The following is a 72089-nucleotide window of genomic DNA, read 5'->3' on the forward strand; positions in this document are numbered from 1 at the left end:
AAAAAGTATTTCTTGTTTGTTTGAAATTATAATTTAACTGGATGTCCACTATTTTATTTGGCAAGTCTAACCCCATTAGTTATAATTGGAGAAAAAGCTTTGAGCAAATTCAAATATATTAATCATATTTTTTGAGGATCTAGTATTTTGGCAGCTCTCAAATTAATGTGTTTAGGGTATTACATTATAAAGCATTTATTGCCTTGGGTTCAGATTCCTGGAAGGCAGGGGTGAGGGCAATGTAAAAAAAGGTAGATCCATGGGGTAAATATTAGAACTGGAGCTAAACATTTCAGTGTTCCCCTTTCTACTCTAAAAGCTAAACAAAACAACTCTCAGAAACCCTTTTTGGTTGTGTTTAGAATTTAACATTAGAGAGTTATTCCTTTGGCTAAAAGTTTCCTGCATTCTGAATGTCTACTTGGAAAGAACAGCAACAAGTCTCATTGGGTATTTCACACCTTATCGGTATCTTCCTATGATTAAGTAGAAAAGTTTCAATTGTGCTCTCCTCCACCCCAACCCAGTTAACAGTAATTGCACTCTTGTCTATATCCCCATAGGTTCATTTGTTCATTCCACAAACCTTTATTGAGCACTTACTATTTATCGAGTCCCAGGCATTTTACCAGACACTGAGTAGAGCGTTATGCCCCAAACACCCCTGCCTTCACCTATCAGAGTTCTCAGCACTAAACATGTTGGGAGCTCTCTGCCTACCCATAGGTCAGGGACTCCTCAGAGAGGGGATTGTGTTTTACTCATCTCTGTAACACTGGCTTCTAACAGAGTATCACATAATTGATACCTTGTACTCGACGATTTCAAGAGGGAAAGGATGGGCCAAAGTTCCTTTATTCATGATTTGCTGATAGTCTGACCCTCTCCAGAGCAGTGGCAGAAAATAGTCTCAAATCTCAGCCTATAGCCCTCTGAATGTTCCAGGATGGTGTAGGATTTTCTTGCTTATAAGTAGACCAGTGCTGGACTCATCAGTGAGGGGAGAGGCATGAAAACAGAGTCTCCAGGGAAGAAAAGCCATAACATTTAATGCAAGGTGTGGACTACTGTTTTCTCCAGTCCTGCAGCTATCTCCGAAAGTGTCTAGGAACTCAGACGTTACTTAGAGTAGCATTTTTGCCAAGTTTTATATTTGACGTATTGTAGGAAAGGCAATTCACTTCTTCTGAGGGTGTTTATGGCTGCTCTGATTTCTAGGGAGAATTCTTTATGCTCATGACAGTTTGATTTCTTCCCTCTGTCTATTCCTTCCACCACCAAAACATATAAACTTCCAGAGCTAGAGGGAACTTTGGACATCAGAAAAGCTACCCCTTTTATTTAGCTGATCAGAGTAAACTGGTTTAGAGAGGTGAAGTAACATGCCTGTGGCCATATAGAAATTTAATCTTTGATTCCTAGTCTACTACTTCATTGTCTCCATAAATGGTTTTTAATTTTTATTTTTTGCAATAGTGTTTTGTTTCAAGTCCATCACATGACAGATCTATATATATCTCCACATGCACATACATGTGTACATGCACATGTGTGCACACACACATACAGATACGGGTGGACTGGCTCTAGTTAAAGTAGAAGTGATGGGCAGCTCTACCATTCTGGTTTTCCTTTTACCTTCTTTGGAACACCTCCAAAGAACCATGGGGTATGGGGACCCACTTGGATAGCCACTACGTAATACCATATTGTATTCTAACTATGACCCTGAAAGTATTTTTTTTTTTTTTATCCTCACCCGAGGATATTTTTCCATTTTTTGTACAGATAGAGTGGGAGGGAGAGAGAGGAAGGGAGAGAGAGAGAGAAACATCGACGTGAAGGGACACATGGAGTGGCTGCCACCCGCACGACCAACCAGGGCCGGGGACAAACTGCAACCGAAGTACGTGCCCTTAGCGGGAACCGAACCCGGGTCTCTCCGGACCGCAGGCTGACGCTCTAACCGCTGAGCCAAACTGGCCAGGGCTGAAAGTATTTTTTATAAGAAATCTAATAGATTTCTGGCTACAATTATCCTAAAATGTGAGAGTATGCTAGCCATGATCCATTTTGTCTAATGCAATTAAAAAGTCTGGTGCAGGGGAGAAATTGCAGATAGCCAGGAAGATGCTGAATACAGTTTGGGATCCAAGAGGGTGATGGGAAAAACTGTCATTCCCGCAGCCTTGCTGAAGGATGAAGATAACTTGATCAGTGTCTCCGCACCCACCCACCGCTTTTCAGCAGGAACACAATTCAGTTTGTGTTCTTACATTTAGATTCATGACAGAATCATCAAGTGCGTTTTAACATAACAAGATCTCCCCCCAAAGGTAAATACCAAATGCAACCACTTCTACCACTTGTTAGTGATACAAAAGGTAGAGGAAGACACAAGATGCTTACAATGGACACCCTTTAGAGCATCTTTTCCGTGAGCATGGGACACAGCACCACTTATTGGGTGATTGTATTTCTGGATAGAATCCCTTTTCGTTCCTAGGCTGAGGCCGACCTTTCATCTCTTCTTCACAATTCCTTAGATCCGGTCTAACCTAACAACGATGGTGGCTCCCCTTGCCTTCAGAATTCAACTTTTTAGTCTTTTAAAAAGAAAATTTGCTAGTAGATGACTATTGGTATACTAGAACCCGAGAGGGTAAGATGCTCTTTGAAAGACATTGTTTATGCCTTTCCAGGCTCTCGGTGCGTACTGCCAAGCTAACAGATGGCCCACCTCGCCTTCCCATCTTCCCTGGAGGTTGGTATCTGAAGGACTTTTCTGATTATCAAAGATACTTACATGTTTAAAGGAAATGTTCCTCTAGCTAAAACGCAAAGACCCCTGGGACATGTGCATAGCAAATCTCGTCAGTACTGATATGGAGAGCTATCAATTCTACTCAAGGCATTTTTGCATTTAGATTTTCTCTTTGTTCTTGAGGTTATTCTTAGATGATGTCAAGAATTTTTAGACCATCACTTCTAAAAACAAAAACAATCACCTAAATACCCACAACCCCAGTTCTAAGGCAAGAGCGGCTGTATACCATCAGAGGATTTTTTTTTGGCCCCTAAGATCTCTGCTGCACAGTGTCCTTGAGTCTTGTTGATTTAAGGGCAGTTTTCTTCTAATACGTGATACATATTTGTAGTTCTAACCTCATGACCAAACCAAACAAAAATATTTCTGCCAATGCCCCTTGAATTACAAGTGAGTTTTTAATTTTATTCTCTGAATGATCAAAAGAGAATATTTTATTGCAACCACAGAAACTCTGGTAGCGGCCAACACTACTCTGTTTAGCACTGTTAGAACTTATGTGCAATGACTAATTAAAGAGTCACATCCCGAGGGTCAGTTCACTCAATTGCAAGTGTATGGTAGTTTTGCTCCTTCTCCCTGCTACAACCCAGCAACCTCTGTTCATCTCCTTCGCTGGAGCTGGGAGGAAGCTCAGTTCTGCTCGACCCCCTGTGCACAGTTAGGCGCATTCAGGATTTTTGCATTCTGCTGGAGTGGATCACTAGTGTGAATAGCACCTCTGGATGTATGAACCAGCCGTGAGGACCATGTGCCCTCTGTCCAATTGTTCTGGCTGAGCAGCTACATTCTCTCAGAGTTGGGAAGTTGTCACTTGCCTGTGTGACCATTGAAATAGTCGGTACCACTCTGACCCTCCACAGATACCTAGGGTGGGGGACAGGGGGCAAAATATTTCTAGCTCTTTATATCGTGGTAGATAAAAGCCCACACCCCCGTCCAACCTGTCGTGACTGTTTCATTTTTCCTACACCCCTTTTCCCCATTCTCATCATGGACCTGGTAGCCGGGTGCAGGAAGCATTTCCTGAGTGTGCAGGAAAAGATTGAAGTAGCAGGCTTGAGAAAGCTATCCTTAGAGAGGCCCGCTGGCAAGGTTATCCTTGGCTGGTGTCTGGTAACTTAGATTTTGGGAGGTTCCCTTCACTCTCTAACTGATCCTCTCGTCGTGCATTAGTTATTGGTACGAATGACATGGCTTCTGCTGCATGCTTGCTCGCCTTCTGGGAGTCTGGCATTTCGGTATGTGCCAGACAGAGGGTTCCTACAGGAGCAGCCCCAGATAAAACCCTATAGGTGCTGATTCTCGTAGGGCAACACTTCACACGTCATCACACTTTGATACTGGAGGTGATTGTGAAGTGCCTGGTCTGAGGACCCCGCTACCTGACCTCCCCACCTCCCAGTCCTTATATCAACCAGCCTAGCCAGTAGACTTGGCATGAGAAAGCAGGGGAGGGGTCATGGGTAGCGCCTGAGTCCTGGAAATCAGAGCAGTTCCACCGGGTTTCTTTTGGTTTTGAGAAATCAGTTGAACAATGTGGGTGGTATTGCTGGGAGGTTAGGAGGAGTCATTCATTCATTTCAACTGTCGTCCCCTGAGGACCAGGACTGAAACAAAGAATTGGAGGGCCTTGTCTCAGACCAGTGCTGGGTTAGAGAGAAGGGCAATGTGAACCCTAATTTAGTCCCACTCTGAGCGACAAGAGATGAAAAAATAGACACCGAAAGTAGTTTAGCAACAATTAAAGTCTCTTTGTTAATGTGACCAGATGAGAAAACATATGAAACTGATAAAAAATGAATTCAGAATCCTAAGAAGAGAGAATACTATTAACAGCAATGTAGCAAGGGAGTAAGGATTAAGAGAAGCCTTTTTTTATTTTTTATTTTTTGCACTGTTGCTGATTTGGTAAGGGAGGTTTTTAAACAGATATCAAACTATCTCCGGCCTCAAAATGAATGAGTCAAAAATTTCATGAACCCAGGGTACATTATAACTACTCCCTGAGACCTTTGCTTTGTCAGGAATTCCACTACTAGACATCCTTGGCACCGCAAACACATTACCTCGTAAAGACTTTAAACAGTTGGCCCAAGAGAAAAAAGAGTTTAGCCAAGAGAACGTTTTATTATAGCAATGGCCCCTGAGGCTGCCTGGAATGACCAAGCCGAGGACCGAAAGGGACTTCAGGACCCATCATTCACCTTTCCAGGCTTGAGTTTGCAAAGCTGTCACCCCCACAGTGCTCCGTCCAACAGACGAAGGAGGTGAGCCACCAAGCTAAGCCTCGGATTTTCAATTTTCAGGGGTGTGAGCCAGAAGCCAGAAATATGACACGCCAACGTTCAAACTTCTGCTGGCCATAGCAAAGAAAACAGGAGAGATGATTAAAAATGGATTTTATTTAACCCAAATATATAAAAAAATATTGTCATTTCAGCGTGTAATCGAGTAAAAATTATTGTGCCATTTTACATCCTTTCTTTTTGTACTCAGGCTTTGAAGCCCTGTGTATCTTTTTATACTTAGAGCACATCTCAGTTCAGACTCGCCACGTTTCGGGTGCTCAGCAGCCACGTGGGGCTGGTGGTCACTGTGTTAGACAAGGCAGTTCCACAGCCTATGTGCTTCTTCCGAGTTGCTGTCGCTGCAAAGGCAATGCTGTTGCCACAATTCACGATGTAATCAGCCACGGTCCCGATTTGTATGGAAAATGGAGATGTGGCTTATAACACATGTCTCTGCTTTTTGCATGAATATAGAACTGTCTATTTAAATAGCTGAACGTAACCATCAATTGGTGTTGCTATGCTATTTTAATGCTGCTATAATACATAATTTAGAATGAGTTGTAGAAATGCAAATACCTTTCAACAAATTTTCAACGATTATCTGTTAGTACTCACTATGCACCAGCGTTTTTCTAGAAGCTAGGGATAGAGCAATGGACAAAACCAGGCATGGTCACTGTCTACATGGAGCCCACGTTCTTGGTGGTGGGGAGTAGGCAATAAGTAAACAAATAAACATATTGTGTGTCAGATGCTAAGTGCTATGGACAAAAATAGAGAAAAGGGCCATGGCCAGTTTGGCTCAGCAGTTAGAGCGTTGGCCCATGGACTGAAGAATCTTGGGTTCGATTCCAGTCAAGGGCACGTACTTTGGTTACACTTTGTCCCCTGCCCTGGTCGGGGTCGTGCGGGAGGCAACCAGTCGATGTGTCTCTCTCACATCAATATTTTTTTCTCTCTCTCTCCTCCTCACTTTCACTCTGTCTGAAGATAAATAGAAAAATATCCTTGGGTGAGGATTAAAAAAAAATAGAGAAAGGGGGATAGTGAGTTCTGGGGTGAGACTTTACCTGTAAATTCTAACATTATCCAATAGTGATCTAAAGTTTTTCCTCTTTTTCCTTTGAGAACTATATAGAGAGACACCTTTATCATCTCCACTTTTCATCTCTTTACTTCAGTGACCAACTACTCCTCCCTCACAAATCTAAAGCGCATAGAATTACAGATAACATGTTTTATTCTTTCTGGTGAAGACATTAACATGTCCAGGAAGAATTATCCAACTGACTTTTGAAATTCAAGGAAAAATGCTTTGAAGTTTCTTCATTTCAGTTCTAGTCTCTGCCATTGGTAAAAATGGGAAATAAAAATGGATGGTGAGGGCACTGGTTTGCACAAAGCCACATGACATTCTATATCTAAATCATAAACATTATTTACTTACTATTTTTTTAAGCTAACTTTGATCCTATTGCTACTTATATAATATTGATTTCATTGATAGAGGTTTTGACGATTGATACACAACTAAAGTTATCTAAACCTTTAAAAGGACATTTATTGACATCCTGGCCAGGTTGTTCAGTTGGTTGGAGCATAGTCCTGCACACCAAAAAAGTTGTGTGTTCAATTACTGATCAGGGCACATTCCTGGGTTGTGGGTTCGATCCCTGGTTGGGGCATAGATGGGAAGCAAATGATTGATGTTTCTCTCTCTCCCTCCCTCTCTCTCTAAAAAAATATCAATAGAAACATATCCTGGGGTGAGGATTAAAAAAATAAAAGGGTGTTTATTTACTCTCATAACTGTAAAGTCTAGGGTACATGGCTTCAGGCATAGCTGGATTTACGTGCTTAAATAAAATCACTGGGGTTAATGCCTCTCTATTCCTCAGCCTGTTTCATCCAGGCAGGGAGTTTCCATGTGGTGGTGAATATGGTTTATCGCTTGCCAGTTTAGCAACCCATGTGAAAATGCATTTTCCCCAATGGATTCAGCAAGGATTTCACGTAGCTCTCAGTGGCCCTGCTTGGGTTACGTGCCTAGCCATGAGGGATTCAATATTATGACTGGCCAATCTTGGGTTACATGTTCACCTTTGGAACTGTGGTGGAATTTGTCCCGTAATTAACATATGATCTGAAAATGGAAGAGAGATACTCTTATCAGAAGAAAAGTAGAATGGTTGCTGAAAAAGCACTCACATACAAAAAGGTGTCCACTTTATGGACTATCTACACTACCATGATTTGGAGAAAGATCTGTGCTCCAAGTCAAAAGACCTGGGTCTGGGTTCTCTGAATTCTATAAATTGCCCTTTTAAATGTCAATGAGCTCACTTGAGAAACGGGGCTAATATTTCTTACTCCCCTTAATTTAAATAATTGTTGGGAGATTAAATTTTGGTCAAGGATGTGTAAGAGATATGTAGATCTTAAGGTACAGCACAAACATTTTATAATCCACAACCACTGATTCCTTTCTAAACCAACTGCAATTTAAGGGACTAGATAAGAAAGTGCTTTCTGTTCAAACACATTGAGTTGTGGAAAATATAGCTATAGAGGAACTAATTTTTAAAGACATTAAAAATAGAATTTATGTCCTAGCCGGTGTGCTCAGTGGTTAGAGCATTGGCCTGTGGTCCAGAGAGACCCAGGTTCGGTTCCCGGTAAGGACATATACCTCGGTTGCAGTTTGTCCCCGGCCCTGGTTGGGTCATGTGGGTGGCAGCCACTCGATGTGTCCCTTTCACATCGATTTTTCTCTCTCTCTCTCTCTCTCTCTCTCTCTCTCTCTCTCTCTCTCTCTCTCTCTTCCTCTCTCTGCCTCCTGCTCTAGCTGATCAAAAAATGGAAAAATGTCCTCGGGTGAGGATAAAAAAAAAAAAAGAATTTACTAGGGTTTTAAACTAGGGATATAAAGTAGCTCATATACAGTAAGAAATAAGAGAAAATGGAAGACTTTTCAGAATTTTCTTTCAACTTGTCCTTCTTAATTTTCTTTTTCATTTAGGAGCAGTTATTCGCTTGTCCTCCCTGTTAGCTTCAGGGTTGCTTAATTTCTGCCTTGGGAGGAAGTGTATCCGTATATGTACTGTTACAGGAGCAAGATTCTCTTAGTATCCAGTGCACTTGGCAGTACCCTAATCCTTTTCATTAGTCTGGGTCTTCCAAGAAGCAGAAGCCAAGATGGGATTAAACATTCAAGGACCTCTTCAGTGAAAACAACTAGGAGAGAAAACAGGGAGGGAGGCTGGAGAGTCTGCGAGAAGGATCTGACTGCAACATGAACCTGACTCCTTGTGAGGAGAGGGAAGGAAGGCTTGGTGCCAGTATTACAGATGATGGATGATGTGCACTCAAAGCTCAGTGATGCTACCAGGAGTCATGTTTGTTTATTTTTAAAAATCTTAACCTGAGGATATTTTTTCCATTGATTTTTTTTTTTTTTTTTTTTTTTTTTAGATAGAGTGGAAAGGAAGGAGAGAGAGGAAGAGAGAAGCATCAAAGTGAGAAAAACACATCAATTGATTGCCTTCCACACATGCCCTGACTGGGGCAGGGAATTGAACCTGCAACCCAGCTATATGTCCTTGACCAGAAATCAAACCTGTGAACACTCAGTCCAGGGGCTGACACTATAACTGCTGAGCTGAACCAGCCAGGGCAGGAGATCTAGTTTTACATAAGACAGAAAAGGTCCCTGCCTTCATGAAGCTTACATTGTAGTGGTCTGATGATCAACTGTCCATTGGGCTTTCCTGGGTTTTACGTTTGTCCATCATAGACATAATGATTTACTCTTTCACCTCTGTGTAGTCTTTACCCATATTTTCTCTGGCTTGATTGCTAAGCTCAATCTTATTTCATTTTTTAAACTCAATTTTAGATATTCTGTTCTTAGGGATCAAGAGCAAAACTAGAGAAATCACAAGGTTGGATAGTCCCAAAGTCCCATCCATCTGTAAGCCCTACCTGGAAAGTCTTTCTTAGCAAGATTATGCCACCAAATTGGAAAGACCTGAAATGTTTTTCCATAGCAGAAAAAGCCCTCATTGATTATGCCTTTTCTTTTCTCCCAGATTTTGTGTCCCGCACTCAGCATGCTGTAGCCACACTGGCTTTGTTTCTGTTCTTTGAACACGCTGAGCTCATTCTTCCCCAGGGTGTTTTATCTGCTTGGAATTCCTTTAGTTTGATTGGCAGATTCTTGTCTCCAGACCTCATTACACATATTATCTTCTCAGAGTGGCCTTTTCTGGTCACCCTATCTAAAGTAGCTGCGTTTTCTTAGTCACGTTGCCTTATTCTAATTCTCTGCATAGTCTTTATCAGGATTGAGCACATATTTTTCATTTCTTTATTTAGTGTCTTTATCCACAACTAGAATATAAATGCCAAGAAGGCAGAACTATTATCTATCTTGTTGACTCCTGCATTTCTAATCTAAAGACAAGAACAATCCCATTACAGAAGGACTGATGTTATAATTCCTTATTGAGAGAGTGAAGGAAAATGGGTGGATGAGAGTTTAACATCTTCAGGACCATGGAAAGCTCCCGCAGGATTTTTGGCTTCCCTAAAGTCCATGCAAAGGACCCACTTTCCTTTCTTTTTACAGGTTTCTCTCTCTTTCCCCCCTCATTGTTGACAGTATTACAGATGTCCCCATTCCCCCCCTCTTTACCCCCCTCCACCCAGTCTCTTCCCCGTCCCAGGCCTTCACCACAGTATTGTCTGTATCCATGGGCTATGCATATATATTCTTTGATTAATCTCTTCCTGTCCTCCCCAGCTCTCTCCCCTCTGAGATCTGTCAGTCTATCCCATGTATATTCTGTTCATTAATATAAGTGAGATCATGTGATACTTGTCTTTTTCTGACTGACTTATTTTACTTAGTATAATAATCTCCAGGTCCATCCTTGCTGTTGCAAAGGGTAAGAGAACCTTCTTTTTTACAGCCATGTAGTATTCCAATTTGTGATGGTTGTTAGATGGCAGAGACCATCCAAGAAATTGAGACCTCTAGGTGTCCTGATTGAGTGAGATGGCTCACACGTAGCAGCTGCAAGACTTTTTTTCTTGTGTGGGTCTCTGTTGTCACTTATTGTTGAACCACACTGAGATTTCCAGTATCAGTTTGGTATGGTCTCTGGGGAAAACTATCTTAATCTAACTTTTTCTTTTCTATGTCTTGTGCAGGGTGCCTTTCTTTCCCTTAGGCAGCTACCAGTTATTGAGTACTTCCCATGTGCCAGGAATTGTGCTTGTTCTTGAGAACTCAGAATTGAATAAATAGAGCCATTTCCTTGCAGGAAAGCATTCTATAAAAGAAAAAAAAAGAAAGGGGTATGGGGAGGGAGAGAATGCAATGCTTGAGTAATGACTTTTCAATAGAGAAACACTAGATTTGTGTTTTAAAGAACTGACAGGAATTTATGAAGCAGGACATACCGAAAGTTTATTCTAGATAGAAAGGTATAACAAGAGGCAGGAAAATGTTTGGTGAATTCAGCAACAGGATGGCTAGGATACATGTGGCGAGAAGCAGAATGAAACAAAGCTGAAGCGATAGGAAAAGGCCTGATTATAAAAGGTCTGAATGTTGTCAAATTATTTTGGATTTTTTTCTGAAATAGTGAGTAGGGTTAGAAAGGGTTTTGATCACGAGAGAGACAATTCTGTATGGTGCTTTAGCAATGTCACTGTGTTGTAATGGTTGAAGGAGATGATGCACTAAAAAAGGCTTTTAAAAACAAAACTACCGTTCTATGGTAAGGGGTAGTTGTAATCATTCTCATTGTTGCAAATAAAATCCCTGATAGGGGCTGTTCAGTGGAAATGTCTATATGGATCAATTCAATAAAAAAAACAACTTTTGAAAAAAAGCACAAATTATGTAAGTTTATAATAGGAAAAAATACAGACGAGCAATAAGGAAAATAGATTGTCCCTTAACCCATTATTCAGAGATAACTGTAGCTAGAATTGTGTGTTTGTGTGTGTGTGTGTGTACGTGTCAAGGGGGTCTATTTTCCCACATATGTTTTATACATATGATTTTTTACTTTATATTATGAACATAATTCTATAGCATATCAATAATTGTATATCTACCTTTTTATTTTAATGGCCACCTATAATTCTATTGAATTGATGTCCCCAATGTCTTTAACCAATTTCCTCTTGTAAGATCACGTTCACATTTGGTAAGAGAAATCCAGTGGAAAATAGGAAAAGGTCCTTGGGCTATAAACTTTGGGCAAAGGGAAATTTTTGAAGATTTGCAAGGAGAGAATTAACATGACTGGGTACCAGCTTGACAAAAAATTTCAAACTCTGGGAAGCTTTTCAAATAGCTTGTAGCCTGTTAGGCTTGAGATAGGGCCAGAGGGTGACCCTTGGGGTTTTCTCTGGATTCAGGGAACTCAAATGGCCTAGTTGTTCTTATCTGGCTGCTGCCATGGCAGGAACTTGGCACCTGAGGCTGAGTGGCTCTGACTCTGGCAGAGATGACTGGAGGCCAGGAATGCCCTGGTTTCCTCTCCCCCGGCTGTGAGGAGTCTTTCCACCAGAAGCGGCCAAACTTGCTGGATCGGTTCCCCTCTCGGTAAAATATTGTTAAGTATGCAACTCAAATATATGCACATTTATCTTAAAATTGCATTCAAGTGCTACTGTACTACATATTTAGTACATTATAAAACACTCAGCAAATTAAAAATTTTAAAAGCACGAGAATGGGAATAAAACATTTAAAAATAAAAGAAAAATCTTTTTTTTTTTTTTGCTCATAGTTAAATACTGTTATTCATATTGCATGTAAAATGTTAAGTATTATTAATATTTTAGAGAGATCAGTATGATTGAACTATCTGCTTCACTTTCTTTTAAAAAAATCCTGGTTTAAGACTTTGATATTTGTGAATTCATGTCCAAGTTCAGTTTATCCCGACACTTGATTTTTACTATCCAAATCAAGCAGATACTGCACAGAGATATGTTGATCCAGCTAGAATAGAGTATAATTGGATGCAATTTGTAAATTATGACATTCATTTAAAAGTTCTATCCACTTTATATAAATGTTTTGGTTGAAATTTAGCTAGCAAATTTCTATCATTTTATATGTCAGTTAGTTTTTTTGTTTTTGTTTTTAAACTGGGTTAAAACCACTGAAGTTCTTCAGTGGGAAGATTTTAGATAGGTTATAAATGAGGGAAATAAATGAGCTTAAAAAGTAGAGGGTTTTTTCAGTACACAATTTAGGCATGATACAATGGCAAACCCTTCCAACATTCTTCTGAAAATGTTCTTTTAATAGCAAGATCTTTTTTTCCCTAAGAAAATTTAGAAGATTTAAATGTTTATTTAAAAAAAAAAAAAAGAGTAGCTTTATTTTAATTCCAACAACGCTTCAGTATTTACCCTTAAAATAATCAGCTAATCTCAGTGGGACATAAAAGATTATCATGATTATTTCCTACTGCATTACAGAGCAGTGTCAATATTTTACTATTTAGCAACCTTATTTCATATATAGATGAACAAATTTAGTGATGTCCTGGAGCATATAAATGTTAATACACTGTAATATTATAAAAACAAGCAAACAAGAGGGGGCCCCTTTTGTCTCTTCTGAGCTGTGTAACTTCATTCTTCTTCCATCATGTACTTCAGATAATACCCTGCCTCCTGACCTCAGACCCAGAGACCAGTGTCAGTGTGCACATTGTATAGTCATAAAGGTTCATTTATTTCTCAACATCAACATAAAAATTAATAGGAGAAGAGATGCTGATTCACTTTCTTCCTGTACTCCAATTCTGCATACCCCTTGAGGTTCACAAATACTATGAAGTTTCCTTCTTTTTTCCTGGGACACTGTTTCCCAAATTTAAAATGAGGGAAATGAATGAGATTATGTATTCAAGACTTTTCCACTCTGACATTTTAAGGTTCTTTCGGTTTCTCAACATAACAAGAGTCAACTAGCAGAAACGTGTGTTGGGACTCTGGATGGACGAGTTTTGATGAGGGAGGTGACTTTAAGAGAAGTAACATTGAGAGTAGGTGTCCCGTAATGGGAAGTCCCAGGGGACAAGGGTGTGGAAGAAGCAGTAGAGATGTGGTGGTGAGGAAAGAATGATCCCGGAGACACTGCTCTTGCATCTGACCTTGGACAGGCTATTTTTTAACTCTCTGGACCTCAGTGACCTCATGGTAAAATGGAGTGGGGGAGGGGAGTAGGTTATCTTACAGATCTCTATCAGCTGAAAGGGACCCCAAGTGTTGGGGTCCATGGAGGAATAGAGAATACGACAGGGCAGGCCAGGTGACGCCTAAGCTCTTCCTTCCAGTGTTGGAAAAGGTGACCTTGGTCAAGGCCTCTGAGGGACCCTTTCATAGTGGCGGAATTACAAAGCAACCCACAGGGCAGCCTCTGGGCTCAGAAGGCCCTGGCTCTGCCACTTACTACCTGTGTGACTCTGGGAAAGTTTTTTGAGTCTGCCTCTCATTTTTCATCATTTGTAAAATAGTATTACCAATAGGCTTTCCATCTTGGGTTGCTGAGAGAATTCAAATGAAATAAAATGATATAAAACAGGGAGTTGAACACAATCCCTAGGATATGGTACGTGTTCAACAAACAGCTATCATTGTTCTCTTAGTTCTTACACTTTTCTCTCTCACCTGGAGGGAACAGCGGACTTTTTGGTCCTACTAAGCAAAACAACAACAATAAACTGAATTTGCAGAAATAGAAATCTTTCTTCCCCCTGGGTCTGTTCTGAAGTCCCATGAATGATGAACTCTTCCACTTTTTCATGCTAGTCCCTAAATATTTCTTTTTCCTTCATTCCTGCAAATGCCACCTCTTTGCACTGAACACATCTCAACGCCAAATACAACAAAGTCTTTTCTTTTTCTTTTTTTTTTTTTAAAGAACAGATTGAAGTTTGGTTGAAGCAGAAATAGTACTCTGTTAGAGCTTAGAATTTGCAAGTGTAAGTCTCTTCTACAGCCAGGTGTGTGAGCCCGAGAAGATAAGGGTGTTAAGAGGAGCATTTCTATGTTGGAAATATCCTCAGATTAATTTGAAGGCACTTGTCAATGGCATACTGTTCTGCCACTCTTGGGCACGTTATTATTGCTCAGCCCGCCAACTTGATGTCTGAAAATCACTCTTGATTAAAAAAAAAGGGGGACAAGGAATTAAATATTGCCACTTCCTAATCGCTCCCAAATAACTCAGCATATGAAATACTTTGGGCTGCCTTCTTGGAAGATAAAAGGTTTTCTGAGAAAGAGGGCAAGAGCAGAGGACTTGAAGCCAGGAGGTTGCTTCTGCAGTGAGTGCAGCCGAGTGGCCACCGCCAGACTGCTGAGGTGGAGTAGGAGCCTGAGGTCCCCAGCCCAGGGGAGCTGGCATTTTCAGAAAATTAACCAAAATGCTCTCTGAAAAGATGCTCTCAGAATAGCTGTTCATGAATAACTTTTGATTGACCTATTTGATTTTCTGTGTTTCCAGCTGGCATGGTGCTGTGCCCAAGGGGCGTGTGAGGTTGCAGAATAAGCATAACATGCTCCGTAGTACCGGGTGGTCTTGGTACCTCCTCCTCCTCCTTTAAAGATGAAAATTAACAAGGATATAATTTGGAAGCTGTTTTGCAAACGTGGAGGTAAGGAACACAGGCCTGTGGTTAGACAAAACTGTGCCAGATCCTGGCTCTGGCTTGAGCAGGTGACCGAGCCTCTCAATGTGTGGAAGGAGGGGGGTAATCATACCTACTTCATAGGTGGTAATAGAGACGGAATGACATTAAGTTTAGCTTTAGCACAATGCCTGGTACATGTAAGTGCTCAGTAAGTGGTGACTTACTGAGTAGCTCTTGGCAAGAGCAGAGTTAATTTGGTTGCAAGCAACAGTCATCAACTCAGTTTAGCTCAGATAAAGGAAGGTTTATTGGAAAAAATAACAGGCAATCTCAAGGCAACCGAAGGTAAGAGATACGATCCAGCTGGTTTTGCAGGGACTGACCCGGAAGTCTAGAACCAGTGACTCCTTCATTATGTTTTTCTCTACATCTTTATTCCATTCGTCTCCTGGGGGTCTGTGTCAGTTAATTCACCTCTGCCATTTGGGATACTTTGTTGGAAAAATTAGAGAAAGTTTGATTACATGTACTCCTGATCTTGTGGATACAAAAAAAGAGAAATGACTAACTGTCAGAGCAGAAAAGCCTCATACAGAGTCTAGCTCATGAGTGGCCACAACATAGCACAGGTCAGACATCACCAATCAGTCTCAACAGGGTTTATGCTGAGCTCAGAGTTGGCCTCATAATCCTTCTTAGCATTTCATTTCCAGACAGCCACTAGTAAGTGAATGGAGGAAGCTCATGTACTAAAACTGATCTGCTATTCTTTATCCAACCACTTTGCTATAGATGAAGAACAGAGGTTCGGAGAGGGAATGTGATTAGCACAAGGTCACATTGCTGAGCTAGATGAGAACCACACATTTTTTGGCGGAGGGGATAAAACTATCCCAGAAGAGAAAACCAGAATGCAATGACGAGCTAAGCCAGTGGGAGCTAGAACACTCCAGGGGGGATTTACAGCAAAGATTGGAACTACCAGGACCTGAGAGGGCTGGGACAGAGAGAGAGAGAAGAGCAGCATTTATAACGATGTACAGGTTTCCAAAGTTGGGGAGAGGACTGGGAGACCTGGTCTTTGAGGCAAGATTCTTCCATAAGCTGCTCTCCTGTTCTGGTGGCTGCCATAGAAATAATTATCATCGGCTCTGCTTGGAGGCAAGAAGTACAGTCTAATGCAGCAGTCTATCAGTGGCCATCCTGATGACAGCTGGTTTGCTTTCTACGTCATTGATTAGACTGGTGATGTTGACATTGCACAGGAGCCCGATTGGTACACTTTAAAAAATGTTTAAAAATTTATTACTTTTTTTTTTTTTTTTTGCTACGAGTAGATATAATACCAAGTTCCTTCTTGGTGGACCACTTTAGATAGAGGCACATATACCTCTCTTCTGTCTTTAACTGGGACAAAGGCTGTAGGTTTTGTTTACTTGTGACCTCCGTTTTACAAAGGCTGCATATTTGGAAACCCCTCGCTATTGCAGGTCTTCGTGTGGAGCCGGTGAACTGGGGTTTTCAGAGACACTGTCTGCTCTGGGTTGGACCGTTGAGTGAGAAGATTTCTGAGAGATCCTTTGGAGTAAAACCGAGTTGAATTTCAAGTTCAGCTTCACCACTTAATAATTGTGCCGCCTTGAGCACTTGACTTAACGGCTCTGTGCCTCAGTTTCCCCCTCTGTACGATGGGGGCAGCATAAGCACAGAGCTGCTTGAGGGTTCAGCGGAACAATATATGGAATACTCGGCAAAGTGCTTTCATGAGTGATTGCTATTAGATTGTAGCGGTTAGACTGATAGCTAGTTTGATAACTGGAATGTTCTCTGGGCTCTCTAGGAGGCAAAGCTTTCCTATAACAAAATCCTTCAGTCTCATGTAAGGATTTCTGGGAAGGGGAAACTCTGGGTATCTTTTATTTTTTGCCATGGTCTTCTTTATTCCCAAAAGGTAGATGTGCCATTTGGGCAGCCGAGGAATGAAGAATTCTGAAAACGGGATGTCAGAGCTGGAAGGACACTTCAAGCTGAGATAGCTCTAGTTCAGCTAGTTACTTCCACAGATAGAAACATCCAAGCCCAGAAACACTAAGTGACGTGCTCAAAGTCACGCAGCCAGTTTGTTACAGAGAAAACAAAGTTTTGCAGGTGAGAAGTCAAGGGCTGCCTTGAAAATATAATGTCTTTTTTTTTTTTTTAAATCTGCCTATTAGTTAGTCCAGGACCTGGTGGGAGGAGAGGAAAGATAAGACAGACTGCATTCACATTCAGACTCTGCCAGACTCTGCCAATTAATGGCTACACAATCTTGCAGCTAACTCTGAGCTCAGTTCTCTCACTGGAAAACAAGGAATAATTCATCATTATTCATTGTTATATCCTAGCTTTATAAGGCTGTTGATAAATTAAATGAGGTATTACATGTGAGAGGGCTTGAGACAGGACCGGATACATAGTAAGCACTCAATAAACATCAGTGACGATGATGATGATCATCATACTGCTCATGACATTGGTAGCATCAGATCAGCCTTACATCTTAGTGAGTCAAAAGGGAACCAGGCGGTGATCCTTGAGGAGTTGCCTTTATCAGCACCTCTCTTATTTTCCTCTTTGGTGTGGTGTTCATGGGGCTGTAGCCTGGGCAGAAAATACTGTGCGCATCTTTTGTGTAGCATGCGACTTCCTCCACAGCTGGGGCAGAGGAAAGAAGGCTGGGACCAGGCTGGGGTGGCATACATCTAACTTCTTGTAAAACTTCAGCCAGGCAGGCTGTGGTGGGTGGAGTGCTGGTAGCATGGGATGGGCTGGTAGAGGGAGAGGGTACTGGCTTAAGAAAGTGTTAAAAATCCAGGTTCTAATCTACCTGACTTTCACTTGGGCTGGTGTTTCTCCTCTTTGAATTTCTGTTCCCTACAGAAAGGATGAGTAAAGGATGCTCATGTAATTCATCTGTGAACTGCTGACTGCTCCATGCTGGGCACTGAACTAGGCGTGGAGATGTGATGGACACCCTGGTTCTACTTTGGTGTCTGGCAGAACAGTCTCTTTCCTGCTCACCACGTGGGGACGTTGTGAGGATCAGATGCTCACAGAAGTAGAAAGGATTAGCCATTTAAATTATAATGATAAATTTATTGCAAATTCAAAGTATATTCTAAAAGGAACAACAATAATAAAAAAGATTATCCTGGCATATATTAGACACCTAACAAATACTTATTAGAGAGATAAAAACATGTGAACGGACCAGTGCTGAATGTGTGAAAAGCACTTAAGAGCAACTCTAGTTATGGTTGTTTTCCCGACATATCAGGATGGCGCCCCCTTGGGGAGAGGAGCAGTGACGCAGGAAAGAGGTTACAGATGTTATTACAGGATGTGACAAGATGCCCGAGATAAATTTCACCTCCTTCACCTGCTTGTTCAGGGCCATGTCATTCCCAGTGAAGTACATATTATTTTCCAATTTCACAACCCATTATTCTTCTCTTTTTCTTTTCTTTTCCGGCTTTTCATTCTTTTGTGCTCAGTAAAACCCTTCTGGCACTTGTCTCATGGGAACATTGGCTGTTAGTCAAATCCTTCATCCCTTCAGGGAAACAAAAGCAAATCAATACATGATATTAAACAGCTTGGAAGACCCTTGTGATTTAACACTTCCCATAAATGTCAGCCAGCCCTGCCGCTGTGGATGGTCTCAATTTTCACATCTGTCATTTCCTCTCGCTTCTCTCAGCTGCCCCCTGATGTATCCCTTGGAATGGTTTGGAGAGGCAAGGAAACAATAACTTGGGAAAAATGCTAAGAGGTGAGTGGTCCCCATTGCTGAAGACAACCAGAGAGAGTCCCTATGACCATCCTGTGTGGGACAAGATGTCATTCAGGATTCTTTCAATTGTAAGTGATAGCGAACTCATCTCAAGTACAGGCATACCTGGAAAATCTTGTGGGTTTGGTTCCAGACCACTGCAATAAGGCCAGTATCACAATCAGAGTTGTAATCTTTTAGCTGCTGCTGGTGGTGGTGGTGGTGGGGACTTGCTTTCAATCTGTAAAACGCAACCTCTGTGAAGCGCAATGAAGCAAAACGCAGTAAAACGAGGTATGCCTGTAACCAGCAAAGAAAATGTAACGGTTCAGGAAACTTAAGTGCAGGACTAGGGATGGCTTAAAACTTGGGTCCAAATGATATGATTGGGGAACAATTTATTTCTCTCCATCTCTTGGCTCCACGTTTTGCTGCTTGAGCTGGCAGTCTGTCTCCAAGATGGGCGTGGAAACGCAAGTCCCACCTTCTTGTCAGCTTTACGCCCAGCAGGGAAGAGCATCTACTTCACATCAGCATCCCCAGCAAAAGGCAGCTTCCCTCGCTGTGCTTGGAACACACAGCCATCGGAACCAATTACTGTGTCAAGGGGGAATAGCATGGTCTGATCGGGTTGTGGTATGAATTCTGTGCTCCACACATGAAGTTAGGGTTAGAACCTTTTCCAAAGCCTAAAAACAGTAGAGAATGTGGTTGCAGAGGGGAAATAAGGGTATACGTCCACGAAGAATGGGGAGCTGATGGGGGACATCACATGTCACAGTGGCAATCAGGTAATGCTGTATGACACAGGGTTATAAACCACTACTGGTGATATTTGACACTGATAAAGCTAAGACACTGGGCATTAAGTGGAGGCCCAGAGAGGAGAAAGCCTGTCCAAGCTCACCCAGCCTGTGACTGGCAGAGCTAGAGAGAGAATGCAATCCCCTGGGCGTTTCTCTTCTCTTCCTCATGTTTCCCAACCTGCTTTGGAAGACTGTTCTCAGAGTCCTGCTGCAAAGGGATGGCTGCTTGCTTTGCAGAGTGGGAGGTTAATGGCAACACTGGGCCCACGGCAATTGTGTGACAAGCACTGGGATCAGTCACAGCCTTTTGGCACCTGCCGCTTGAAAGCCAGGGGAGGTGGTGAACGGAAGACAGTGGGGAGAGAAGTGACATTATTTCGAGGAACAAAGCACAGGGAACTATTTTGTTTCTTTTTATTTGTTTATTCCCTCTGTCTGTCCTGCTCAGGGACAGCCTTATGGAGTGTAGAAAGAGAGAGTATGGGGGAAAAAATGAGCACCAGCTGTTAGTCCAGAGAGCCGAGTTCTCCTCCTTAATCTGCTCTGTGACTTTAGGCAATGCCAGCCCCTTCTCTGGGCCTTTGTTTCCCTGTTTGGTAAAATGAGGCAGTTGGATAATAAAGATCATTTATGATTGAATATTCTCTTGTTCCATTTCGGGGGCTTACCTATGTGAACAGAGTATTGCCCATTGATGCCTTGTCACTATTGTATCCCACAGAACCTAGGGCCCAGGGCCCACAGAGCACATCTGCAGGGGAACAACCCTTCCTTGGAGGTGTGCCAGCCTCTGAGTCCCTAGCACTTGGTAGGTGCTCAGTAAATATTTTTAGAACGACTAAACTTGGTCTAGCAGGACCCAAAGAGAATCATTCCATTGTTTTAAAAGTTACTTCTTTAGGTCTTGAAAGTCCTTTACATTTGGGCCTTCTTTGAAAATGCAAACCATCTCAGGAGTGTTTGCATTTTAAGTTCAACATAAATGCCATCTTTTTTTTTTTTAAAGGGACAGGAGTGAAGAGAAGGGCCAGCACTTCCTGGTGACTATGTACAGATTACGAAGTTGGCCACTTCTATTTTTTTTAAGATTTCAAAATTAATTTTTAGAGAAAGAGGTAGGGACAGGGAGAGAGAGAGAAACATTGATGTGAGAGCAAAACATCCATCTGCTGCCTTCTGCATGCCCCCTACCGGGGATCGAGCCCTCAACTGTCAGGTGCACCGGATAACACCCAACCAACTGAGCCACACTGGCCAGGGTGTAAATACCATCTTTTGATTGATAGAAAGCCTGGGATTCAGATTAGGGCCTTGAAGGTGGGTGCAGGAAAGAAATAGCTAAGCAGAGGATTCTTAACGCCAAAAAGCCCTATAAAGCGTAGAAGTTGGGTCTGCAAACAATGAAAAAAATGACAAAATCTTACAAGCATCCACATGGAATTGACAATATATTGAACACCCATGTATTTACAGCCAAGTTTGGAAACTAAAATGCTACAACTAAAATATGACTCTTATATGCTCTTTCCCCATTTCCTTCCATTCTCAGAGGTAATCATGACCATGACAGAGTGTTTAATACTCCCGTGATGCTTTATATTCCCTACATATATATATATACATACATAAGTAATATATAAAAAGTTTGCATATTGTACAACTTTATAGAAATGGAATTATACTATATGTATCATTCAGCAATTTACTTTTTCCCTTCAATATTATTTTGACGTCCATCCATATTGAAATGTGTAGTTTTAGTTATTCGTTTCATCTTTTTATTTTTATTTTTTATAGTTTACTGTATTTTAATAGCAAACTTACAGGAACAGCGCAGAAGACAGACAACATTAAAAACACGTCCTCGCATGTAGGACAACTCCGAAAAGTATAGTGAATGGATGGAATCTACTGTATGATAAAAATGCTACAAACACCATTTAGTGTCCATCAATAAGAAATTTACTTGTTTTTAAAAAAATCCAAATGCTAGCATTGTCCAGAAAAATTTAGCAGGTTTATTTATACTGTTATAAAGTTGAACAGCTGAAACCTGTTCATCGAAACACTTTGACTGGCGTTTATGCTTTATGTCCAGCATTTATATTTAAAAAATTCACACACAAATGAAAATGGAAAAACTTCCAAAATCTGATTTCTGCCCCTTATTTTCAACTTACAATCATGTACTTAGGTACCTTTTGACCCCATGGAAAACAAATATCCAACGTTCAGAACTACCAATGACGAGAAGATACTTTTTTTTTTAAAGAATGAAATGTTTCCCGTCATAGTGGATTCTTAAGCACGTTCTCTACATACAGGGCGTGTTAGCTGAATGTCTTTTGGCATAATTGTTACACATTTGGTATGGGTAGCACACAGGTTGGTATCTTCAAAAAGGCCAACCCGATCGGCCTCGCTGGCCTCCGGCAGAGCACCAATAGCTGCACTCTGGAAGGCAGATCTGTTTTGAAGTCCTGAGCGATTTCTCACACCAGCCAGTGGAAAGGAAGTTTGCCAGTCAGAAGTTCAGTGGACTCCTGATAACGTCTAATATCACAAAGTGCCACGGTACCAGCCTGTGACCATGAGGTTTCTTCACCCCGACAGTAGAGGGCGCACTCTTGCGAGCCGCTTTGGTAGCCAGTTGTTTCCTGCGTGCTTGACCCCCGGTGGTGTGTGGGCAGTCTGCTTTGTAGCCATGTATAGAGGCCTCTTTACTTACCCCCTTCTCCTTCGGCTGAAGCTCAGCCGAGGAGGCGTAGGCATTAGAGAGCGATGGCAGTGGTGAACACAATTCTAGTTATTCCTTTTAAATGCTGAATAGTAATCCCTTGAATGACAATAATATACAGTCTACTTTCCCATTCATCTGTTGATAGGTTACTTCTGTATTTTTGCTATAATCAATACGTGATAAACTTCCATGTAAGTACCTCCGTGTGACATGTGCATGAGTTTTTGGGGGGCATATGCCTAGGGGAGGGATTGTTGGGACATGGTGTAGCCTCATCTTCAACATTATCAAATGTTGGGACAAGTCTCCAAAGAGTTGGTACCAATTTTCCCACCCCTCCCCCCAAGCAGTGTGTGGGAGCTCATTCCCAAGTGATGTTGCCCAGTTCCCTGCAACACCTAATGTCACTTACTCATGCCACGGCCTGTATTCTTATTCAAACACCAACAGTCCCCATGACATGGACCATCTAAGACGAAGGGAGGTGAAAGGAACAATCTTTGGGGACATTTAATTTGAATTAGACACAAATAAAGATTTTTTTTTTTTTTTTAGAGCCAGCATTATGCAGACTCTGAAATCGAATGAATCTGAATCCTGCCACTGTCATTTACTAGTTGCATGGCTTTGCACAACATACTTTGACCCTCTTGCCTCAGTTTTCTCCTCTGTCAAGTGAGTATGGTGATTGTTCTTACTTCATGGGTTTTTTGAAGGATTTGATGAGCTCATACTTGTAACACTTAGCATAGCATGTATCCTGGTATGTAGTAGTGGTCAATACATACGAGCTAGTATCATGATTACAGTCCACATTGTCCAGTCATTACCACTTTTTTCATCTTTGAGGGTACCCTTTCCAAACTGGAAGCTCACATTGAGAAATATATATATTTTTAATGCTGAACAAATGGTATGAATTAAGCAGCATTTAATTCTTTATTTCCCTTTTAGTATCAACGCCATATGTGACTGCTAATCAGCTTCTGACTAGCAGAAGGGAACAGTGTTGATACACTGGGTTGCATAATTCCAGCCAAAAACAAGGGAACTCAGATTTCAGTCAGCCAGAGTGGCTTCATCACATGCAAGTCTGCAAATTCCATCAGATTTTTAGAACTATTTTCTTTAAGCAGTGACTCTCCATGGTGACCGCTAGGTTGAGACCCTGATCTAGCCCTGCCTCTGTGTTTCATAGATGGGTAAAGAGAGGTACAAAGAAGAGCAAGCAATTTCTAATTGTTCATGGAGACACAATCGCTTACTTAGTGACCAAATGTTGCCTTAGTTCACACATATGACTCACTGGAAGAGGGGTATCTGGTTATCTATTGCTGCATAACTCACCTCCTCAAAGTTCAGTGGCTTAAAACAATGATTTATCATCTCTCCTGTTTCTGTGGGTTCAATGGACTCAGCCGGGTAGCTCTCTCATGGGTTTGCTCATGCCCAGGTGGTGGTGGGGGCTGCAGGCATCTGAAGTCTCAAGTGGACTGGGCATTCAGGATGGCTCTCCTCCACGGTCGGCAGTTGAGGCTGGGTGTCAACCAGCGTGCCTGCACATGATCTCTCTGTGTCTTGGATGTCTCGCAGCATGGTGGCTGGGTTCTGAGAGGGAGCATCTCAAGAGTGTTTCAAGGTGAAGGAAGCAGAAGCTGCCAGGCCTGGTAAGGGCTGAGGCCCCTTCACTCCCATGGCGTTCTACTGGTCCTGCAGTCACAGGCTCACTCAGGTCCCAGGAGATCAAGTAGATCCCACTTTATGATGAGGGGGTGGCAAAGTCACATTGCAGAATGAGAGATGCTGCAGTTATCTTTGGAAAGGGATGACAATTTCTGTCATGGTATTTTTTTTTCTTTCTCCCAGGGATATGCAAACATCTGTGGTCATCTGCTGAGGAAAGTAAATGAAACCGTGGCCTTTTCTCCCCGGCTCTGCCAGTTCTGGGGGCAGATGACAAAGGCAACTTAATCCCAGTTGAAAGAATCAAAAGGGTGAAAAACTTCCTGGTCCCCGGTAAGGCAGGAATATTAAATATTTTTTAAAAATACCTTACTGGAGCAACCATGTATATACTAATAAGAATGGAATAAAAAAAAACAAAAAACAAAAAACTTGTTTCGGGGAAATGTTCATAATAAAACATCCTGTCCTTGAATTATTAAAAACAATGTTGAGTAAAGAATTGCTTAATTTAGTAAATAATTTTAAAGCAAACCATTATTTTCTTTGAACTTGAATTTGCTGAAAGTACTCCAAGAATTTTATTACCAACATGACTGCACAATGTAATTGTGTAATTAGTAATGCATCTGACACTGTTGGAGAGATTTCGTTATACTTATGGCAAGAACAAAACGTAGTATTTTATCATTTTTAAGACTGCATAAGGGACACTACCCTGCTTTGCTGGTTGGTTTTTTTCCCTCTTTAGTGATGTTGTATGGCTGAAGTCTCAGAGCAAGAACCAACATTTATTGATATTGGCTTGGTGGGCACAACATGTGGTTTGAAGTTGGAGTCACCTAGGTTTTGAATCCTGATGCTGCCTCTTGCTACCTATGTTTTTCTTAAACAAGTTACATAACCCAAATCTCAAAATCCTTATCTATAAAATGGCAATAAGAATATGTATTTCATAAGGTTGCTTTGACTCCTAAGTGGGATAATGTACGCAGAAGGCCTGGGGAGGAGCAGCAGGTCACGGTCCTCGGTCTTCCCTTCTGATTCTGAGTGAGTGCTAGGATGCTCCTTTTAAGATCCATTTTAGGTGTGTTTGCTGGATGCCGGCCAGGGTTGGTGAGGGAGCTAGATTGTCAACTTTTCACATAGATGCACCAAGGAAAATGTCTGTTCAAGGAATCTACAACCTACATACTTAGAATGGCTTGAATGAACAGTCATCAGCTACGTCTTAAATTGATGCACTTTTTTTGTATTGTTTGGTTGGGAGGGACAAATGTTTAGGGAGAGGAGATAGGAAAACATTGCTGTACTCCGAGGGGTTAGGGACCTCAGCATAACTGATGAGGCTCTGTTTTGTCAGAATCTTGGATTATAGTCCCAGTGTGGCAGGGAGGATTCTAAAATGACCCTTCAGTGACTCTCACTCTTGTATGATGTCCTTCCTGTGAGTGTGGGAGAAACCTGTGTCTAGGATGGGTTATCATTCACAGGACAATGTTATATGGCAAAAAGGATTTTGTAGTTGCATGTAAAGTAACTCATCAGTTGACTTTGAATTAATTGAAAGGATGGGCCTTATCTAATCATAGGAGCGCTTTAAATCTGGATCTAGAGGTAAGAGATGAAAGAATTAAGAGGCTCAAAGGATGAGGAAGATTAAACATGAGGAAAATTTCCCATTGCTGGCCTCAGAGTTAAAGAGGGGCACATGGCAAGGACAGAAGACTACCTCTATGAGCTGAGAGTAACCCTCGGACAATAAAGAAATGGGACCTTGGTTCTACAGCCTCAAGAAATTGAATTCTCTTTTTCATAAATTTATTTTTCAATTACAATTTACATTCAATATTATTTTCAGGTGTATAGCATAGTGGCTAGATAATTATATACTTTACAAAGTGTCTCCCTAATATTTCTAGTACCTACCTGCCAGTATACATAGTTATTACAATATTATATTCCTATGCTATACTTTACATCCTCCTGAGTATTTTGTAATTGCCCATTTGCATTTCTTAATTTAAAAAATATGTTTCTTTACTGATTTTAGAGAGAGGAAGAAAGAGGGAGAGAGAGATAGAAACATGGATGAGAGAGAACATCGATTGGCCACCTCTTGCATGCCCCCCCCCCCCCAGGGGAGGATTTGGCCCACAAACTGGGCATGTGTCCTGACTGGGAATGAAACCGGTGACTTCTTGGTGCATGGGTCAATGCTCAACCACTGAGTCACACGGGCCGGGCTGTATTTCTTAATTTCCTCACCCTTTTTGCCCAGTCCCTTTAAGTAACTGAAGTCTGCCTCCAGTCCCATGAGCTTGAAAGAGGACCCCGGGCTATAAAAAGGACTACAGCCCATCCTGCACCTTTGTCTCAGTCTGATGAGACCATGAGCAGAGCTCAGCCTTATGTCTAGACTTGTAACCTACAGACGCTGTGAGGTAATATGTCTGTATTGTTTTAAGCCGTTGTTTTTGGTAACTTGTTGTGCAGCAGTATAAAACTAACATGCCCAGTATTGTGAGATCTGAAGCCGAAGTATTTCCTTTCTGTAGTTGTGAGTTTCCTGGCTGTTAAGTAAGAGGATTTTCTAGTTTAGAACCCTGGTAATCATGGTCATTGTGCATCAAAATTGCTTCGATTATTAGAGGCAGCTTAAATTGCAGATTCCAGTCCTTTCTTCTGATTCTTTTTTGTTTGTTTGTTTTTTTTTTTTTTTTTACTTTTGAATAAAAGATTTATCATTTTCTTCTCAGGAGAAACAGGAAGTTAGGGAACACAATGCATTTTACAGCCCATGTTAATTTGTGGTTGGTGCCACCCTAACTGCACGGCTGTCAATGTATTAGCGGTTTAACCAGACCCTGAAGGAAACAAAGACTTAATTGTTTCACTTCTATTGACTCCCAAACTTTGTTTTAAATTTTTGCATGGGCATCTCTTCGGGTTTCAGACTTGTTCCATTGGACTTACCATTTGTTTCCTACTTTTCCTTTGAAATATTTTCTGCCTGTTCTGCTCCCTCTACAAATGTTTGGATCAATTCCTACATCTTTACGCTGCCCTCCCTGGACTACGTATATAGCCCCTTTAGTTTTGGGCACCAGGAACCTAAGTAATGTCCTGCCCCACAGGGGTCCACAGACCTTCATCCTTCATGAATTTTATCCTCAGGAAGTAGTAGTACAGTGGGTTCTGCAACAGTAACAGTTAGTCATGACGTAGGAGGAGTCACTTTTCCTTGGATTGGTAACTTTTTGGTTGTTGCTTCTCCTACCTTTGGGAGGAAAGTTTCAGAAGTCCCCTGAAGGGGTTGGGGGTCTGGTGGCTGGGTGAGGGAGTGGAGGGGTTGAGCAAAAGAGAAAAACAAAGCTCAGGGATGTGGACAACATGTGGTGATTGCCGGGGGTTTAGGGTAGGGTTAGGGTTAGGGGGCTGGGAGGAGGTAGAGGGTAAAGGAGGGATCACTGGTGATGGACGGAGACTGACTTGGGGTGGTGAACACAACAGATGATGTGTTGTGAATTGTGCACCTGAAACCTGTATACTTTTGTTAACCAGTGTCACCCCAACACATTCATTAAAAAGAAAAAAAAGTCCCCTTAAGAATTTTCAGAGGAGGGGAGAAAATCTTACATGACTTTCTCTAGGTTCCTTTGAATTTGAACATAATCACTTAAAATCACAGACCTGGTTACGGAGTGCTATGACGGCTGCTGGTTGAGCCGAGGAAAGCTTGTTGGAACCAGGTCATTTGAAAGCTTCAGCCTCAGAACGAGGCCTGCAGTCTGTGGACTCCAGGTGACCATAGGCAGGAACGAGATGACAGAATGTCATGGGGGAGAATGCTCTGCATACCCATCTCTAAGGACAGGGCCTCTAGCTAGGGCTATTTATTGTTCTTGATCATAAACCACTTATTTAAATCATATCTACCTTTAAGGACCTAAAAGCACTTTATGTAGTTTTTAATTAATCTTAAGATCTGGTTAAGGTGACCTGTCTCCCATATCCAGTTGTGGAAATAAGCCCATAGATGTAAGTTGGTGGCGTTTAGGGGCCCCACTTCCATTTCACTGGGTGCGACTGCTGAAATGTTGAGGACCTTAGCTGATACTTCGGGCCAGGGGCTGTGCGGGCTCAGGGAGCCCAGTGCTCTGGGAGACGGTGGGTGGCTTTGCTGGGGAGGGATCTGGGAGTAAGGTTAGGGGCTGCACTCTTAGGTTTCCCCAGGCGATCGTGATGTTCGTGGGCGGGAAATCGGTCTTCACCCTGAAACAGCGATTTTTACTGCCTCTCCTGGCACTGACTGGTAAAAGTGACAGAACTCCTTTTCTGTTACAGTAATGAAACAGGGCCCTCTCGCAGACACCAGAGAGGTGCTATTGGACAGCCCCCCGAGTCAGGGGTGAGGGCTGTCCCTAACTTCCATCCTTGTCTTGTCGTATAAACGAATTTATACAAGAAAACTCCAGATGACTGTGTTGTGAAAAAATCCAATTTATTAAAGCAATTAAAGCAAGCAGATTTTGTTAAAGAGGCAGGCAAATCTATACGTCTGGCTTAGGAAGCACAGATGGGCTCTCAGCTAATCTGAAGAGTAAGTTGGGTGGGTGTCTGAGACGTTATAGACCCCCCCCCCCCGTCTATAGGTTTCAAAATTCTTCTGCTGATGGTACAGATTCCAAGGTCCCTTCACTTTGTTGTGGCCTTCCCAGAATTCCTGAGAAGCACCTGGCGATTTTGCCTCGTCAAGCCTCGAGACTCCTGGCTTTTCTGCTTAGGAAGTCAAAAATAAAACTGCCCCCCCTTTCTTTCCCCTTCCCTAAACTGGCTGATTTCTTTGTTTAGGGGGTGAGAAAGACTCCCCTCTTCTCTCCTACTTTCTCTCATGAGGGAGGCTTTTAACCATTTGCTCTTAAGTGTCCTTGGCTGGGGAAGATTATGGCTTGTTACTTGCAGGCCAGCCGCGAACTGCCCACACTGCTTGGCCTTGTTTTAACGTTCCTGTCTCAGTTTCCCTCTCCCTCCTGTCCTGGAGTTTTCCTAGCGTCTCATCTCTCTGTAACAGCGAGTCATAGCCACGTGGGTGCAGGGCTTGCTGGGTGTAAGGCACTGTGTCAATGCTTTGCTTACCCCCTCTCACTTGAGCCTGGTGATTACCTGTAAGGCAGCCCAGTTATAGCCAATAATCGCTGCAGCTGGAGGACGCGAGGCCAAGGTTACACAGTACCGAAGAGGGAGAACTGGCACTTGAATCCTGGACTCGCATTCCCAGTGGGGATCTTAACCACCAAGCCTGTTGTCTGCCATGAAACAGAGCGTCTACTCTTCATTTCTGTGTCTGCAGGACCTCGCACCCTGCCTGGCATGTGGTAGATGGACAGGAAACAGGTTTACATGATTACATTTCTTCTCCAATCCCCAGCCCCCAACCCAGGGCAGGGCGGTTTTTGTGACCATGGGGAGGGCCTTTTCCATGGCAGGGTGCCCCGCCGCCTTGTGGTGCTTTTTGCCTCATTCTCTTTCTATTCAGAGGCTGGAACTGCTAAGTCTCACCCCTCAACAGGGCTCTGCTTTGGTGTAGCCAGTTTGGTTGCTGGGTCTCAGCGGAATGAGACACACACTATTCAGGTGAGGAGTGGTAGACACTCAGGGCTGGGGCCCAAGGCCACACCTGAGTAAATGCGATGTGGATTCGCTGCCTGATTCGCCACAGCTGCACCTTCACATGGGCCGGGCTAATAGCAGTTCCTCCCACACCCCAGGACCCTGCACCCTGGCTGTAGCTGACTCCTCCAGGGCAAGGGGCTGAGAGTGGAAACTTGGGGTGAAAAGACTGGTCTGGTGGTCCCTGCAGCCGGTTCCCACCGCGGCAACACTCTGGTAAGAAGGCGCCCATCCCCCCGTCCCCTGCTGCCCGGGCCCCTGGAGCTGAACTGCCGCTCATTTTATTCCAGTATCTTTCCACTCGCTTCCCTTTGTAAGACACCAAAGTCAGATTCTGTTGCTGGTAATCCAAAGAGACTCTGCTAGTGGAGGGGCATCCACGGTCAGAGCTGGAAGATGCTAGAAATGTCTTCTGCTTTCCTGGGTGGTCTGGCTGAGTGCGGCAGGGCTCTCTGCCCCGTAACCAGTCATCCTTTGGGCCCTTCAGATTGGCCCATTTCTCTAGACTCACTCATGCCGTTCTCCACCATCTGTGATACAACCCCCTTGCCCTAGCTTTTCAAAACAGACTCGACTTGGGAAATGCCAGATAAGTCCCTGTCTCCTCCATGTGAAAGGATTTAAAAAGTTGCCCATAAATATTTAAAGTATCTTTCCTCTTTTGTTTTTTATTGATTCTAGACAGAGGAAGAAAGAGGTAGAAGGAGAGGGAGAGAGAGAGAGAGAGAAATAGCAATGAGAGAGAAACATCGATTGGGTGCCTTCTGTTTGAGCACTGACTGGGGATTGAACCCGCAAACTGGGTATGTACCCTGACCAGGAATTAAACCCGCAGCCCTTCGGTGCATAGGACAATTCTCTGACCCAGTGAGTCACACCGGCCAGGGCTAAAGTATCTTCCCTCTCCTCCACCCCTTAATATTTTCTCCACCTTTAACTTTCACTGGTTATAACTCAGGGTGAGGTTGAATTGTTACAAATTCCAACTTTGTGGCACTTAATAATAGCTAACACTTCTAAGACTTAGAGACCAGGGTTACTAATATGTGTTAAGTGCATTATGAAGTTTGGCTTGTTTAATTTAGTCCTTTAAAAAAGTTCATTGAGCTGTAGTTATTATTACTCTCTCTTATACAAATGAAGACATTGAGGGTTCAAAAGGTTTTCTAAACGACCCAGGGAATATTTCAGACTTGTCTGTGTCCAAATAGTGACCGTAGGATCAAACTGCTAAGCATGTTTATTTTTCTTCTTCACCACAATCTCTGAGTCAAATCCACCCCAGAGAAGTCCATAGCTTGCCCAGGATCACACAGAAGAACCAAGACTCAGATGTGGCTCTTCTAACTTCAAAAGCTGGGTCTAGTCTGCAACGTGACCCTTGCTGTGTCCCCCAAACTGCACGAATGATTCAGGGGGGTGGATGCTGAAAGGCAGCAGCTGGCAGAAGGAAACCATCCAAGGGGAGAGCCTAAATAGTGGAGAGCAGAAAGCAAACATTAAAAACCCATGGATAAAAGAAAAAGAGAGAAAAGAAAGAAAGCCATTTGGAAGTGCTTATTGAGTTGATGCAGTGGGTAATTTAATAAGCCGTCTGTTGTGATCCAGCTCCCTTCCCTGCGCTCAGCCGGGTGCCAGATGGGAGCTCCTTCACGGTGTAAGGAATGCTCTCTCCCTCTGTCTGGGATCTTATGGTGTGATGTGGTGAGCTCAGCTGCTGAGCTGCTTTCGCTGGGAGGCAGAGTTTGTGAGAGTGTGTGTTCATGTGAGTGTTGCAGGGGCAAGGGACAGAGCCTGAGATGGGTGTTCAGAATCTCTTTGCTCTGGTAACAACCTGTTTGCTGCTCCTTCCTGGGACCTGAGTGCCAGGGTAACCTTCCTGTCTTCTACTTGATCACGTCTAACCCAGCCTGCCCCCTCAGGACGCGGCTCCCTGCGGTGCCAATAAATTCATCGGACAAATGAATTCTTCCTTCGCCAATATGGTCCCTACTCAGTTAAGGACATCCATTCATTTAATAAATAATTAGGAAGGACCTTTCTGTGTCAGGCCCTGCTCTGAGAACATCCATGCTCTCATGGAAGCTGTGTGTTAGTGGAGAAGGTTGCTAGGAAGCGAAGATGCCACCGACTCTGCTCTCTTGCTGATGCACAGTGGTTTTTCTCGTGTCGATGATTTTCGGATCATTGTGTGGCTTTGGTTAATGACAGAGCTCTATAGTGGTGGACTTGACTAGTTTCCCCCACATTGTCCTTGTTTTAGAGGAGAGTGGGTTCACTGAGCGCGTCACCCTGCCGTTCTGGCCTTTCTTGACTCTTAATCTAACAAGGCTTCAGGGTAGGCACTATCATTATCCCCTCTGGGCAGACGAGGAAACTGAGGCTCAGAAAGCTCCAGTGACTCCCGAAAGCCACACAGGTAGTAAGTGGCGAAGCCAGCATTTCAGCTCAGCTAACCCCTTAGAACTCTTCGTCTTGCTGTTCCCTTTGACTGAGGTGTCCTCCTTGGGGAAGTTCTTCGCCTTTTTTAAGTCTGGTCTCTCCTGCTCAGTGACGCCTGCCTTGGCCACCCTCCCTCTGCTGCCCGAGGTCTCAGTTTCCCCTTAGGCTGCTCTGTGGCTTTTCCCACCACAATATCATTTTGAAATACATCCTATATTTATTATGTTTGTCCTCTCTCTCCTCCTGCTGGACGGTCAGTTCCACGGAGACAATAATCCTTGTCTGTTGATTTTTCTCTGCCGGATCCCTAAAGTTATAATAGACTTCCCAGCATATGTGAAGTAGAAATAAATGTTTGTTGGATAGAACTCTAGTAGCTCTGAACCCTAAGTTGGTAGCAGGGTTTGGATTTGCACTCTCACGGGTATTACTCTGAAGCCCAGGTTCTTAATACTGATTCCCGCGGCTTCCCTGAAGAATTAAGTCCCACCCCTGCCCTGGCACCATCCGATTGCCTTACCCCAGGTGATATGGGGTTTATTCCTCCCTCTCTGCCTCCCCATATCTGTTCCCCCACCCCCAACCCCAGGAGCTCTCAGTGATGCTGTTCTCATGATGCGGGCATATTACAACTGGGGCCGGGGGCGGACGGTCTTCTGGGGGCATTTCCTGTGGGCAGCTGATGGTAGCATCCTCCCTGCCAGCAGCAGAGAAAGTGTGCGTGCGTGTGTGTGTGTGTGTGTGCGTGCGTGTGTGTGTGTAGAGAGAGAGAGCAGCTGTATGTGCAAAGTCTCTGAGGTGGTTCAGGGTATTTCAGGAACTTCCGTGGGAGGTGGGGGAAAGGGTGCTGCACCCATGGGCTCCAGGGCCAGGAGCGTGCTGGACTGAACCGTCTATCCGTGAGCGTGAGCACAGCTGCCCCGCTCGGTGTCCCTTGCCTTCTTGGTCCTTCCCCCTCCGTAGCTCTTTTCAGAGACTAAATAAGCCGCAGATAACAGATGCAGAGGTCAGACTGCAAGTCATTCGAGCACTCCATTCCACTCACAGAAGAAGATTGAGGCCTGCAGAGGTCGAACGAGTTGCTCAAAATCACATCGGAAGTTGGTGTCAGGTTTTCTGACTTCAGATCAGAGTTCTTTCCTCCACTGGAAATTTTATTTTTCATTTCTTTCTCTTATTCTTTAAAAAACATACTTTCTAGACAGCGGGACCTAGATTAAACCCTTTCCCCCCACTGTATCCGTTGGCCTTCTGTGAATGAGGCCGGTGTTGCAGTTATCCCTACTTTGCAGATAAGAAGCGGAACATCAGAGAGGGGGTGGCCCCTTCGTCAAGGTCACGTAGCGAGTGGCAACCCAGGTCTGTTAATCTCCCAGTCCTGCAAAGGCCTCTAGTTTTTCTCTTCCCTTCACTGGCCGATAGACCAGGTAGACAGGTGGAGGCGACCAAGATCTGGGGAGGGGCAGGGAGGTAAAGCTAGGCTGACCTTGGGATGCTCTACTCATCCTTCCCCGGCCTCAGGGAACATGGACCACCTGTCATGTGGAGACCAGGCAGACCTCACCTGCAGCAGCCGGGACCCAGGATCTGGGCGAATCAACTTCCTCCAGTGCGCGTCTCTGCCAGGGTTCTGGGCCTCGGAACCCACTGGGGTTGGCTGCCCTGCTCCCTACTGACTCACGGTTGCCGATTTCCCATTCTCCATCCTGTACGAGTCGCTCGGTCCTCCTTGTGCACCGACTCGCTATTCTTCACAAAGACCGCGCTGCCTTGTCAGTAACCACTTCCAATACTGGTTGCCTCACCTGATGCTCTTTTCTAAAAATCCTCACCCGAAGATGTGTTTATTGATTTGAGAGAGACAGAAAAACATACATCTATGTGAGAGAGAATCATACATCAGTTGCCTCCTACCTGCGCCTCTACCAGGGATTGAAACTGCAACCTAGATATGTGTCCTGACCAGGAATTTAACCCATGACTTTTTGGTGTACGAGATGATGCTCCAACCAACTGAGCCACCCACCTGAGAGTTTTCAAAGTGCTTTTCTCATGAAACATTTTATGTGCTCTTCTGTGGATTTAGATTACTGTTATCCTCATTTTTTTTTTTGAGAAAAAGTGAACACTGATGTCAAAAATACATTAAAATACCCATGGCCATAAATCTAGCAAGCAGTGGAATTGGGGCTCAAGCCATGGTCCTTATCCTCCCCCCAGATTTGCCTGTTTGGTATAGGAGCTGCCATTTTGTGACTATTTGTTCCTCAAACAAGACTCTGTATTTGTCACTGAGGAGAAGGAGGCTCCGAGGCGAGGGGTCTTGGGGTCTCGGGGTCTCTGAGCGGGCAGGCAAGAGAACTGGGAGGCAAACTGAGATGTGTGTGATCCAAGCTGTTATGAATTAAATTCCAAAATTCCTGTGTTGAAGTCCTAGCCCACGGTCCCTCAGAATGTGACCTTATTTGAGAACAGGGTCATTGCAGAGGTAATGGATTAAATTAAAATGAAGTCACACTGACCTATCATCCAATATGACTGATATTCTTATAAAATGGGATCTGGACACAGACATGCACACGGGGAGAGCTCCATGTGAAGATAACGGCAGAGGTTGGGGTGATGCTTCTCCAAGAGGTTGGGGTGATGCTTCTCCAAGCCACCCGAAGCTAGGAGAGAGGATGGAATAGCTTCTGCCTCAGCCTTAAGAAAGGACTCCTGCCAACACCTTGATTTCAGACGTGCGGCTTCCAGAACTGCGGGGCAGTGAATTTCTGTGGTCCAAGCCCCCAGTTTGTGGTACGTGGTTACGGCAGCCCTAGGAAACAAATGCCCAAGCCCATGGCACTGTCCCGTGTCCTAGATCTCAGTTCTTATCCCGAGAGGGTTTAATTCTACGTTCCAGACAGAAGGGGTAACAACCCCCTGTGAACTCCATTGTGATAGCTGACAGGTGAGGGGGGCCGAGCAGTAGTTCAGTCCAGGGGTGCTGCTGGCTGGGGTGGGGGCGGACGGAGAACACTTTGGAGGTGGAGGCAAAATGTAACCTTGCAACCTCAGCCAGGGTGGTCGGTGCCCGAGGCAATGGGGACAGGCAGCTCCTCCCTCCCTCCTTCCCTCCCTCCCTCCCTCCCTCCCTCCCTCCCTCCCTCCGAGAGGCTGAATTTTGGAATGTTGGTTCGACTGAGAATTCTGATGCTCGAGGAGCCCAGGAGGACCAAGGGGATGAGAAAGAACTGGACTGAGAACTAGGGAACGACTCTGCCCCTCACCCTGCTGTGTGACCTTGGGAAAACCTCCTGCTCTCTCTGGGCCTCACTGAAAAGTGTTGATTAGACAATGTCTAAGGGCTCTGCAGATCACATGAATCTGATCTAAAGGAAGAGGAAACAGGAAATCTTGTCATTTGCAGAACTCAAAGAACCCACTTGGGAGAACTCCTTTCCAACCTGGTTTTGTGTGTGTGGATAAGACAGGCTGTCCCATTACTCAGAAACCACCAAATGCTTCTTCCCTTGACTTCCAAAGATCTCATTGTAGGATGATGATGATGATGATGACTATTAATAAATGTAATGTACCTGGCAGAGGGATTAATTTAAAACATATATTTGGGGCTCGCTTCCAAAGGCTTGCTTAGGTTTTCTCGAATGGGGCTGCATTAACTTGTGAGATCTTGAGCGAGTTCCTATCTCTCTGTGCGCTCCCCCTCTGTAATGTGAGGTTCACTGGACTAGATCTGTGGTTTTCAAGCTGTGGTCCTTGAAACGCCTGTGTGGCATTACCTGGGAACTTGGTGTACGTGCAAATTCTATTATCCCCCCCAGGCCCACTGAATCAGAAACTCTAGGAATGGTGCCTGGCCATCTGTGTGTTTAACAAGTCCTTCAGGCAAGTCTAATGCACCCTGGAAACCAAGGGGTTGGTCCCTAAGGTCTTCTGGCCCTGACTGCTTGTGTGTGATTATATGTCCTGTTGGATGGCATCGACCTGGGGTAGGAGTCTCGGAGGAGAGAGAACTGGGGGGGAAGGCCTTTCCTGGTTGCTTCCCTCCCGTTGGAGGGTTTTAATGCCTCCTTTTCATCTCTCCTTGCTCTCGGTGTCCTCTGGTGACAGGAGCTTATTAAGACGGGGGATTTTCCGCAGACCTGTTTTAGAGGTCTTGGTGAGGAGTTTTAATTGCCAGACTTCACACTGAGGGTGTTAACATTTATTAAAGTCAGCTCCTCTGATTGCCTTTTAACAAGGCAGCGACTGTGCCTAGGAGATAACACTGGGCACAGCCCGGTGGGGCCCCTAAGGCAGCTTAAAATAATCAGGCCCAGGGAACATGGGAAGGCAGCCTGGTGCGGCATGAGTGAGACCTGGCCTCTGGCTCCCTGCCCCGGCTGGTGGGTTGAGGGAGCCAGAGCTCTGGGTCTGGACTCCAGCCTCTTTCGTAGTGAAGATTTGAATCCTACCACGTGCGTAACTGGGGAGAGGAGCAGATACACAATATACTGTTGGGTGGCGGAGAGCAGAGGAGCCCCCGAGGCCCTGGACCCATCTGGTTTTGCCCATCTGCAGTGGGTCTGGGCTCCAGGCCCTTCCCTTTCTGGCTCCTGCTGGCTGGCAAGCCACAGCGGTGGTTTTCAAACAGCCTTCTCCCAGTCATCGGGTCAAAGACTTGTGAAGCGCAGGATTCTCACTTCTCTGGGGGCTGAACAGTCTCTGTTCTCCCCCTGACCCCCACCTACGGAGTGGCTCTGATTTCATCTGATAATGTTACGAAGGTTTAAAAAGACATTCTCAGAGAGCGAAAAACAACACCACTGTTGAAAACCCCCGTGCTCCATGACGGCTATTGGCTGTGAGCTGAACTCATTGCTCCTCCCTGTTCCTCTCCCTGCTCCTTCTCTGGATTTCTCCTCCGTGGTGAAAGGTGGCCCTTCTGTCTCTCCCTAGTCCCAAGATCCAGACTGTCACTACATGTTGCTGAGTCTCCTCCCCAGCAGCTCGACAAGTGTCCCTTTCATCCTTCCCCTTCAGTGTTGGCATAGCTTAGGTTTGGACTCAGGTTGGAGGCTCCAAACCGGTCACTCTGATTCTGGTTCTGCCTTCTCAAATAGGTCTTCCCCTGACCAGAGTGATCTTGCTCATGTCACTCTGAGCTGGTACCTCTCCTTTGCCCATCAAGTCCACGCTCTTTGAGTCTGGGGTCCGGGGCCCTCCATGAGCTGGGCCATCAGTCCAGCCTCACCGTTGCCTCTTGCCCTCTCTGCTCAGCCTAACCAAACTTATTTCTTGTTCCTCAATACCTTTCAAGGGTCAGCTCAAGTGCCACATCCTCTGAAGCCTTCCTGGACCTGCTGTGCAGAGAAAATAGTTCTCTCACCTGCCAGTACCTCTAGTAAAGCTTGTGTCTCTCGAGATTATGATTGTTTGCATAACTGTCTTCCCCACAGACCTGTGAGTGCCTTAGGGCTACAGTGAGCATAGATGATTCAACTTTGTATCTGTATATAGCAGGTACTTCATCAGGACTCTTTTGAATTTAATTCTGCAGGGATGCTTAAAGAACCCCTTTCATCCCCCTCCCCCCTTGCACCCACACCCCTCACCCTGTTTTCAAAGTGCACTGCGTTTGCCAGAGGTCAGTGGTCAAAGTGTCAGTGAGGCTGCCATGTTGTAAATGTAACGAGCAGCCAGGTGGGCACTGAAGGGCTGTGTTATTGTGCTATTCTTCTCCTTAACTGCTCTGTGATCTTGGGTTAGTCATTGGCTTCTCTGGATGTTCGTTTTCTGTGGTACATTGACAACTTGATGCCTTTGGCCCGTGGATTGAGACTCTGTGGCAAGTTCTACCTCCATGTATCTCACTAATAATCATTATTTATCAAACTGTTCAGCATGTGCCAGGCATGGTGCAAAGGCTAATTTCTGCTCACCTTGTTTTATCTAATTCTTCAGACAACTCAAGGAGGTAGATGTCATTATTCCCATTTCCTGGGGGCTCAGAAACATGTAAGTTATGGACATGAGGTCACACTGGTAGATCCAGAATTTACACCCATGATGGGAAAAATGAAGAAGATGATGATGTCACTACAAGAAAAATGTGTTCAAGAAAGAGTTGTCATTCTTATGCTTTGTCATTGGCCATAGGCCCTGGCTCACCTCGGACCTTAGTGCACGTACTTGCTTCTTCGCTGGGCTCTGGCTACATGCACCTTCTTGCCGTCCCATGCACACGTCGAACTCATTTCCTCCTCGGGCTTTGCAGTTGCTGTTCTCTCTGCATGAATACTCTTCTGCCTACTCTTTATGGCCTCATCTCGCATGGCCCAGTTTAATGGTTACCTCTTTGGAAAAGCCTTTCCTGAACCCCTGTCCAAAATATTCCCCTCTCCCCACAAGCTACTCTGTCTCATATCCTGTTAGTTTCTTTCATAGCACTCTGCACACTTTGTAGTTATTCTCTTCACTTCTTTAATGGCCCGGATTCACCTCTTCCCTCAAGTGTAGGCAGGGGCATTACATGTCTTCTGCCTGGCAGCACCTTCACCCACTGCAGGCACACGGTGCTGATAAAAACCGATTGTTGAATGAACAACCGAATGGCTGAAGGATGGCCAACCTTTATGTGACTTGCTCTATTCCTCACTGGGTGATACTCAAACTCATTGAAAAGCCTTGGCCACTTCCTGAACCTCTTTGGTCCTCAGTTTTCCTACCACTTGAATGAGGGTGTTGGAAGAGAACAGGCGTCAGTAAATGTTTTTAAAGAGAGTGTTTTAGGGTTTGCGGGTCATGTGCTCTTCGTCACTAATAACCAGCTCTGCTATTGGAGTCCCACAGCAGCCAGAGACAACATGTAAATCAATGGGCACACTGTGTTCTAATAAAACTTTATTTACAAAACCAGGTGCCAACCATGGTAACCAACCCCTGGACTAGAAGGCCACTAGAGACTGTCATAGCTTGGACATTTATAATCCCTCACTGGCCTTCTAAGAAGCCTTGTCTGACTTGGTTTCTTGGCTTTAATGTTGAAAATCCCATTTCTGGAAGCATATATGTTTGGGACCCTCAAAGAGACAAATTAATGTGAAAAGGAATATAGTTATGAAGGCTGCATGACATGCCAACAGATTATAAACAACATTTGAAAGCTTTCCTGAGGTAGTTATAAAGACACCTCTGAAAATACAGAAAATCGTGGAATTTGCAGATCACCCTTCTAAGCTCCCTTCCCTGAAGACTTGTCTAATCTCCTCCGTCCTTACTGAGTCCCTGGCTGCTCAGCCTGTACCCATGTCCTCTCAGTTATTGTCTTTCCTACCCACAAGCACATGTCTTCTTTCCCCATTGCATTATAATCCCTTTGGCAACTGAGAATTTTATTTCTCCCCTTTTCCCACATGGCATCTAATACTGTTCTGGGCATATAGCATGCTGAGTAAACATTCAATTTACATTCTAAGACCCCCCCTGCCCTCCCTTCTCATTACGCAGCATTCAAGAGGCTTATGCTGCTGTGAGGATGGATCTTGGTGGCTTTTCCTTTCTCTAAATCCTGTTTCCTGTGTTGTCTGGGCTCTGGGTTACTAGATACACATCAATATCATTTATAGTCAGGCCATGTGGCCATGACGGTCAAATTGATATCATCTGATACTTAGGCAGTCAGAGAGGCAAGGCAATTGCACAGGAGAGGATTTGAGCACTGGCCGAGAAAGAAAAACATCCTGAATTTAACTCTGGCACCAACTTGCGGAGGGACTTTAAGCAATCCACTTAACAAGCCACTTACACAAGCCCAAATCTCTGTTTCTTTATCTGGAAGGGGATAATAAACCTTCTCTTCGGGTTTTTGTGAATATTAAGTGAACTAGTTTATGTAACGGCATTGGTACAGAGTGAAGGATGATAGTAACATCATAATTATTAGTATTGAGCCACCATCATCTCTCACCTCCTACTGGCCTTTCTACTTCCACCATTGCCCACGGAGTCTGCTGTCTCTCTGGCCACAGTTAACCTGTACATGTGAATCTGCTAAGTCCCCAAGGCTCCCATCTGACTCAAAGCCCAAGTCCTAACAATGGCTGAAAGGCCCCACTTCACCAGGACCTGTGGCCTCTGACCTCATTTCCTATCACTCTTGACTCTAGCCACACATTCCTCCTTGTGTCCACCTGAGGGTCTTTGCACATGCTTTTCATGATACCTGGAATGTTCTTTCTCTAGACATCTACGTGACTTATTGAATCACCTGCTTTAGGATTTTACCCAAAGAGCATCATCTTTCTCAGTGAGCCTTCCCTGATCATTCTTTTAAAAATTGGGTCCCACTTTCCTTGCCTGACTTGATTTTCTCTGCAAAACTTACTACCAACAAATAACATACTACTTATTTTGTTTTGCTTTTTGCCTGTTCCTGCACCAAATGGATGCTTAATGAGGACGGGGATTTTTATTTATTTATTCACTGTTATATTCCCAGTGTTAAACACAGTGCTTGATACCTAATGGGTGTTTAATAAATATTTGTCAAGTGAATAACAGAAGTTACAATTTTATTAGCCCAATAAGGTTTAGTCCTTAGCTGATATGGATTAACTCATTCCCTCTAGTCTGGTCCAAATAATACTTACCTTTTCCCACTGGGTATCTCTGGAGGCAGCATGTCGAAGTAATTAAGAGTTTGGGCTTGGCAATTAGACTAAGGTCAAGTTTGGCGTTTACTTCTTACTTCTTATGTGTGAGCTTCAGCAAATAATCTGCTCTGAACCCAAGTTTCTCAACTGTGAAATGACAGTTTCTACTTTGTAAAGTTACTGTGAGAATTAAATGCGGATTATCAATCATGTGAAGTATGTAGACAAATCCTTAGCCCTTGGTAAATTGTTGGCTATTTGTAGCTACTTTTCTGCCAATAGCAGTATAACACTATCATCAGCATCTTCTGAGAGTGCGCAGGAACAAGCATAATTTTAACAACCACCCTTTTGGTAAACATTAGCTCAGAGTTTCCACCAACGTGTATTTTGCTTTTCAACTTTATATAATTTTCCTGCTTTTTCTTTCTTTTCCTGATTACTTTCCATTCTCTTCTTTCCTCTGCTCCTGGAAACCTGAATTTTCATCCCATCCATGCCACTTACTGATCATGTATCATGACCAGAGTCACTGTGGCCCTCTGAGCCTCAGTTTCCTCACCTGTGCAATGGGGCTGAAAATCCCTACTCTCCTTACCTTATAGAGAAATCTCACAAATTGAGAAAATGGATGTGAATAGTACGTCACAACAAGTCCTACAAACAGCAGGCCTGCCCTCATTTTTATTATCTCTTCCTAGCAATGTTGTTTGGAAGGCCCAGCCAAGCCTCCCTGTTGTTGCCCATCCTGGGGAATCAGATGCAGCGTGCACACAATGGGAACAGCTTGCGTTGCTGTCTCTGATTCTGTGGGTTTATGATAGATGCCTCCCTGAAGCCAAGATTGAGTTTATCTTGGAAGAACCACTTAAAACATGCTGTATTGGAGATCACTTTCAGTTCAGCACAGTAATTTAATTTTAATTATTGATGTGACTTGAACCTGGCATTTTGGATCTGTTTAGAGCTCTTAAAAGCTTGAAGATTTTTCAACATTGCAAGGCCCCTAATTTACTATCTAGCCAGAGGTTTTCTGCATCAAGTAAACATGCTATGATTCCATTATTATAGTTCTCTGGAGAAATCAACTCTGTCCTTGGTGCTGAACTGGAAAATTCATCAGCTGGGAGAGAGCGGTTGTGAATGCATACCCAGAGATGGCAGTTAGGGGCAGGGAGTCAGTCTGGTTCTCTTCTTATCTCCTTTGTCTGTAGGGCCCTGTGCAGTTGAGGACTTCAGCCCTCTGTCTACTACATTTAAAATATTAGAATGTAAAACAAAATTAACCTTTTTGGAATATAACTCGTTTAGGATGGCAAATGAATTTCTTTTCAAGTGTCAATAGACAGATGGTGCTTGCCTGAAGCAAGTTGTTAAGAATTTTGAGTCTATATCTCTTTATTTAGCAATTTGTTTTGTACTTACCATGTACCGGACATTTTCCTATGCTCTTCCATTGTGTTAGCTCACTTAATTCTAGCAACAATGTGATGAGGCAGGTACCATGAATAATCCCTTCTCGACGGATGAGGAAACAGAAGTCATGTGCCCCAAATCACAGAACTTATAAGAGGTGGAGCTGGAATTCTAACCCAGACAGTTGGGTTTCATTGAGGTCTGGTAGTACTGTGAAGTGCTTGGCATGGGGTCTGACAAATGGTGACAATTTGATGAACCTGGCTTGGGCAGATGCTGCTATTGTCACTTGGGGTTGCCATAGAGAGCCATGCATTTCCCAGCACAAGAGATGTTTAAGTTGAACATGTCCTCTCCCTTTGTCTGTCTATAATATGCATATCCTTTAGTTCCACTTGAAGTTCTTCCAAGAGGGCTTTTGCCCCATCCACTAAACATCCTCCTGGTCCAAAATAGGTGCCCCTATTATGTTTAAAAAACAAACAAACATTTTTATTGATTTTTAGAGAGAGTGGGAGAGAAAGAGAAACACCAATGTGAGAGTGGAACATCAATCAGTCACCTCTTGCATGCCTCCTACCGGGGATTGAGCCTGCAACCCAGCCTGTGCCTTGACTGGGAATCTAACTGGCAATTTTTTGGTGCACAGGACAATACCTAGCCAACTGAGCTACACCAGTTGGAGCTATTGTTTTTTTTATTGCATCTTTTGTTCTTCCTTTTTCATATTTGTCTCAATTTGTAGTATTAAATATGTATTTGTGTGATCATTTGTTTAACACCTGTCTGCTCCATCTGTCTGTAAGTCTGATGCTCTGTCCCCAGAGCTTGAAAGATGGTGGTGAGCATTCAATCGTTAGATGAAGAAGTTGGCTGGCTACTTCACCAGGATACCTCAGAGTGGCATATTTCAAACTGTGGGTCATGATCCCTTAGTGGGTCATAAAATAAATTTTGTGACTTTTGACAGCATTTAAAAGCGAGAAAGAGAAGAGCACGTATTGGAGTACTTCACACGTGGAAAGATTGTGTGTTATTTTATGAAGTGTTTACTATGCTTTGTGTATACTGTGTTGCATGTAAATGTATTTCTGTGCATTTTAGCCAACGATTTTGAAAGTCCTGGTCTAAAGTGAATTCCCATATCAAATGGAGAGTGCAACCAGGTGACCTCTGAGGCCTGTCCTAGCTGGTGGTGGGGGATCTATAAGCAAAGCAAGGGCATTTGGAACCCAGGACTAATTTCCCTCCATCTGATGCATTATATTTTTCAAGGCAATTTGATTATGCCTGGGCACTTCAGAGGCTATCTCTCTCTTGTTCAATTAAACTCATGCTTGCTTTCAGCCTGCTAAATAAAGCCTTTGATCACAATTGAGAATTCGCTGTTTCCACTGGTATTACAGCTTTAAATTTGCCCATTTTCAGCAGCTGGCGATTCTGATGGAAATGGAAGGACTATGGGAGTTTGTTCTTTGGGGTTTAATGGTGTTTTTTCTCATGTATTATCAAGTACTGGTCACTTTTTAAGCAGAAATGGGGAGGGGGTAGTATTGGAGAACACTGTGACAGAGCTTTTCTGGGCTAAGGTGAGTGGCAGGTTACAGCGTTTAAGAGCTAATGTCTCCAAGACAGAATTAAACCAGAAAACAAATCAGATTAAGAAAAAAATTTCTATGCGTCTTAGTCGTAGAGTAAGAAATTTCCTGGGCACACTCAGGTGTTTTCTTTGCTTTTGTCCCTATGATTTTGCTACTTCAAGTGTGGTTCATGGGCCAGCACATAGGAATTACCTTTGCACACAGTAGAAATACAGAATTTCAGGCCCTGCATTAGACTTGCTGCACTTGAATCTCCACTTTTGCAGGTTCTGTGGGTGATTTCTGAGCACATTTCAATTTGAGAAGTATGGTCCTGCAAGAGCCAACATAGAGTTGGCACAGGCGAATAATGATTGAATTTGTTAAAAACTTGAATAAAACATAGGATTTCTTCTGCAATTGGAAAGTTAGGTTTATGTATTAGTCAGGGTTCTCCAGAGAAATAGAACTGATAGGACACACACACACACACACACACACACACACACAACCACCCACCCACCCACCCAGCACAGGGTGTTTAATCCATAATAGCTGCTTCCATTGCTGTTGTTTGCTGTGGCTGCCACCTTGAATGCTGGTGTGTACTCTTACCGGGCCCAGGCCTTAAAATTGCCAGCCACAGTTCTCATACCAATGGGTTCCTCTTTCAGAAACAAGACAGTTGGGTCAAAATCTGGTATCCTTATAAGCAGGCGGAGAGGTCCTATTTTTACAATTGCTGTTGCGCTAGAGTGAATCATTCCAAGATCAAGAGGGGAAAAAATTACTCCTGACCTGGGAAGACTCATTTTCTGGTAAAATGAATTCTCTCCAGACTGGAAGTTCCAGCCTCTATGAAATAGTGGCTGAAATGAAACAGCTCTCATCCCCTCCCCCAGCCCCAGACTAGACTAGACCGACTGTGCTGCTCTGCGGTGTCTCCCCTGGCCCAGTTAGGCTCCCTCCCGCCCCATGTGCTACATTTAAGTAGCCTAGTTTAGTCCAATTCTCTCAGGAAGATAGAGGAAAGTGTTTTCAATTAGCAAGATCTCATTGCTGAGGGCGCTAAGAGACAGTTCTCCTGGAGCAGAGAAACTAATTGAACGTATGTTGTGTATTTACTGGAGGAGGAAGCACCTCGCCAAGGTTTTAGTGTTCCCATGCTCACTGGCCTGGGGCCACTCCAGCCACGAGCTCATCATTTAAAGATATCCAGTCTAGTGTCCCTTAGGAGGCGTAAATCCCCATTGCAACAGCCTCGGCAGTGGATGTGTATCTCCTTCTGTACATGCTAAGCCCGTGTCGTTGTTGGACACCTTTGTCTACTAGACATTCAGAACTTTTATTTTTACGTTGAGTACAACTTTGAGGGCTCATCAAGTTCTATTGTCGTATATTCATTCCTAAACTCTCATCATCATGGTCCTCACTCTTCAATGTCCTCTATTTCTCTTTTCTTCCCCCCCCATACAAGTGTTAAAAGACAAGGAAATGAGCACATCAGTGATGAATTTATTTACTCTTTCATTAATTCACTATTTATTCAACAAACATTTATGGAGGGTCTAGTATTTTTTAGATATTGTTCTAAGTATTGGGAATAGAGTGACAGACCAGGTTCCTACTCTTGGGAACATTTGCTAGTAGACATATGACAAATAAACCGACAAGATAATTACAGGGTGACAAGGATTTGATAGAAATAAACAAGGAGAAATGATCAGGAGAACTGTGTGTGTGTGTGTGTGTGTGTGTGTGTGTGTGTGTGTGTGGTGGGTGGAGGGGGAGAAAGAGGAGGAGAGAGAGAGAGAGAAATGGATTGGGATGGATTGATTTCCCTGTAGATGATTAGGTCATGATAGTAGAGCCCTCATAAATGGGATTACTGCTGGTATAAAAGAGACCCCAAAGAGCTTCCTTGTTTTTTCCATCATGTGAGGACAGAGAGAAAAGATAAGCCAAGAAGCAGACCCCTACCAGACAATGAATCTACTGGCATCTCAGTCTTGTTCTTCCCAGCCTCCAGAGCTGTGAGTAATAAATGTTTGTGGTTGAAGCCACCCAGTCTATGGTATATTTGAGCAGACTAAAATGGTCAGAAGGAGAGAAGGAGCCAACTACACTTGACAAGCAGTGAGAGGGGAGGCATTCTATTCTTGGGAGAGATTTTATTTTTCATGTGGAAGTCCTTAAAGTCATGGTACCTGGATAAATGAATACATACACATTACCAGGAAGAGGTCTTAGAGACCTAGAACTGCCCTTTTTTTTAATGGGCAGATAAGCCAATAGGTAATAGATACAACTAAAGTCACAAAGCAAATTAGTGGCAGGGTCAAGACTCGTGATCCTTCTACTAACCCACTCTACATGGGGCTTCTTGGACCAGGGTATTAAAAATCATGAAAAGGAGGCAACCAAGAGGATTGGTCATTTGGTGGGAGAGGAATTGGAAAATGCTAACATAATTTCCATTTATTTTTTCCTTTTTCTTAAATCCTCCAAGGTGTCCCATTGCACACTATACTCTAAGATTTACAAGGAGAGGGATGACTTCTGTGTATTCACCACCTGAATCAGTTCTGGAATGAATGAGGTCCTCAGTAAATGCCTTCTGAATGAATGAATACATATTTCAGAAGTTGAGGGCTCATTCACAATTATTGTCTAAGACGTCCCTTCTGCTGATTAAATGCTTATCTCATTTTGGGCTGGAATGATATCAATAAGCTATTCAAATCAAGGATCAGATAGTTATGTTCCATTTTACACTGGCTGAGTGATACATGGAGGAAAATATTCCTCTGGTCACACTTTGAGGAATGTTGAAAACTGGATGGTCAGGTAACTTGGAACAATCTCAAATATTATTAAAGGAACTGGGAATATTGAACTAGAGCCAAGATAGAGTTTGACATTCAAAGGGAAGTCTTATTAAAATGGTCTGACTTTTTGGGGGAGTGGGGAGAATCTCAGATAGTAGAATGAGGGCTAATGGCTCTCATTTTCAGAAAGAAGAATAGATTTTTGTTCAGGATAAGGGCAAACAAAAAAGGAGAGCCATTTGAAAATAGATATGCTTGAGTGAGGTAGAGAGGTAGTGAATTGGTTGACATGGGATGAAGACTTACCAAGAATGTTGATAATGGAGATCTCTAATTTTATGGAGCTTGGGTATTTGTTTTCTCAGGTCATATTTTCCATCCAGATATTCTAAGGTATTTTTAGAAAGTTAGTATTCATTTATTCATTCATTCATTCATTCATTCATTCATTCATTCATCCAGTCATTCATTCATTCATCATCTACTCTGTCAGGCTCAGTGATGAGTATACAATAGTGACTATACATATATATTTAGTGGGATTATACACCCAATCTTTAAAAAAATTTTTTTTCCTTTATTGATTTTAGAGAGAGAAGAAGTGAGAGGGAGAGACAGATAGAAACATCAACGAGAGAGAACATCGACTGGCCACCTCCTGCATGCTCCCCACTGGGAATCGGGCCCACAACCTGGGCATATGTCCTGACCAGGAATCAAACTGGCGACCTCTTGGTACATGGGTCATCGCTCAACCACTAGCCACACCAGCTGGACTACACCCAGTCTTTATACTTTTGAGTTACAGTCCAGTAAGGGAGATGAAATTGTCCATTTGTTCTCCCACAGTTCTAGAGGTTTCTTGATTACCAAATCTCCTAAATGGAACAATATGTCTTCAAATATTACTATACATTAGAGCCAAATCCAGCACCAAATGAAAACTCAGAAAACCTCAGCTGGGACCACAATGGTAGAAAACACAGGAAGCTGTCACTTTTGTTTTCCCAAGTGAGCTTAATTGTTTAAAAGGCAGCTGGCTCCCAGTGTCCTGAAGCCACCTTTTTATTTCCCTACAAATGAAGTTCTCTTCCCTGCTCCTCTGTATGTCTCAGCCAAGAGCAGTCTCTGTCTACAAGCAGCTTTCAGCAGCAGTTAGTGTGGATATTGTTCCAAGCACCATCTTGGCGGGAGCCAGGGGACCTGGTAGTGCTGTGAGTCATCCGTATGATTGCCTTTGGGAGTAGCAATGGTGGGAACAGGAAGGCTTCTCTGGCCAGGCTGTCCTCTCCAGTGCTTCCTCCAAGCTGGGGGTGTGTTTGAAGAAGGCAGCCAGTTAATCCATTGCAAAAAAGAAGATGGGGTCCAGGATGCACTAGTCCCTCCTGAACTTTGAGTAGTCACTAGAGTGCTTCATTCTCTTTTTCTCTGGGTGGTTTGCATTTCATCTTGAGCACATTCAAAATCTGTCCCATTTTGCTCAATGTTTGGGAGCAACTGCATCGAGACAGAGAAGAGGTCCATGATGTTTCTGTCTACCCCTGTCATCCTCACTGTTTCTTTCTTTCTTTTCTTTTTTTTTTGGTACATGCCCCTAGTGGGAACTGAACCCGTGACTCTCTGGTCCACAGGCAGACACTCCAACTGCTGAGCCAAACCGGCCAGGGCCTCCTCACTGTTTCTTAATATGCTTTTCCAAAAAGGCAGATACTCTTTTATTCCAATTTCTCTTGGTCTGGTTCAGTTTACTCCTCAACTCATACTCATCAATAAACAGGGCTTGAGCTGTAGGCTGAGATCTGTACATCCCTTCTAGACAACTCTCATCATGTCCGTTAAGTGATAGGTAATTCCTTATTGGGGCTCACTAACTCTGAACCCTGAAAACACATTTATCTAACTTACTATCTGTTCAGAGCTCCAAGCCCAGGTTTTCTTTCTTCTGCCCTGTGAGCGGCTCTGACTTGCCTTTCATCAGGGATCCCCATTCAGTAATTGTATTTATTTCTCACCAGTAGTGCTTAGACTTCATGGGTAACAAAGAGTGATGAGGTATTTATAACATTCTATATGTTACCTTATGCTTAATTTTCAAAGCATTTATCTTGACAGCAGGACACGTGTACTCGGTAATGTGCACAATAACATTTATAATTCCATAAATGTTTGTTGATTGCCATGATAGCCTAGTGGCAGGCAGTCAGGTTCTAGAGTCAGAACAGTTCAAATTTTATCTTAATCTTTTCCCACCCTTGTAAATTTGAATACGGTATTAGCCACTCTGATAGCAGTCTGATCTGTATAATAGGGCTAATAATAGTATCAACCTCAAAGAGGATTAAATTAGATAATCTATATCCAGAGTTTAGCATATAGTAAGTATGTGATGCCTGTTGGGTGTTAAGAAGCCACACATACCATGCATGAAGTACCTTCTTGTCAGGATTTCTGGAGTAACTGAGTTGGAGCAAGTGTTAAAGAAAAATGAAACCTCTACTACAAATTAAGCATAGTGTTACTAATTATAAAATATTTTTCTTTGAAATATTTTCTTGTTTATCTTTACTTCCATCTTTGTACTGCCCTAGGTCTTTTCATAGCTACAGAGCCCCATCTGTTCTCATTTATATTCAGCTGCTGTTTAGAATATAAGTGTTAATTACCTCCTTAGCCCCTCACTGCTACTAATTCTGAGCATCCTCTGTTCTTGGTGCCTTCGGTTTATACCATCTGCCCAGGGTCCCATACCACTTGTCTTTATTATCTCCTCTGTTGTTTTAGTGGTTCCTGATTCTCATCTAAAAAGAATAGGTAAAATAATCTCTTCCCAACTATTATTTTTCACACGTATAGCTGACTTCTGGACAACATGAGTGTGAATGGCATAAGTCCACTTATACATGGATTTTTTTCAATACAGATACACAGTATTGTATTTTCTCTTCCTTATGCTTTTCTTAATAACCTTTTGCCCCCTCTAGTTTACTTTATTGTAAGATATACAATACGTACAACATACAAACTATGTGTTAATTGACTGTTTGTGTTACCTGTAATTCTTCCATCAACAGTTAAGCATGGTTGTGCTAGGATCAACAATGTGGAAAGTGGACTGAATTGAAGAGAAAGGGAGACAGATAAAGCTAGTTAAGAGACTTGTCATAAACCAGAGAAGAGAGAGAGAGAGAGATCTGAAGACTCCAAGGTCTGGGACTATCTGGGCAGTGGTACTGTTGAAATCATGTGAATGGATGTGGTTGCCCAGGTAGTCCTGGGCCTCAGAGGCATCATTTCCATAGTTTATCAGGTCTAATTTGGTAAATATTCTACATGCACTTGAAAAGGATGTATATTTTGCAGTTACTGAACATAATATTCTACATGTTAATCATGACTATCATGTTGTTGACTTCTATATTCTTATTCATTAAAAATTTTTTTTAAAATTAATTTTAGAGAGAGAGGGAGGGAGGGAGAGGGAGAGAGAGAGATAGAAATATCGATGAAAGAGAACATCAATCAGCCATCTCCTGCATGCCCTCCACTGGGGATTTGGCCCACAATCTGGTATGTGCCTCGACCAGGAATTAAACCAGCAACCTCTTGGTGCATGGGTTAACACTCAACCACTGGGCCATACCGGCTGGGCCTTATTCATTTTCTTTTATCAGTTTAGTTTACCAGTTACTTGAGAAAGAGATGCTATAATCTCCAACTATGATTGTGAATTTTAATCTTTTCTTTTGGCTTGTTAGCTTTTGCTTTATTTCTTTCCTTTTTAAAAAATCCTCACTGCCGTGGGGTACTGAAGCATGAGAAAGGCCTGCGCGACTCAGCAGGGACTGTGCCATCCCGTTACCCGCGGGACCTGCAGGGTGCCAGAGAGGCCTGTGCGACCCAGCAGCCCATAACATAGGCATAGAGCCAGGTCCCCAAAGGGACTGTGCAATCCAGTTACCTGTGGGACCTGCAGGGTGCGGGGGCCTGTGGACTCAGCTGCACATAAGATAGGTGTAGAGGATGTGAAAATGGAGGTGGAGTAAATAGAAGCTACGCACAGGATCTCCCAGGATCAAATGGGAATTACAACTAAAATAAAGACAAGTCCTTTGAAAAAAGCAACAGAAAAGCAGCAGGACAGGACCACATAACCAGGGACGCTGGTAGGATCTGCAGAGGCGTGAGAGGGTGGCGGGCTGGGAGCCCATGGACAGCAGCAGTCATAGCTGTGAGCAGACCCCTTGGGGAATAAAGACCAAGCCCACTCCACAGTGCAGAGAGCCGGGACAGAGTGCTAAAATAGCCACAGTCACTCACCTGGGGGCTACGGCAGAGGGAGGGCAGACTGGGTTGGAGCTCTGTGGGGAAGCCTGGGATTTGGAGGGCACTCAGTTTTTGCTGAGTTGCAGCCACAAAGGACGGTGGCCGGTGTGCTCCTTCCCAGAGCTGTGGGGAAAAGCAGCTGCCCCCACCCCCCAAGATTCAGCCTTTCCTAGGTGAGGCAAAGAAATGCAAATTGAGGCTCATTAACAACCAGCATCTATTTCACCCTCTGGAAATTCTCTTATGCAGAACACCAGGGCTACATTCCAAGGCACTGAGTAACTGAGACTACTAGCCACCAGGAAAAAACTAGAGGATAACTGAACCTTTTCTGGGCTTGGAAATCTACTCAGGAAAGTAAGACTTGACAGTGGTGTTTAATGTGGACCCACCAAGGCTCATCCAAACCCAGTAGAGGGAGCTACAAACAGCAGAACACCAACACCCACAGGGAAAATTTGGCAGGCTCCAAAACCCACTGAGATAGCCAAACTGGTGAAACAAAGAAACAAACCCCAAATGAAAGAACAAGAGAACTCTATCAAAGATGAGATCAATGAAATGCAGCTAAGAAAATTATCAGAGGTAGAGTTCAGAGCCATGATCTTAAAGAAGCTCAACAGCATGAGTAAGGATATCAACACCATGAGTAAAGATATAGAAGCACTGAAAACCAACCAAGTGGAAATGAAGAATGACATAGCAGAAATTAAGAACACATTGGAAGGACTAACCAACAGAGTAGAGGAAGCTGAGGACTTCATGAGTGAATTAGAAGACAGGGTAGAAAAAAATCAACTGATCAAAAAACCAAAAGGAAAAAACAATTAAAAAACAGGAAGACAACTTAAGAGAGCAGTGGGACAACTGGAAACGTAATAACATTCGCATCATAGGAGTCCCCGAAGAGGAAGAAAATAAGCAAGGGTTAGAGAATATATTTGAAGAAATAGTGACAGAACACTTTCCTAACTTGGTGAAGGAAGAAGGCATTCAAGTTCAAGAAGCTCAGAGAGCCCCAAGTAAGAAGAACCCAAACAGGCCCACACCAAGACACATAGTAATTAAAATGCCAAAAATTAAGACAAAGAGAGAATCCTAAAGGCAGCAAGAGATAAGCAACAGGTTACCTACAAAGGGAACCCCATATGGCTCTCAGCTGACTTCTCAAAAGAAACACTACAGGCCAGAAGGGAGTGGCATGAAATAATCAAGGTCATGAAAAACAAGGATCTGAATCCAAGACTATACCCAGCAAGGCTATCATTCAAAATAGAAGGTCGAATAAAAAGCTTTCCACACAAAAACAGCTAAGGGAATATATTAACACCAAAAAAGCATTGCAAGATATGCTAAAAGGACTGCTGTAGTAGAAGAAATAGGAAGAAAAATAGAACCACACTAAACAAAATTGGCAATAAATAAGTACATATCAATTATCACCTTAAATGTAAATGGTTTGAATGCTCTGATAGAAAGACACTGACTGAATAAGAGTAGCTGACTGGATAAGAAAGCATGACTCAAATATATGTTGTTTACAAGAGACCCACCTCACAACAAAAGACTCACATAGGTTGAAAGTGAAGGGATAGAAAAAATTTTTCCAAGCAAACAGAAAGCAACAAAAAGCTGGGGTAGCAATACTCATATCTGATAAAGTAGATTTCAAAAGGAAGGCCATAACCAGAGACAAAGAAGGCCACTACATAATATTGAAAGGATCTATTCTTGGTAAACATATATGCACCAAATATAGAAGCGCCAACATATATTAAAAATCTTTTGGAGGACTTCAAAGGAGAAATCAACAGCAATACAATCATAACAGGAAACTTCAATACCCTGCTGACATCACTGGATACATCTTCTAACAAAAATTGAACAAGGAAACACAGACTCTAAATGAAGCGCTAGATCAAATAGATTTAATAAATATCTACAGAGAATTACACCCAAAACTGCAGAATTCACATTCTTCTCAAGTGCACATGGGACATTCTCAAAGATAGACCACATGTTAGGGCACAAACTAAGTTTCTACAAGTTCAAGAAGATTGAAATCATATCAAGCATCTTCTCAGATCACAATGGCATGAAACTAGAAATCAATTGCAACAAGAACATACAAAGCCATTTGAACACATGGAGGCTAAATAGCATGGTATTGAACAATGATTGGGTTACCATGAGGATCAAGGAAGAAATTAAAAACTTCCTGGAAAGCAATGAAAATGAACACACAACAACACAAAATCTATGAAATGCAGAGAAAGCAGTTCTGAGAGGGAAGTTCATAGCACTACAGGCCTACCTCAAAAAGCAAGAAAAACCTCTAATAGACTATATAACCTCACGACTTAAAGAACTAGAAAGCAAACCAAAACAAAACCCTAGAACAAGTAGAAGGAAGGAAATAGTAAAGATTGGAGCAGAAATCAATGACATGGAGACCCAAAAAACAATTCAAAGGATCAATGAAACAAAGAGCTGGTTCTTTGAAAACAAGATTTATAGACCTTTGGCTAGACTTACCAAGAAACAAAGAGAGAGACCCTAAATACACAAAATCAGAAATGAAAGAGAAGATATAATAACTGACACCACAGAAATACAAAGGATTATGAATAAATATGAACAATTATACAGGAACAAATTTGACAATCTAAGCAAAATGGACAAATTTCTAGAAACACATAGTCCCCCAAAACTAGGCCAGGAAGAGATAGAAAACTTGAATAAACCAATAACAACAAAAGAAATTGAAGATGTAATCAAGACTCTCCCAGCAAACAAAAGCCTAGGCCCAAGTGGCTTCACGGGGGAATTTTACCGAACATTCAAAGAAATAATACCCATTCTCCTCAAACTATTTAAAAAAATTCAAGAAGAAGGAAGACTTCCAAACTTGTTTTATGTGGCCAGCATAATTCTAATTCCAAAACCAGAAAAAGACACTACAAAGAAGGAAACCTACAGACCAAGTTCCCTGATGAACATAGATGCCAAAATTCTGAACAAAATACTAGCAAATCAGATCCAGTAATACATAAAAAACATTATTCACCATGACCAAGTGGGTCCCAGGGATGCAAGGCTGGTACAATATTCACAAATCAATAAATGTGATAGACCACATAAACAAAATGAAAGATAAAAGTCATATGATCTTATCAATAGACACTGAAAAAGTATTCAACACAATCCAGCACCCATTTTTGATAAAAATGCTCAGCAATCTGGGAATAGAGGGATCATATCTCGACAGAATAAAGGCCATATATGAAAGACCTACAGCCAACATCATACTCAATGGGCAAAAACTAAAAGCATTTCTCTTAAGAACAGGAACGAGACAAGGATGCCCACTTTCACCACTCTTATTTAACATAGTACTAGAAGTCTTGGCCACAGCAATCAGACATGAAAAAAAAATAAAAGGGATCCAAATTGGAAAGGAGGAAGTGAAACTGTCATTATTCACTGATGACTTGATACTATATGTAGAAAACCCCAAAGACTCCATCAAAAATTACTAGTCTTAATAAATGAATTTGGCAAACTGGCAGGATACAAAATTAAAGTCAAGAAATCGATGGCATTCTTATACACCAATGATGAACTCACAGAAAGGGAAACTAAGAAAACAATCCTATTTACCATCATGGCAAAAAAATTAAGATACCTAGGAATAAACTTAACCAAGGAAATAAAGGACCTGTTCTCATAAAACTACAGGTCATTGAAAAAAGAAATAGAGAAAGATATAAAAAAGTGAAAGCACATACCTTGTTCATGGATTGGAAGAATTAACATAATTAAAATGTCCATATTACCCATCAATCAATAGATTCAATGCAATCCCCATCATAATACCAATGACATACTACACAGAACTAGAACAAATACTTCAAAAGTTCATATGGAACCAAAGAAGACCTCAAATAGCCACAGCAATCTTGAAAAAGAAGAACAAAGTAGGAGGGATCACATTACCAGATTTCAGGATATACTACAAAGCCACTGTAATCAAAACAGCCTGGTACTGGCACAAGAACAGGCATATAGACCAGTGGAACAGAACAGAGAACTCAGAAATGGACCCAAGGCAATATGCTCAATTAATATTTGACAAAGGTGGCAAGAGCATACAGTGGAGTAAAGACAGCCTCTTTAATAAATGGTGTTGGGAAATAAATGGAAATAAATGGAAAATTGGACAGCTACATGCAAAAAAAAATGAAACTAGACCATCAACTTACACCCTACACAAGAATAAACTCAAAATGGATAAAAGACTTAAATGTGACTCATGAATCCATAAAAATCCTAGAAGAAACTGTAGGCAACAAAATTTCAGATATTATATGCAGCAGAATGTTCACTGATACATCACCCAAGGCAACAGAAACAAAGGAGAAAATGAACACATGGGACTACATAAAATTCAAATGCTTCTGCACAGCAAAAGATACAATCATCAAAATGGAAAGGCAACCCATTCTATGGGAGAGCATAATTGTTCATGATATATCAGATAAGGGTTAATTTCCAATGTATATAGAGTGCTCATACAACGCAACAAAAGGAAGACAAAGAACCCAATTAAAAAATGGGCCAAGGAACTAAAATGACACCTCTCCAAACAGGACATACAAATGGCTAAGAGACATATGAAGAAATGCTCAACATCACTAATCAGAGATGCAAATTAAAACAACAATGAGGTATCACCTCACACCTGTCAGAATGGCTGCCATTAACAAATCATCAAACAACAAGTATTGGCGAGGGTGTGGAGAAAAGGGGACTCTAGTACACTGCTGGTGGGAATGCAGACTGGTGCAGCCACTATGGAAAACAATATGGTGTTACCTCAAAAAATTAAAAATTGAACTGCCGTTTGTTCCACTTCTAGGAATATACCCTAAGAAGCCCGAAACACCAATCAGAAAGAGTATATGTACCCCTATGTTCATAGCAGCACTATTTACAATAGCTAAGATCTAGAAACAGCCCAAGTGTCCATCAGTAGACGAATGGATAACAAAGCTGTGGTACATATACACAATGGAGTACTGTGCAGTTGTAAGAAAGAAAGATCTCTTATCCTTTGAGACTACATGGAGGGACCTGGAAAGTATCATCCTAAGCGAAAGAAGCCAAACAGAGAAAGACAAGTATCATATGATCTCACTTATTTGTGGAATATAATGAACATGACAGTCTGAGGAATGGGGTAGTCCCAGAGACGTGGATGTGGTGTACAGACTGACAATCCCCAGAAGAGGGGGTGGTGGGGGAGAGATAAACCACAGAACTTATATGCATATATGCATGAACAATGGACATGGACAACAAAGCCGGGGACACGGGAGGGAGGGAGAGGGGGGGAATCGGGAGAAAAGGTGAAACATTTGTAACAAAAATAAATAAATGAAAAAAAGCAACTAAGCAGTGCCATGTCCCATGTCCTACCAAAAAAAAAAAAAAAGCCTCACTGGAGGCCATACTTAGAGAGCGGAAAGGAGAGAGTGAAGGAGAGGTAAACACCAATTAGAAAGAGAAACATCAGTGGACTTCCTTATGCGCCCCAACTGAGGACAGAACCTGCAGTCCAGGTATGTGCCCTGACTGGAAATTGAACTGGCAACCTTTTGGTGCACAAGATGACACTTAACCAACTGAACCACTCCACCCAGACACTTCATCTCTTTGAAGATATATTTTATGCATCCTCTACTATAAACCTTTTGTGTTCTTATATACAAAAAATATATCTCGTAAACAGTGTATAGTTAAATTTTGCTTTTGCTTTTTGTTAAATCTAGTCTGACAATCAATGTCTCTTAATTAGAATATTTAGTCAATTTACATTTAATTATTGAGAAAGTTAGGTTTAATTACTATCTTGCTGTCTGTTTTCTATTTCTCTTTTCTTAGTTCCGTTTAAAATTAATCAATTATTTTCATTATTACTTTTTTTTCCTGTTAGCTTTTAAGTTAGATGTTGTTTTATAATTTCTTTAGTGGTCTCCCTAGAAATTATATTATTCTTCCTGGATTTATTATAAGCTCTCTTAGACTAGTACTTTTACCATTTCCCAAATGATACAAAGACCTTGTAGTTTAACTCTGTTCACCATCATGTCTTTTGTGCTTTTATTGTCATGTATTTTGTTTTATTTTAGAATTGGAAGACAGGAATCTACATATATCTTTTTTTAAACCCACAAAAAAACCTCCCTTTTCTAATCTTCTATTAAACCCATATTTTACCTTCTTAATGTTAGTTTTGGTATTTTCAGTTCTAAAATTTTCATTTGATTTTTAATATAGATTTCAGGTCTTCGATGAATATCTATATTTTTATGTATTATTTTGAACATATCATAGTTACTTTAAAGTTCTTATTTGATACCTTCACTACCTCAGTAATCTTTTGGTCTGTTTCTATTGACCCTTTTATCTTAATTTTTAGTCATTTGGTGCTATTTTTCTAAAGCATTTTTTGTCGTTTTTGTTGTTGTTTGTTAGTCTTGTTTTTGTTTTGGATAATGGATCTTATGGATAAAAAGTTGTAGCAGTTCTGGATGAAGTTATCTTTCTCCAAAGAGGTTGCATTTTCTTGTGGCAAGCAGAGAGAACACAGGTGAATCAACTTGATCTTGTCAGAGGCTCTCTTATTACTGGATGCTTTCAATTTTGCTCTTATTCCTAGGCCCTTATGGTACCTTAGGATCTTTACAGTGATCTTTTCACCTGGATTGAACTTGAATCCCAAACTTCATTTTTTAGCACTATGTAATGACTGGAATATTTGTTCAGATTTTTAGGCTTCAAGGTGCTTTTTTTTCCTCTGGAGCCTTTCTCTGCATAATACATCTTAGGAACTGAGCAATACTTTGAGAGAAATTTGTGCCCAGTTCTCAGGTTCTATTTTCTCTGGGATTTTGCCCTCAAGTTCCAGCTGCGTTGTCAGCCCTGACTGCTGACATTTTTTTCTATTCAACCCAGTAAGGGTGCCATTTTCTTCTTGGGATCTATTGACCTACACTACAATTTGGAAAATGCTCTTTGAGGAAAAAAAGCCAGAATAAATTGCCCCTTTCCAGAATCTCTCCAAAACCATAGCCTTTCATGGTCTGCCTGTATTGATTATTCTACAATGACTTCAAACATTATTTTTTACATATTTTGTATGGTGTTTATAGTTATATTCGGCAGGGGAGGTAATTCAGTAGATTCTACTCTATCATGATAGGACGTGGAAGTCTTCTATCTCAATTTTACATTAAGAAATGGAAATCTAGAGAAGTTGTGTAAATAGCCCAAGGTCAACTAGCTTGTAAATAGCAGAGCTGGGATGTAAACCTAAGTGGTTCTGACTCTCATGCTTATGTTTGTATTCACTACACTTACTATGTTCTTATCATGATAGTGATTATGTATTGAGTGCCAAGCAGTGTTAGTTGCTTTCCAAATAATATCTATTTTCTTTATTAAAAAATTATATCAAAAAGGAGATACAGCTGTGGAAACTGAGAGTTCAAGTCTCTTTTTCAAGGGTATTGAGAATTTAAATGGTTGTGTGTGGGTCTGAATCCAAATATTGGGCTCTAAATTCCTGTACCATCCACTATTCTTATACCAAAAATTAGTAATTAGATGCATGAATTTGGCTAATCACTTCTCTGAGCCCTGGCATCCTGATTTGTAGAGTGGAAATACCAATTATTGTTTGGCTAGCTAATGATGCTGTTTGACTTGCAAAAGAGATCATAGGTGGGAAGACAATGTAAATCCAAATGGCATTTCATAGATATAAGTGTTCTCTGGTGGACAGTTTTTTTACTCATGCTAGTGTTATTGATTTGAAAGTGAATTTATATTATCCTCTGCACACTGAAATCTCACTATTTTTGATTATATTTGGCTCAATTTCAACAGATATGCATTCAGCAGCTTTTATTTGCCTAGTACTCCAGGGGCAACAAAGAGATGCTGGTAGTTCAGCTTCTGTTTTCTATGAGTCTAATAATCTCATTAGAGAAACAGATATTACATGCCTGAGGGTTTAACAGTATAATACAAATGATTAGATCAAGTGATATACTAAACAGAGATGAGCAGTAAAACGTGGCACCCATACTTTTGTTTGGACTTTCAGGAAAGGTAGGAAGGACACGCAGAGGTCATACTCCACAGTTGACCTGCCTGAATTAGAAGCCCAGCTTTATTGCTTACTGCCTATATGACCTTTGGCAAGTTGCTTGCCCTTCTAATTTGTGTTCCTCATTTGTAAAATGGAGAGAATCATAGTACCCAATAGGATTATTGTAAGAAATGTATCCACCTGAATGTTTAACACCGTGCCTTCCTCAATATAGACTTTTGACTATCAATCAAAAAATTATGATGAATTGTTATTACTGACATGGAGGATGACAATATTTTGTGTGAGGAGGTGCAGAGAAGCAGCTGGAAGGTAAAATTGTTTAGGGCTAACATGAAATGGGCAGGAGAAGAAACAGCTAGACATTTTGATGCTCATAATTTGGCCCCTTCCTGGTAGTTTGTACCCATCTCCCCATGCTCTTTGCTAAGCTCAGGATGATCACTTAGGGATGTGAGAGCTGATGAAGAAGAAGCAAGTGAAGTAGGCAAGTTATTTCCCTAAGATTTTCATGGTTCCTTTCCTGTTTCTAGTGGGCTCTTACAGAAATCTGAGATTTCTCAGTTATTTCTCTTCTTGCCCTCCCTTTGGCATTCCCATCGAATTGGGTGTTGCCTGCTCTGGGAGGTTAGATTTACTTGGCTGTAAGATCTTATTATTTATAATGAGTCTAATTCCACTCTATTGCCTCTTCTAAATCTGTAGTTCATGGAGTAGCCATACCAAAAAACCCACCAATCCCCACATTTTCATTATGCTTAAAACTCTCTGGATGGCATTGGGCAACTTCGACTTCCCCCAAGTGTTGATGTTCGGCTCTTTTCCCCATCCCATTACTTTGGGGCTAGTTGTGTTGCACCGCATGTGCAGTGGCTCAGACCTGATTCAGGTGACCTCAGGAGAAGTCAGGGCACAGCAGCTTGGGAAAAGCAGTGGAAATTTACTATTAGAGCAATTGCTTCCCCACCTCCTTCTCTAATCCTAGGACTGGTGAGTTAGAACTTAAGGAGTGTTTCCTACTAATACGAGGACTCACTTTGCAGGTAAAAGTTACGTGCATTAACGAGTAGTGGTTTCGTAGGGTATGAAGGTGGCAGGGTGATCTGGTGCCAGGGGCCCGATCCCTCCTCCTCCGATCCCCAAGCTTCTTTGGGTCAACAGAAAGAAATTGGGCTTTCTCCTATGTTCAAAGCCTGGCAGACTAGCTGATAATCCTGGGGTCAGGCCAACACAACAAGACATGGCTATTTAAAGAAAAAATACTAACAGACTAAATTGGCAATTCCCTCAGAAGCAGAAATATTAGAAAAACTAATAAAACAGATGACCAAGAATCCCCATTTAACCTAAAAAGAGACCAGGGAAGTAATTAAAAGCATAAAACAAAAACAAGCAATAACGAAACTAACCCAAGCAGAAATCTTCTGTATGTGAAATTCTATCATGGGAGGAAACTGTGCAAGTACACAGAGATGTTTCTGTGTTATTTATTTATTTTTTTACAACTATGTGTTTATATATCATTATCTCAATAATACTTTCAATTATAAAAAAGTAAAGATCTCCTATTGAAAGGGTTATGGAATACCAAAAAAGAAATAAAAATCCTGTACTTGGGGATATTAGGTGATGCTTAAGAATATCAAAGACAAAGAAAAATTCTAAACATTTCCAGAGAGGAAGAGATCCCATACAAAGGAGTTAGTATAAGACAGAATTTTCAACAGAATCCTGGATGTAGGGACCATTAAGTATTTTAAAGTACTTTTTAAAAAGAGAAAGACTAAAAATATATCCTTAGTAGCTTAGAATTAATGTGTAGAGAATATCAATATGATAGGTTCACAGAGGCAAAATCAAATAGTGTGAGAATGTGATAATTCCTTATTTTATATTAAAATTCAAAATAAAAGAATGGAAAAGAGAAGAAAATAAATAACATATTAAGATGGTATAAACAGATCCAAATGCATAATAACCACAATGAGTGTTCATGGACTAAACTTGCCAAATTAAAGGTAGAGATGGGCAGGTTGGATTTCAAAAATCCAGCTATATGAGTTCACAAGAGCTACATCTAAAGCACAATAGTAAACAGGTTGAAAGTAAAGAAAAAATGTAAAAAAGAGATATCAAAGCCTAACCAAAGAAGGCTGGTATAGTAACATTAATATCATAACATAATATGATATTACATATTTTATTATGTAATATATTATTAGATTATAAATAATATAAAAATGAAAATAGACATTTATCAGGAATAGAGGTCACACCATAGTGATAAGAGTTAATTCACCAAAAGATATAGCAATTTATATATAATGCAAAAAATTGATTAAACTTCAGGAGAAATTGATAAATACACCATCATTATGGGAGATTTTAATCTCCCTCTGTTTTTGTTATTGGTAAATACACAAAAATATCAATGAGGGGATACAAGAGCAAAACTACCCAGTTAAAAAGCTTGACAGAATGCATATATAAATGAAATAAATATAGTGACTTAATGAGGATAAACTTTAAATTAATATATTAAGAATGTTTTAAATAATCACCTATGGCTTAGTTACTCTTTTATTATGTTAAAAATAGACAAAATAAAAATAAATACATTTTAGGTATATATAAAGTTACAATAAAATAATAAAAAAGGAGATCAAGGGATGAACAAACATGAAATTCAGGATAATGGTTACCTTGGTTGGGAGGGGAGGCAGGAGATAGAATCCATGTATTTAGAATGAAGTTTTGTCAAAATTCTAGTATTCATGGTGGGATGAGGATTCATGAATGTTACTTACATGATTAAGAAGAACTAATTAAGAATAATTCATATACAAAAGCTGGTCATATATTTGAAATATATTTTATTTAAATTGTCTTGAGGGAACATGGCGCATTTGTCTGTGAGCATGCAGATAAATAGCAACTGCCTCAATACATCAGGAAGGGGCTCCCCCAAATGCTTACATTTGAGCTGCTGCTTAAAAATTCAGCAGAAATCCATCAAGTATGAAAAGGAGGAAGGTCATCCCATGCAGAGGAAGCAGCATAATCAAAGCATTAGAGAAGAGAGACTTTGATATCTGCGGTGGATATTTCAGTTGCACCTACAGTTTTCAATAAGAGCCTGCCAGAATGAAGTGGGAATGGAAAACAGAATGAACCTAAGGAGTCCTTTGGAAATAGAATTGATTTGATGTCAAATCAAGGAGAATAATGCTCAGCACTCTGCCTGTCACTTAGTGAGCATGCAGTAAACAGAGCCTTTTGTTTCTGTTGCTGATCATAGTGCAAGAGGTGATGCTCAGGCTCCTAACTTGGTAACAGTGGATGTTGATAGCATTTTCTGAGATGACATGGGGAAAAGAAGAGGTTTATGGGATGATTATGAATAAAGCTTGTTTCAGGTATAGTCAGTTCTGTTATAATGGGGCATAATGTGTTTCTAAATATCACTGTGCTATTCAAAATCATGCAATACAAACCCCTGAGCTTAAGAGAAAGAAGTGGGGTTATGAGTGTAACACTTACAAATTCATCAGTGCCCGTAGTAAAGTTAGGAATCTCACAAAAATGGTAATATAGTTTTATGCGTGTTAAAGGGTTAGAAACACATAAAAACTGTACTACATTTGTTACTTTACCTTGCAAGAGACCTGAAGTTTTGCTTGTGGACCTGAGCATTGGAAAGATGGCACTTACGTGTTGTTGTAAAGTGGAAGGAGGGCTGTCTGAAATCGGAGACAAGTTGTAACACTTCATGTGGATAGATATAGCTCAGAACACACATGGTAAACTGAGGCTGCTGATAGGTGCTTGAGGTGATTTTGACGTGTGCATTTTGTTTCTTGCAGAAAAAATTATGCACGAGCAACTGTGAAATTTGCATTATGCTCAAATATATATTGTATACCCTAATATATCAGTCATATTGCAGCAAATCAGCCTTTCAAAACAAGTGTTATAGCAGAAAAGGGTGACTACACCTGTGAGACACTGAGAGGAAATTAAGGACAAGATGAGGTATGCCAAAAGCCTTTAAAAACGACACCATATATAATGCAGCAATGTCACCTTTAGGAATTCATCTTAAAGAGACATTCAGAGATGTTGCCCATGAATACAAAAAAGACTTTTAGAATAGTAAAAAATTTGACTGGTTAAATAAATTATGTTCTTCCATATTAGAATACTAGATACTTGTTAATAATTAATTCATAAAAGGACATATCAATAAGAAAATATTCATGATAAATTACCAAAATTTGAAGTAATTATGTTTTACAGGCTTTTGGTAGAATATTACTTGTAAAATTTATAAGTATATATGTGCATAAAGCAAATACTGAAAAGTCGTATTCTAACATTATCTGAAATGGTGGGTTTATGAACATTTTATCTTTGTGTTTTTTTGTTTGTTTCTAATATTTCAGTCATGAGTTTATATATATTTTTAAAGGGGAAATTTCTTGGCTCATTTAAGCTAAAAAAACACAGCTTAGCTTGATTCGGGCTGCATCTGAGGTCTCTAGGGCCCATCTTCAGCCCAGTTTCCCGGAGTGACTCATGGTCAGGTTACCTCTCCCACCCCTATGGGAGTTGGGAGAAGGTTGCTGGCTCACGTCTAGAAGAAAGGAGCCGGTGTGTGTGTGTTTTACTGACTTATTTTTAGAGACAGAGGAAGGGAGAGAGAGACAGAAACATCCATCCACTGCCTCCTGCATGCCCGCAACCCAGGCATGTGCCCTGACCGGGAATTCAACCAGGACCTCTCAGTCCATGGGATGAGGCTCAATCCACTGAGCCACCCAGCCAGGCTGTATATTTTTATAATTATAACAAAATACACTCAATTTTTAAAAACAGCGAATGAGGGTATTATTGATGGAGCAAGTTTCCAGAAGGCAAAGATAAGAGTGAGCTGGGGCACCTAGAGGGCTAGCGGGACACACACACACACACACACACACACACACACACACACACACACTTTCCCCTAAAGCAAGAGGTCTGTGTATGTGAATATGGATACAATGTTACATTTCCTCCAGCTCTAACAGTCAGTCTCTGATCCTCCAGAGACGGAATGTGCCTCCATATCCCATCCCAGCCTATTCACCATTCTAGTCAGGGATGTTATTTGGCATGTTTAATTTAAATCACCCTTTCTGGAAAATGTAATATTTTTTTTGTGTGTGTTCTACCTTTGGGGAAATCAATTGGACATTATCTTTCAGCCACCACAGTGCAGTTATATTAAATCTAGCCTCAGCTTTCTCCAGCAGGGTGGTCCGTCTCTTTTCTGCATACCCTGTAGAGTTGCTTTGATGATTTGCAGTAGGGAATGAGCCATGCCTAAATCATGAGGAAGAAAGAAGTGCCACGTGTGGGAAGAGATTCTTCCAAGCCTGAGATTCTCTATCAAATGTGATGTCTGAGGGTCCTGCATTTGATGTTAATTCAGAAAGCCTATCAACATCATGTTGTGTATCATCAACATCAATTTAGGTTTATTGTATACGTTCCATGTACAGGAAGATTCAAAGGAAGGAAGACAGTGTGTGGTGGGACACAATAGGAGCCTGGCTGGAAAGGAGGTTTAACTGAACCAGTGTTCAGCAGTATTAGAGGGCAAGTCACTGCAGTGATGCTTAAATGGTTCGTGGACCACCTCTATCCTCTTCTGACTCATTGGGGTAGTATGATGTTGATTCTTGGGCTCCAGGATATATTGAGTCAAAATCTCTGGGAGTGGCTCAGCATTTTAAATATGCTTTCCCCCTCCCTTTAAGTCCACTGAGGTCTGAGAAGTGTTGGCAGAAGATCTCTAGGGGAGGCTTCATAAAGAAGTGGGAACTGAGCTTGGTGTTAAAGGATTTAGAGGAGCAGGAAGGGCCTTCCAGGTGGGAAGGAGCCACGCAGAGGCAGAGAGGTGTGCAGCAAGGGCCATCTATGGCAGTGAGAAAAGCAATTTGGATGGAGCCAATGGTACCGGTTGGGGAATGGGGACAATAAGACTGATGAGAGTGAAACATGACTGAGACATGAGAGTGAAAACCTAAGTGTTCTCTACTTTAAAAAGGTTGTTTGATGAGAGATATATGAATTTGATATTTATGTGTACAGCACACTGTCAGAAACATGTATTTTTTTTTTTTTATACCACCTTCCAACTCACCCTGTACCCAACAGACACAAATACATTTTCAGGGAAATAAAGAAATTAATGCCATATTCTTGTTTTTGTTCTGGTACTCATAAAAGAATTTATTAAGAAGTAGGCAGACAATAAAATGAACCACTCTAAGTTTTTAAAACCTTGCCATTTATAAGGAAACTAAGCTGACTGATTTAATCCTTTTACAATTACATTTTATGCAGTGGTTCTCAACCTTCCAAATGCCACGACCATTTAATACAGTTCCTCATGTTGTGATGACCCCCAACTATAAAATTATTTTTGTTGTTACTTCATAACTGCAATTTTGCTACTGTTATGTCTTAGGTGACCCCTGTGAAAGGTCATTTGACCCCAAAAAAAGTCAGGACCCACAGGTTGAGAACTGCTGTCATAGAGAATAAGTTTTATGGTCTTTTCCCGTAGAGATCCACTCTACTTCCATAAAAGCAAGAATGTTCTGTGAAAAAAAAAAATAAGCATACATAGATCCTGTTATATTGTCAAATAATAAAACCAATAGGACTTACCAGTTTTAACTAGTATCAATATGGCAATGATATTTTACATGTCATTCATTAGTATACGTTATTACAAAATTTGCTTCTCTCGTCACTTGGCATTTGAAGTGGTGATGGATGTGTGGATGCTAAGGATATTATAGTATTCTTATCTACATGCGATATATATATAGAGAAACTGCTCATTAGTCTCTCATTACCCCTGCTTCTTTCTATATTAAATGTTTCGGTGATTTCTTAGCCATTGGAAAAGCCCATAAATCCCCATGTTGAGCCTGCTATATAGAGTGACCGGAATGAGAAGCAGCTCAGTGGTGCCTACACCTGCATTTTGCTTTTGTGACTTTAAACTTGAGACTCACTTTCAAAACTACGGTGGATTTTCTGTCACTGGCGGTTTAATGGGGACGCACATTCTCCTGATCATTCAGTGAGGTAGCTTTGGCCAGTTAATCTTGGATCTGAATTGGCTTTTGACTCCTCTCATTTCCTATATTTTAAGGCCTGCTAGCACAAACATTTCCGTGGGGGGCAAGTTCATCAAGCTGCTCTTACAAAATGAGGTGACAAACAGATATTTAATAATATGGCTTAACCCGTGAGCAGGACTCTAAGAAATGAAGGCACTGTATACCCAAACCCACACCATTTCAGTCATTCACAATTGTCACAAAGTGTCTAAGAGCACAGGGAGGAGGTCATGTGTTGTGTGAAATCTCTCTGAAGAACTCCACCCGTTTTTCCCAATTTGAGAAAATATATCAGAATGAGTCGATGACAGTGACTTTATTATAAAGATACCCTTGAATCTAGTCGAAGTATAAAATGAATATATTGTTTGTGATCGTTAGAAGCTTCAGTGTTTTCCACGTGGTGAGAGTACTAAACCTGACAGTTGGTGGAGACGACCCGCAGAGCGATGGTGGTGGCCAGCGGGAGAACCCCTTGCAGGGCTGTGACGTGATGAAACGCATAATCCTGGGATGTGCACGATGGACTGGGGGTGAGGATGGAGCAGGGGGTCAATGAGAGGCTTATTTCAATACCCCAGGGTAAAAATGAAGCGAGCTTTCCTTCTCGGCTCTTGGTAGAGACTCTCGGGAAGAGGGGACATTGGGAGAAAGAAGGAAAGTGGCAAGAAGTCTTCTAAGAGGCCGGTAGGAGGACATCTATGGGACCTGTGAGAGAGGGATGCTTTCCAGGGGCATCCTGTCTCCCGAGGAATATAAAAAGAACAAATCGGGGCAGTAATACACTCTGCGTGGCAGCAAATGTTCAGGTTACCCTGGGGAGAGACATGAAAAACCTCTGTTTGCAGGGACTACAAGTCATTTCCAGCTCCCTGCGCTGAGCGAAAACCCCAGCTGTGTGATTTCTTAGCCAATTATGGGAACTTGCACAGCAAATGCAGTGTATTTAATGCAAGGCCACAAATCTGGGGCAACGTGCCGCTTTTAAGGTTTTCTTGTTTCATCTGAGATTTCCCTTTTACTCTTGTCACTCACAGGGACATAGGGTGGCGTCAAGGAAGATTCTGAGGCATCTTTCTTTTGCGCTTCTCCCTCCTTCCTGCTTCCTGCGAGGCGAGTGCTGGGCCACTTGGCGGGTTCCCACTGTGGCTCTGTAGTCAGGGCTCTGAGCTGGCCCAGAGAGGTGGGGCTGGAGACGGTGGTGTGGGCACCCCGATTAGCCTTCTTAGAGGGCCACTCGTCCCACCAGGGAAGGAGTCTGGCCTGAGATTTAGGGCTTCTTTATTTATTAATTAAAACATTTATTTTCTTTATTGATTTTGGAGAGAGAGCGGGAGAGAGAGAGAGAAACATTGATGAGAGAGAACATCAATTGGCCGCATCCTGTGTGCCCCCCGCTAGGGGATCAAGCCCACAACCTGGGCATGTGTCCTGACCGGGAATCGAACCAGCAACCTCTTGGTGCATGGGTTGTCACTCAACCACTGAACCACACAGGGTCGGGCTAGGGCTTCTTTATATCAAGAGAAGTTGACCATGAAAAACTGAACACATTGTAAAGAGCTACAGAAATTCTCAAAAACATTGGTTACAAGAGTCTTCACCATTATTCTATTTCTAGTTTGCCCAGTGACCACTTGGGCCTCTTACCTTGAACTACGAGGATAGTGACTCATGCCCCTTCTGCCATGCTCTGCTCACAGACTTTATTTTAGTTGAAATTTACCCAGATTGTCTGACCTCCTGACTCTGTGGGTCTGAATTCCAATGACTTCAGGCAGCATGAAATAGTTCACCCCTCCACCAGCAGGGAGGAAGGAGCCCAACTTTCATTCTCTTCTCTTCTCTCATTCTAAAATAATAGTAATAATGGTAACAACAACAACAGCAACCACAACACGACTACTAGTGGTAAGAAGAATTGAAGTACCTTTCCAAAACAACATTCAAGCAGGATAATAAAACAGGAAGGTCGGTAGCAGTGGGGACAGGAGTGTGACTGTTTAGGCAGCTGTCCTGGTGAAGATACATTCCGAAGATATGTCCACGTCCTGATTCCCGGAACCTGTAAATGTTACTTTATTTGGAAAAAAAAAAATCTTTGAAGATGTGATTAAATTAAGAATCTTGAGATGAAGAGCTCATCCTGAAATATTCAGGCATTGACTCTCGGCTTTCCCCTTTTCCAATACACCTCCTTCCATGTAAGTTCAACCTCTTCCATCTGGATGTGACCTTGAATGCATACCTGGTGGATAAGCCTCTTGACTAAGAGAATATTTTTTAAAAGGGCTGATAAGGATAATGAGTTTGTAAGGTGACTGCCATGCCTTTCCTCCCCCTGCCCCACCAACCGTAAGTGACTGACTCCCCCTGGCTCTGGAATGAGGTCAAATCAATAAAAAACAAACAAACAAACAAAAAAAACAGTGATTGACTAAGCCTTAAGCTGGAACCAACATCTTGGTAACGCAAGAACAGAAAGACCCACAGCCCCGGGTAATGGGAAAATTTCAGGTCAAAACCGAATCAACCTGGGGACAGTGGCTAATAATTGAAAGCAGATAATCGTATTAGTACTGTCTAATCCAGGCCACCAAGGAGCTGTGAATGTTCAAAGAGAAGGCAGAAGAAAGGGGGAGAGGAGACGAGAGGAGAAGCACGAGGAACACTGGTTGCTGTGCAGTGCAGGAGGGATGCCCTTTGGATTTCTAGGAACATCTTCTGCCTAGCTGCAAGGCCAGCAAAGATTGGACCAGAGTTTGCTCACCAGGCTCAGGGCTCGTTTAGAAACAGGAGGTATGGCAGCAAGGGAGATGCCTTTACAAACACATCAAATTCACACACGTCTTTTTTTGCAGCTGGAAAGTCCAAGGCAATACAGTGGAAACTCGGTTCTCCAAGTTAATTCATTCTGGAAGGCTGTTTGAGAAGTGATTTGTTTGAAAATCAAATCATTTTTTCCCATTAGAAATAAGGTAAATTGAATTAATCCATTCTAGAATCCCTGTTTTAACCTTTCTTATATAAATACATGTCTAATGTACTGTTAAATATATTAAGGGACACTTTAAATAACAAAGGATATGAAATGTAAATGAAAATTTAACAAAAAAGAAATGATCAGACACGCAAATACCTTGCTTTGCAATGATGTCTTCTTTAAGCTTATTATTGTTCACACACCTTTCCTTTTCACTTGGATGCTATCAGTAACCTTTATTAGGACCCAGGGTAACAAACTGTATGTATGCAATAATGCAACCAAAGCAAAAAAAACCATGAAAATATTCTCTTCTTTGTTGCCTGAGAGATGAGTGACTAATCATACCAGGTATCAGCATGAAAAGATTGTCAGGCTGAGAATCCAAGATTCCTCTGACAACTGAGACATTTTTCTGTGAACAACTTGATCGAGAACCGAATTGTTGGAGATGGGAGATGTTCGAGAACTGAGGTTTGCCCGTGGTTTGGAATGGGTCTCATTTGGACTGGCTAGTGCCTTTTTCTCTCTCACTATTAATTTTCCCGTTGGCTCAGTGAAATGTGAAATAGCGAACTCTCATTCTGCAGCACTAGAGAATGTGCAGTGTCAGATCTGAAAGGGACATTATAGATCCCCTTTGCCCATTCAGGCTGTTTTACGTAGCTGACGAGTGAGGCCCGGACTGTAGAAATGACTTGCCAAAGCCACACCACAAGGTGTTGCTGAAGCTAGGATTAGAATCTACAGTCTGGTTTAAGTTCTCTTTATTTTTTTTTTAAATGGGGTTTTAATTGAGGGGATTGACTCATGGATGGATTTTAGGGTTTCTGTAACCCTGTAAATTTTGTATGCCAAAATTTTGTGAATGTCTCTGCACTCTTTTTAAACGAAAGAAAATCTTTAACCTGATCTCCAAAAATGACTAAGGACTTTCCCGAAAGCCATCTATCAATGAATGGAACAAAGATTTATTGTGCTTCTGCTGCACATCAGGCCCTTTTCCAAGCACTTAGAATGGAGCAGCAGACCCAGCAGACGCCCCTGTTCTCGAAGAGCTTGTATTTTATATAGGCGGGGATGATAGACAATTAAGAAGTAAAATGCATTGTATGCAAGGTGGTGTGATAGGCGTATGGAGACAAATAAAGCAGGGACAGGGAGTGCAGGGACACTTCTGCTTCACTTGAAATGAAACAAAATGTTTCCCATGAGCGCCAAGAGTCCTTGCCCTGAAGACCAGGAGCATACTACAATAAAGGGAGGGACACAGCACGCTACGCTATGGCTGTTTCACGGGGGACATCTAGAGGTGGAGACAGTGTCCTCAGAAAGCCCCTGATCCTCCTCCCTTGGTCATTTTCAGCATATGTGAAGTGTGAGAGAGAGAGAGAGAGAGAGAGAGAGAGAGAGAGAGAGAGAGATCGATCTGGTGTCTCTTTCCTCTTATAGTACACCAGTCCTGTGGGTTCAGGACCCCACCCTTGTGACATCATTTACCCTAATTACCACCTTGAAGACCCTATCTTCAAATTCAATAACATGGAGAGTTAGAGTTTCAATATAAGACTTTTTTTGGGGAGCACACAATTCAGTCCATAGCACAGGCTGGTATTTATCAGTCACTATGTGCCAAGCACTGTGTAAAATATTTGAACATTTTAAAATCGAATAATTAGTCGTGTTTTACAGACAAAGAGCCTGACATCAGCAGAAAGGTTACCTAATTTGCCTAGGATACAAAGCGACGAAGTGGAGAAACTAGCACTTGAACCCAGACCTGATTCTAAAGCTTGATCTTTTATTTGTTTCTAGCCTATATCCTTCCATTTTATTTGAAAGACCTGATTGGAACAGCTTCCTTGAAATAGTTTTTAAACTTTTCCATTAGATTCTCCCATTTTCTTTGCTCCAAGTCCACATTTTTTCTTCAGAAACATAATAGCAGTTTGCTTTTTCATTCAACATCTATTCATGGACGATTGCTTCAGGAAAGTATATGAAATGCTATGGGGGTTACAGAGGAAAAGCGTATTATTTAGGATGAACAAGGCCATGCTGGAGGGACAATCACAAGACATCAGTGCCATAACTTACAACTTATCTCTCGCTTATGCTACTTGTCCAACACGGATCAGCACAAACTTTGCTCCCCACTGTCCCGCAGACTATGGAGACTCTACACCTTATACTTGTACCATCTGGAGCACATGCTCTCTCTGGTCCCCTTGGCAGAACACCGTGTATTTCCTGCCAAATGTATATACCATCAAGAGACTTTTCCACAACTTCAGCAAGTTCCCTGGTGTGCTCTTCTATTCAATCCCCACTCCCACACCCACTGTCCCTTCTAATTGTCATCGCCACAGTTAATTTTGTCTCTCCTAGAATTTCCTAGGAAGGAAATCAGTAGTTTGTTTCTTTTAGTTGCTCATGTGTAACACAAATTAATCTCAGCCAGACTGACCACATGCTTTTCTCCAGGGTTGACTGGAGTATGATATTAACTCTTGGCCAAAGCTAGAGAATGAAGTAACTGCAGATAAATGATATTTTACAACCATGTGTAGGTGAGTGGTTTTGGAGCAGAATGTACCAGCCTATCAGCTTTGTGTGCCAATAACAATTAGATTTATGGCTTGCACCTGGTTTTGGTGGTACCTGGGAGGGTTAACAGTAGAGGTTTGAATGCTGCTGTAATGTGCCTATCTGACCACTTACTATAAGAGACCCCTATCCCAAGACCTTTGGCTTCCTGGTTCCAAGATTCTTGCATGCATGCCAGTGATGGCTTGATAACTGGAGACAGGCTCTGGGCAACCCAACAGAGTCGAGGAAGAATAAAGATGTATGTACCTGAGACCTCCTGATGGTACTGGAAAGATATTGAAAGTTTTGAACAAAAGATTGACTCACACTTTTGCTCATCACCTTGATGCTTTGTAAAGAGGAGATTGGAGTGAAGCCAGAGTAGGCTCTGGACAGCCTTTGAAGAGGCTATTGTAGTGGTTTAGGGAGGAGT

General features: G+C 42.1%; 1 long non-coding RNA gene across 1 annotated transcript; it reads left to right on the plus strand.

Annotated features, from left to right (window-relative positions):
• Positions 1–14664: 14664 nt before the first annotated feature.
• Positions 14665–24157, plus strand: LOC118615287. The gene is made up of 4 exons (XR_004956418.1): positions 14665–14813; positions 18529–18600; positions 22702–22821; positions 24013–24157. It is a non-coding gene; the product is annotated as an uncharacterized LOC118615287 (long non-coding RNA).
• The last annotated feature ends 47932 nt before the right edge of the window (positions 24158–72089 follow it).

This window comes from Molossus molossus, unplaced genomic scaffold (genome assembly GCF_014108415.1).
Source record: "Molossus molossus isolate mMolMol1 unplaced genomic scaffold, mMolMol1.p scaffold_m16_p_4, whole genome shotgun sequence".
Lineage (NCBI taxonomy): Eukaryota > Metazoa > Chordata > Mammalia > Chiroptera > Molossidae > Molossus > Molossus molossus.